The sequence below is a fragment of the Protopterus annectens genome, chromosome 4.part0 (assembly GCF_019279795.1).
Source record: "Protopterus annectens isolate FY-2018-M chromosome 4.part0, PAN1.0, whole genome shotgun sequence".
NCBI classification, from domain to species: domain Eukaryota; kingdom Metazoa; phylum Chordata; order Ceratodontiformes; family Protopteridae; genus Protopterus; species Protopterus annectens.
The window spans coordinates 1,502,512,232-1,502,584,320 of NC_056733.1; positions in this window are offsets into that span (position 1 = coordinate 1,502,512,232).

The following is a 72,089-nucleotide window of genomic DNA, read 5'->3' on the forward strand; positions in this document are numbered from 1 at the left end:
GAAGTATGTAAGAATTGCTATTGTAGTCTATTTATGGATAGGTATGTCTCAATATCCCTTCATTTACTTCACAGCTGCAGGTGTCCGTGCTGGGAATCCGCAAACCTATGCAGATAGGCTGCTAAGGCTGCACCACCAGGCAGGTTAGTAATTATTCTGCATGTGTTGTCATATAAAAGAAGTGAGAGAGCCTGAAAAAGAGTGTTGTAACCCATTAATAAAGGTATAATGAGTGTTGAATAACTTCTCTGCATGTACTGTTATATAAAATAAGTGAGACAGCATGAAAAGGTGTTGTAACACATTAATAAAGGTATAATATGTCATGAATAAAAGACCTCTGCATGCACTGATATATCAAATAAATGAAAGAGCCACTAGAAAAGTGTGTAATGTAATTAATAAAGGTATAATTCCTGGAGTGTGTCCGTGTCACTTTCTTCGATATGTTGTTGTACCCTTGCATTATAGAAATAGTACTGTTGTATTAAGCGCAGTCAACCAACACATGGGTAGGCCCATATAAAGTGGATGAAGGGAGTGTCAGTAGCTGTTAAGCATATATACAGTCCTCAACTGTCGGTTCATGGCCGGCATGTACAGGTTAATCTGGCACATGAATAGCTTGTTATTCTGTTCCCCAGAAATGTCAGTGTGCTGCTAGAAATGTAGGGAGCTGTCAACATATACCTGATAATGTCACCTGAACACATCCAGACATGTAGATATATAAATATAAATGAAATATATAAATATGTAGCAATAACATCTGCATCCAGGACCGTTTGTATGTCAGATACAGGTCAGGTATATCAAGAACTAGCAAAACCCATTTAACAATTTAACGGACATTGCCCAGTGTAATAATACATGTAGGGGATATATAACTGCAGTCAATAGGAATGTAGTGTAAACTATAAGTATATATAAGTTGTTAATGGAGGTATCTTTTTACACCCTACTGTATGTGCATAAACAATGCAATTCCACACCTCAATGGGTATGTCTAATCTCATAACATTTGTTGGGACACATGTCCTATTGGTTTATAAATATCTGCATTTACTTTGATGCATGTGCCCTGTTCACATACCACAATCTTGGTGGCCTGTTGCCACCAATCAAGCCTCCATGCTGTTGGAATATCCACTGTTGTTCTATATATGCATGTGTTATGCTTGCTGTACATCTGTTGGAACGCTGGTGTGTTGGGTTAATGGGAATACTATTGTATGCTGTTACAACTAAATTGGAATGCTGTTGGCTATTACTAACCCATATTGTCATTAAATCCTCCTAAACATAGAACGTATGGGAAGGCCAGTCCCAACGGACCCACCTGTCCCACCTCAGCTGGCGATGGCACCTGGCACCAGCAGGTCTGGTGCCCAGCCCGGGACCTTCTCCTCCATTGGTCCTGTGCCACCTTCAGGTGGAAGTGCTGCAGGGGATGGGGCTCATCTCCCCCGTGCAAGAGTGGCCAGAGGAGGGCCACCTATCACCCTCCGAATGGTCCGAGCTGTGGTGCGTAGGGAGATCGAGCATTCAGTCACTGATCCTCTACGCCAGCTCGAGGCAAGAGTGGTGCAACTCACGGGTGAGCCTGCCTCTCCTACGCAGCCCCAGCACAGCCACCCTCCGGGCTGTGAAGGTGCAGTGGTGACTGCCCATGGTTGGGGATCTCAGTTCCACTGTTGCCATCTGTGGGCTCATGGGCTTGCGATTTCCAAACACCCTTCCCCATCAATGGTGTTCACCCACTGCATGTGTCATATTCCTCCCCTGTATGCATCTTGTTTGTCTTGTCTGTTTACCTCCCCAACCTACCTCCCCAAATATACCTACTTCCCCTACCCCACATTCCACTCTCACCTGAAAAAAAAAATGGGCAATCTGCTCCCACAAAAAAATTACGCCCCATACATAGCTGTCCATTTTGCACACATGTCCGCTGGACACATAAACTGAAATTTAATTGGCAGTACAACATACTTCGTTGTCCTAACCCCTCTCTCAGGGGTGGAAGGTTTCAAATTTCCATCCAAATTACTAGTATATGCACAGCTGTTGCTGTTAAAGAAATGGGCAGCTATGGACCTTCCCTACACCCATCCTGCACATCCCGAGCTGTTTTCCCTACTGTCTTTCCCTCTTTGTGCCCCTTTTTCACCACTTTCCTATCTCCCCATTTTCTTTTCTTTCAAAGAAATGAGCGCGGGGGTTAGCGGGAGTAAGCACTTTTAAGCAGTAGTTAGTGGGTTTGTGCATGTGTGCGCCTGTGTGCACTTAGCTAAGTATTGCAAAGCATCATGCAAACCCATGCAAACCTGCTTACAACTGCATAAAAGTGCCCTTAGCCACCCTGCATGTGAGGGGGCTTGTTCTGCTCAGCAGCAAAATAAAACACCAATGTCAGTCTCGAACCCTGGACCTTGGACACACTAGACTGCATGAAGTACCACTAAGCCACAGTAGATATACAGCAGGTTGTTGCTAAAATATATATATCATGCATCAGAAGGAGTGAATGTAAAGGTAAGATAGGAATGCCATAACACAAAACCTGTTCTGTGGAACTTTACCAGCAGTTGTTGTGGAATAGCATTATACGACTGTGATAACAGAACCAGCCATTTTAGCAGTAAATAATGTTACAGCAGCACTTTATAACCCCCACACAGTATCATAGCAGGACAATCCCCACCCAAATGTACAAAATACCTGTGTGTTCAAGGTCCAGCAAGGATGTAGGTAGGCATACTCAGTACTGGAATTGTCCAGTTTTCATGAGCATCATGTGCTAATGTCAACAAAAAAAACACAAACTGTGCAGAAGTGAGTACATTAATATCCATAGTATAGCAGTTCACAAACAGTTCATGTGCCAAATGAAAACATCTCAATAACTACGTATCTATGGCAGCTAATTGTATAAGTAGAAAAGAAACTACATACTCCCATGTATCTTGTGTTAGCATTTGTAGGGGTGAGTACAAATCTACACTGTCAACTGTGAACTGGAAGTGGCAACATTCAGGTCTAAGTACAACATTCAAATCACTGGCTACACCCCTAGCATCAGTCATAAGAAGTATACCAACCTTCTGACTTACACAACGGTGTCCACAGCAAACAAGCATGATCCCCACTTTGGAAAGCTGAAAGGGCTACGCCTACCTGACTTAGCAATGTATAGCATTGGGTTGCTATGACAGTGAGTACTGCAAGTACCACACAGCAGGCTGCATGCAATTGCCAAATGGTGATCACCAATTGGTGTAGAGGCCATCACATGCACATGTGCAGATACCCATAAAAGCAGGCTGTACTTGCTGTCCACTCATGCAATCATTTCATTGCAGCTATGGAGGGAGAGAGAGAGAGAGAGCAAGAGCAAGAGAGAGAGAGAGAGACACGGATGCAGACGCAGACAACATCTGCAGCAAAAAAGAAAAAAAAAAAATATATATATATATATATATATATATATATATATATATATATATCGAAAGAAAAAGTTATATATTGAAAGAAAAAAAGAAAAAAGAAAAGAGTATATTGAAAAAAATATATATAGACAAAAACAAATATATTGAAAAAAATATATTTGAAAAAAAAATTAATATATAGAAAACTAAAAAATATATTGAAAAAATATATTTGAAAAAATATATTGTAAAAAAAATTAATATATTGAAAAATAACTAATATGTTGAAAAAAACTTATATTGAAAAAAGATAAATATATCTCAAAATATTAATGAGATATAATAATTACATCTATCAGTAAACACACGTAAACGAAAAATACGAACACATACAAAGGAAAGGTATGTAACAGCTATGTATTTACTGGCATGTACTAGATGTTTATGAAGAGTACTCTACATAGTTTGAATCATCCATATGTGACAGCAGTACGTATCTATGCACAGATGCCCTGCATAACTACTGGCATGGAGAAATCAGTGTGTAGCTGTGTGCAGTGGGATATGACTGTGACATATGTAGTTCAGCATTAAATGTCAAACATCTGATCCATGTTATCTGTGTTCTGTACAGTAGTGTGTACAATGTCTGTTTGGGGGAGTAGCGCATACGATTATATAAACATGGATGTGACAGAGTAACAAATGCATGATAGTCATATTAATGTGTAGCTTAACATTGGCAACAGCTGTACCAGGCTAGTATGCTAATCTAGCATTTGCAGCTATATATACACCCTCTAATATTACTGCGTGCTCACATGTGACACCTGTTCATGTTGCAGCAAGGCTCAACAGGTCAGCCGTGAGGTACACGCTAACAACAGTGTGGACCTTGTGTGTGTATGGCACACACATATGGAGATATCTGTCTGTGTCAGATATATTAGCATCTGTACATGTGCATAGAGCAAGGGACATATTGCAACAGTTTGTGAAGGGTGGACATATATATGTTGTTGAAGGTTGTTATGTGCATATTTCTATGTAGGTTGTAGTGTGTGGTAAACAAGACAGCATACAGTGCTGGTATATGATATGTGGTGGTTAAACGCTGTGGGTATGATTCATCAGGTTTGCAGGGCTGCAGCCAGTGAGGCCTGCTAAAGCTACATGGGCTGAGAACACTTTCAATGCATTCCGCACAACACTGTGCAATATTATGACATAACTGTATACCTCACAACCTTCACATAAGTGATATCCCCACCATGAAAGGTGGACTGTATATGTGCCTATATGTATATCTATATGTACACCAATGGATGTTTATATGTATGTATATATATATATATATATATATATATATATATATATATATATATATATATATATATATATATATATATATATATACTGCAACAGATGCCTAGTGACAAAGCTATGGACTCAAGCTCAATGTTGACACTGCATTGGCATCCCTTCTTGCAAAAACTCTGTACCCATTAACTAACACATAGGTGGTAGTCTACTAAACACCGAAGGTGTGATAAGAGACCATGGGACACAGGTGGACAGTAGTCTCCCCTCTGATAATCACAGTGCCACACTAGTCATGTCATCTGTCTACATGGCACATGTCATCACAAAAGGTGTGTCATCCAAGGAAATATAGGTCACTGTTCCCCTCTACTCATCACAAATAAAGCCCATTATAGAGTACAATGCCCCAGGTGGTATGTACCTCACAAGACATCTACAGCAACTGGAAACAACACAGACATACCTCACAAAGAGTAATACCAGCCTCAAACAGATGCCCTAAGCAGACCGTCTCACAAACACACAGCTAGACTGTGTCGCATACCGCATACCCAGAAGTGACCTCTGCATAACATACTAAGCTATGTCAAACCCACAGCTGTTGAACATGTTCCACGTGAACAGATCACAATCCCTACGACCTAAACCTTGTGACCTCAATAAACAGCACATGCTGGAAGGATAGGTTCCTATCTCAAAGACATCCCATACTCTGGAACAAACCACCTATCAATAGCAAACAAAGCTCCTAATTAGCAGTCATCATAAATGATCCTGATGATTGTATGGGAGATAGGAAATACACCCCTGGAATCACCTCTGTGGCTCTACTTGTCAGGGCCACGTGAAACGTAATTATCTGTGTGTCAAAGGCCAGGGTAGCGTATGGCTAGACCTCTATAGGCCCTAGGGCCAATAGCCTATTACCTACCTATGAAGCGATACACACCCACATGTACTTGTTGCAATAATTGCTATGTGAGGTTGACTGAGTGTGATGGTGAATGTGTTGGTGAATGTGTCAGTGTTCTCTATATGTGTGATAGCTTAGTGGGAAACTGTTTCTGTCATGGTATTATGTGTCCTAGCTGTAATCCCAGCAAAAGATGTGTATGCAATTACTAGGTGGAAAAAGCAGTACGCCATGCGGTCTGTCATAGTCCCTTGGTGTCGACTGGGGTATCCCATTGCAGGCTAAAGTAGTACATGTATGCTAATTGAGTGTTATTGCTGGTGAATACAACTCCTGTATGAACTGTAGTACTAGCTGAAGCTGTATGCCTAAACAGCACAGTATGGTGTATGTCCACATTTCTTGGAACCACTGTTATGTGTGTTGCCTGTAGTCCTCACAGATTACATACCTCAGACATAAGTTTTTGTAACTACTGACACACAGTACTGTATGGTACACAGGTAAAAGTCATCTGGGATGCCATAGCTTTGTGTCTGGTATGTATGTCTGATGTGTGTGGGTATGCCTGTACCATGGCCTCGGTCATATGTGTGTTACAGGATATAGGTGCGTATCTAGCAACATGTATAGTGTAGTACAGCAGTATGCCACCTATATTAACAAATGTACACATTTGTTAGGCAGGGGGTTGCCATCAACAACTGATGTGGTATACTGGTAATACTGTAACTGGACTGTACAATCATTGCAATGGATGACATTTTTCTTGATGGATTAGCTTGATATATACCTCCTGTGGCTAGGTGGTGCATTGTGTCACATACAGTGTTCCATGTACTGTTGATAGTCTTACATACTGGTTTATCTTTGTTGCTGTGCAAAACATGGTTTGATATTAAGGGTGTGCCAGGCACTGTTAGGCAGATGTGGGCTGAGCACTGATATGTGGTATTGAAAGTGTGTATCGTTTGACAGCCAATAGGTTGCTATTTATGGCAGTTTATTGATATCTGTACTTTAGAATGTTAAGTGTGGCACATGACTTGCTCACACATATTGTTTCATTGTCTTCCAGGGTCATGTCCCACCATCATAACCCCAGCTATAGCCCGGCAGAGGAGGAAATAATAACAACAAGCCTGGTGCAGCACTATGCCCTGCTGTTCTCCAGAAATAGCCAGGACCAGCATGAGTGGACTGCACTGTGGCAAGATCTTGTCCGTAGGGTAAATGACATAGGCATGCATAACTGGACCTATGAGCAGGTATGCCATAACTGCAGTGATTTAATTAGACATGTCCAGCAGCGTGCTTCTGATATTTGTGGACAGCAGCTTGCCGCAGGTGGTGGGGTAGCCATCCACCCCCCCTCACCAGAGTGGAGGAATTGCTCCTGAGCCAGGTGGCTTCTGGCCAACAACAACAACAACTAACATGTATCATCATGGTGGCCGGAGCCACACAGCAAGTTGACACTGAGTGTGCAGGTAACATGGCATAGCTGTAAACTACTGTTACCCGTATTGTTAGAGCATGCTTATGTGACATGCGTACTGTGTAGTTAGAAGATGTGGTGCCTAGTGTTGTGCAATACTAATAATTAGGAATATAATCTGTAGGCCTGTGACTGTCAACCATTGTACTACTGCAACATTGCAAACACACAGTAGCAATGCCACATCTGTTGCCACTGACAAATTGTCTCATATCCTTGTAGGTCCCTCTGGTGTGACAGCAAGGCAGCAGACCCATGCTGGTGAGTGTGTTCTACATTTCAAATTGCTAATTATATGTGCATGTCATAGGTGAGGTGTAGGCCATGTACATGTATCACACCTACGCATAATGCATGCTGTGCAAGTTTGCTGTGAGACTATGCACATCCCAGTAACATGGGTAGCTGCCTAAAACACATACAATACACAGAGCACCCCACACAATTGTGGCAACACTGTAGTGTACGTTGGATAGGCAGAGTCGATATACATGCACACAACATACACAACGTTGTCATACAAAGTACATGTTAACATGCTACACATGGCGTATTCAGACACCAGCTGTAAGGTCACACTCCAGTATCCCAAATGTCATACACACAGCACACATGATATACCTGAATGGTAGATGCCTCTCATGTGGCTGTGTGACACTCTTCAACACATAACACATTCATGTTAGGCAATGCCCCCTATTGGGCACTATACAAACCCATGTAACAACTGGCTGTAAAATGGTGAATGTAGCCATGGTACTGCAGTTCTGGCACAGCATGGTATGTGCTGGTCTGGCACACATCAGTAGCCTTGAGTGACCACATGATGCTGCATGATGATGACTCATGGTACTACATCCCATCCAGTTACAGTGACCACAGTACCACACATAGCATTAACTGCTATGCACCTCAATGTTGTGTGTGTACAAACATATGCACCGATACACATTATGCATAGCAATCACCATTTGTACAAAGTGACACATATTTGTCCTGTAATGCTATTGAGAGTATAGGTCACATGACACACACTGTGTATGTGTGAAGTTTAATGTTGCAGTTGTGTTGTAGCATGCCATGTCATGACTGGCACTGGCATGTCCACAATATGTCCTACACTCACCATAACCACTGTACAATGGCTATGTTGAGCAATGGTATTCCATCAGGTATACATGCACCACTCATCCTGTGTGTATACATAGCATGCATGTGCTATATGTGTCCACAATCATCGGCTAAAGACACAGACGCTCTAATCAGAAATGGATATCTATGTGACACACAGATACACATTCAGCCATGGTATGTATACCTGTGAGTGATGGTGCACAGGACATTGCAGAGCTTTTAATACTTGCACAGCAATGTTGTGTCCATGTACACATTGCGTTCCAGGGTGAGGCCGATCACTGAACAACAACACACATGCATCAAAGCCATGTATACTGTTATTATCAAGGGCTGTCTACACCCACACTGCATGCTGTTGAGCAACACACATCCTGCATGCTGACACGTGTGATATAACTGTTTGCCTTGTGATACAGTACCCCACCATCACCCGCTATTGAGTATGTTCTGGATTGCTGGTGGTGTGTGTGTGTGTGTGTGTGTGTGTGTGTGTGTGTGTGTGTGTGTGTGTGTGTGTGTCTGTTTTAGTGAGGAGTGTATTTGTGTGCATGTGTGCCTGTGTTCATGTGTCCATGTGTCCATGTGTCCATGTGTGCATGTGTACATGTGTGCATGTGTGCATGTGTTCATGTGTGCATGTGTGCATGTGTTCATGTGTGCATGTGTGCATGTGTGCATGTGTTCATGTGTGCATGTGTTCATGTGTGCATGTGTTCATGTGTTCATGTGATCATGTGTTCATGTGTGCATGTGTGCATGTGTGCATGTATTCATGCGTGCATGTGTTCATGTGTCTATATGTACATGTGTGCATGTGTGCCAACATCATGTACAGGTGGTAAAGTGTGCTTCCTGTCTTCCTCTCACAGGTGCTGACTTTGGGCTGGTTCATTGCAGTGGGGAAAGCAATGTCACTGAGCAAAATAGTGATGACGATGATAGGTGTGTTGAGGCACAGGCAGGTTTGCCAGGGTCTGTTGTTGGGCCACCAATGAACTGGCACCCCAACTAAGCACCATGTTCAATCATAGCCTCACCTCAGGCTTTGTGCCCACTGAATGGTGCACAGCAATGGTTATCCCACTCCACAAAGGGGGAGCCACCACGGACCCCGGGAACTACCGCCCCATTAACCTGACGAGCCTGGTCTGCAAGGCCATGGAACATATCGTCATGAAACTTATAAACAAAGACATTGGTAATCTCCAAACTCTGGACCCTGCCCAGTTCTGGTTTTAAAAGGCAGATCATGTCTCCTAAACCTGATAGACTTTTTGAAGCAGTCACCAAAGCCGTAGATGAGGGTAAGGTGGTTCACACAGCCTATCTAGATCTTGCCAGGGCTTTTGACACCATCCCCAACTCTAGAATTATAGATAAACTCACTAAACTAGGTATAAATCCCAATGTCACAAGATGAGTTGCCAACTGGCTCACTGACAGAACCCACACTGTGAAAGTAGCAGACTCCAAATCTGACTTCAGACCAGTGACAAGTGGAGTACCACAGAATTCAGTCCTGGGTCCTCTCCTGTTTGATATGTACTTCTCTGAAGTACAGGATAACACAGAAGGTCTTTGGATAATGAAGTTTGCAGATGACTGCTAACTAGGAGCCATAATCCAAACTCCTAACAATGTGGACATCCTACAAAAGGGCCTCACTGAGACAGATGCCTGGTGTCAAAGCCATGGCCTCAAGCTCAATGCCAAAAAGTGCAATGTCATCCGCTTTGATAAAAACTCTGTACCCATGAACAACCACATAGGCGGTAGTCTATTTAACACTGAATATCTGATAAGAGTCCTTGGGACACAGGTGGACAGTAGTCTCTCCTTTGATAATCACATTGCCACAGTAGTCAGGAAATCCTTCTACGTGGCACAACTCATCACAAAAGGTTTCTCATCCAGGAAAACACAAATGTCCACCCCATCCATGCACACAGTCATACTGCCAATACATCCATCACCAATGCCCTTAGCTGAGGGACAGAATACAGTCAACACTGGCCAGGACAGTGTGGTATCCATGGCACATGCATCCCAACACAGCAGCCATACCCAGATGTCTGGAAGGGTACCACATAGGCAGATGTCCAGGGGTTCTCGTCGGAGCACTGCTGCTCATCATGCGACTGGCAGATGTTCCACAGGTCTGACAATGTCATGCATGTTCCAGGCTATCATGGAGGTACAGGCACGTATGGAACGGTACACCAGACAGGGACTAAGGCTACAGAGGGCACATAACACTGCCATAATTGACAGTATCTGTGACCTAGCAGGTGCCATCCGTCATTACACTGAGGTCACAGATAGACGTTGGGGAGAGATATTAGATGTCCTCCGCAATGTCATATCCATGTGTCAGGTCAGTGCGGGACAGTTGAGTCATCGACATGGACATTTGCCAGCAACATCAGCAGCTGGCAGTCACCACAGATGTCTCTCAAGCCACAGCCACTCCCGTATTGCCAGTACCAGCCCCAGCAATGTTGGGGGTGTGCTGTCCATAAAACTTCCTAGAAGATCATGTGCACGTGGCTCTGGACAGTCCCAGCATGGACCTGGGTCCAGTGTACATCCATCTACCTCTGGGGATAGTACCCAGTCTGGCTTAGTACCTGATAGTGTCAGTAGCACCCCTGCCAGGCACAGGTACCGTATCCGTGGCCAGAGACGGTGATCTGTAAAGCCTGGCAGCTACAGTCTGTGGCTGTCCCACAAATACCCGTATATGGCAGCCACATGGTGGAACTGTGTGCATGCAGACACACACACACACATGAACCAGACACCTAGGGCTAAGACATACCCGTACACATTACATCAATAATGGCCCATAGCAGTACTCTTGCCCCTCACACACACACACACACACTCACACACACACACACACACACACACACACACACACACACACACACACACACACATGTCGATTGGATGGTTCACTGTAAGCCTCTGGCAAACCAACAACACATCCTGTGCATATGATGAAATCTGTGCCACCTACTGTCATCTGTAACATCGATGCAGGAACAGGCTACCATGGTGCTGATGCACAGGGTGACTTTATATCAGTATAGCAATGTTACCATGTTGTCAGCAGTAGAGTGTAATGATATGCTTAAAGGTGTAGCTCAGCAGGCATGATGCATTAAAGCTATGATTGTCATTGTAGTATTGTTTACACCAGTGTTAGTTAAAATAGTGTATTGTCTGCCCATGTGCCACTTGGCTGATATGTGTAGTATTGGCAGCATTTGTTAGAGAGTGGACAGTATGTGTGGGATGTGTGTAGCACAGATTTGCAGGTGTACATCTGTGAACATGGTGGTGGTGCACTGTCTGCATGTACGTGCATAGTGGACACATGGGCAGGGTGACATGCCCTGTTTTACACAGTAACACTACATAGTTTCTATTGGTGGCCAGTATGCATTGTACTACACACATTTCGGAACCTGACTACACATGTGTGTATGACATGGTTTGACACTGTGCTGTGGGTGATACTGTTACTATCTGTCATTGTTCTGCATTCTGGTAGTATACATAACTTCAACAGCCTGACCATAACCAATCGTTAGATGATGTCTTCAAGACTGACACACAGCTGTAGGGCACACAGCAACATTTGGATCCTTCAGGTACTATACTATGCCAGTAACCAGTGGTATTCACCTGCACCCTTTACTGAGACCACTCATGTTTGGCATATAGCTCTTTTAGGTACAAGAAATCACAGTAGGGATATGTCCGTCCACGTCTGGTAATGCATACTGTGGCCTATAATGCATTCTCCAGATGACACACACATCCTCCACAAGGGTACCATACAGACAGATAACTTTTGGCAAACCCATGCTGTAAAGCTATTAGCCAAACTAAGCATAGTCATCCACCTTTATGGAACATAGTATCCCCACAGTACCACATAGGTAGTAGCCACCAACATGATGAACAGGTACCTATGTGTACATGCAACCAAGTGTTACATCATCTCTCCTTTGATAATCACATTTCCCAAGGTATTTTGAAATACCTCGGTGGATCACATAAGCAATAAGGGGCTTGCATGCATATCCACAAAGGTTGTTGTACACCTATAATGAATAGTCATCATTGACAGACTTTGCTGCATTAGAACAGGTCTAACATATGCCTCGGCCATAAACCCTCACTCACACAATTCAATAGAAACCGAAATGAGTGTGTGTGACACGGATGACCTAGGCCAGGGATCACTGCAGTGGCTGGCCTTGTCACAAGCATACAGATGTGACTTAAGGTCTGGGAAGCAGCAGCACAGTCTGGCAAAGATGACAGTTGTGTCCTTGGAGAAAGCAGGGTTCACACACATGCAGTAATTGAGGTAGCATGTACATATGTGTATTTGCCACACAGATACCTCACATGTGCAATGCATACTGATATGTCATACACTAGTAAAAGCAAAACCCACTACCCATTGACCAACAGTGCCACAAACATAGAGCACACACACTCACCAAGTGCAGGATTCAAACCCTTATCTAACTACTTCATGATACTAGAGAAGTATGCATTAACACGGCATGCTATACACATTACTGGGATGTCGCTTTTCCACAGGTATATTTGTAAGATGGTGATATCATCAGACTTGACAAAGATTAGTACACCACTGTTAAGGTGTATGAGTACTCTCCAAAAAGGTTGCTCCTCTCCAATGAGATTACACACAAACTGACACACACACACACTTGTCAAGTGCAGGATTTAAACCCCTACCTAACTGGTTTATAATACTACAGGAGTATGCATTTACACGACACGCTATACACATTACTGTGAGTTCTCTTTTCCACAGGTATATTTGTAGGACGGTGACATCATCAGACCTGACAAAGATTAGTATACCACTGTTAAGGTGTATGAGTACTCCCCAAAAAGTTTGCTCCTCTCCAAGGAGATCACACACAAACAGACACACAAACACACACACACACACTTGCCAAGTGCAGGATTCAAACCCCTACTTAACTGGTCTATGATATTACAGGAGTACGCATTTACATAACATGCTACACACATTACTGTGAGTTTGACTTTCCACAGGTATATTAGTAAGTTGGTGACATCATCAGACTAGACAAAGTGGGTTACATTAGGTGACATTGGGTGGGCTACATAGAAGGAATGTCTAAACACTTTGGCCATGTGATCATCAAAGAAGAGTGTACTATCTAACTGTGTCCCCAGGGCCTTCATGACTTTCTCCATACATACTGGAGTACCACCTATGAGGTAATTTGTTTGCACTTTGTTTTATTTGTTTGTTTGACTATGCATTCTTTGGCATTCTTCTTGGGGCATTGTTTTGACACCAGGTATCTGTCTCTGTCAGCCCCTTTTGGAGGATGTGTGTGTCAGTCATAGGATCGATTATGGACCACAGTTAGCAGTCATCTGCAAACCTGTTCAGCCATACTCCTCCCATGCTTGCCTGTACCTCTGAGCAGTGTCTACTGAACAGGTGGGGTCCCAGTGCCAAGACCTGTGGGATGCCATTTGTGACTGTCTTAGAGTCAGACATGGCACCCGCAACTCTGAACATGTGTGTTTGATCTGTGAGCCACTTGGCCACACATCCTGTGACATAGCTGTTGATGTTTAGGCTGGTAAGCGTGTCCATTTTGACAGAGTGGGGAATGGTGTGCAAAGTCCTTAGTGAGGTCCAGGAGGGCTGTGTGGACTACTTTCACCTCCATCTATGTCCTTGGTAACTGTTTGTAGTAAGTCAACTATGTTTAGGAGGCAGGATCTGCCTTTAACAAGCCGGGGTTGTGTAGAGTCCAGTGTCTGGAGGTCTCCAATGTCACTGTTTATGGGTTCCATGACAATTTGTTCAATAACTTTGTACACCAGGCTGAGTAGACATATAGGGCAATGGTTTCCAGGTTCTGTTGTGGCACCCCCTTTGTGGGGCTGGATGACTGTAAGTGTATGCCATTCATTGGGTACATACCCTATTGTACGATTGAGTCTGGGCAGTGAATGTAGGTGAGGGTGTAGTTCCTTTTGCGCTTAGTGTAAGACATAGCCTGGGACACCATCCAGTCCCATTGATGCTGTGTTCTTGGCTTTGGAGAGGGCTGTCTTTACCTGCATGTCCATGACATCTAGGGCTCTGCATCCTTCTGTGATGGACACAGGCTCTTTTGGGGATGATGGGGGGAAGTTTGCACTGAACTTGTCCCCCAGGATGTGGGCAATGACAGTTGGTTCAGTGTATTCCTTGCCATTTGTCACTAGCTGACAGCATATTTGGAAGTTGACACCTACATGTCTAGTATAGCTACTGCAGGCTTTGCGGTTGTCATTCTTACAGTCCTTGGCAATTTGTCTTTTGAAAGTGTCCTTGTATTATTTTATGAGTGATCATTGCTTCTTCCTAATAATGATCAGTGATGCCTTTCCTTTAGTGAAGTTGGCTCTATCAAGTGTTAGTTTCCTCCTTCTGTTGTCTAGCTTATTTATGGGCAATGACCACCAGATTGTTTTCTTATTTTTGGAGGAGTGCATCTTGGTTTTATTTGATGTCTCGATCCATGCATCCCTGTAGATGCTCATAGGATTGACTTGTAACTGATTCGGCAGATTGTATACCATTATCCTACAGCAAAAGGTCTTTGGAACTTTCCACTTTTGCCTTGGGATGTGTGCAGTTTGTTTTTGAAAATGTCTTCATGGTGGTTTCATTGACTGGGTGGGGGGGGTGGGATGTGGATGTCCAGTGTGATTACTTTATGATCTGATATTACCAGCGAGGGCTTTATCTCTGTTGTGGAACACTGGTACCCCATGTTGGTAATGATCATGTCCAGTATGGTGTCACCTCTAGTGGGCATGGTGACCAGCTGTTCCAGTGTGTTAGAGCTTTTAAACTCTAGGAAACATTGGGCAAAGGACGTTGTACACAAGTAATTCTCCCACTCACTGTTTTGGTAGTTGTAATCACCTCATATAATGGTGCTTGATAGGACCTCTATATTTTCCACTGTTCTCAGGAATACTGAGTGAGGTTCCTGTGACAAGGTAGTTGATCTGTAGCAGGCTACAATCTGATGAGCAGCATTGCTCAATGTTAGTTGCACTTGCATGGTCTCCAAGGCCTCATGCTGTGCCACTGACGTGAAGGTGTGGGTATCCATAAGGTAAATGGGTACACCCCTTCCTTTTGTATTTCACTCGTGGTTTTGGGTCCAAAGGTCAGAGGGATTGTGAGTGTTTTACGTGGAGCATGTCCAACAGCTCTGCATTTGGCATAGCTTTGTATGTTAGGCAGTGAACACATCTGAGTAGGTGATATGCAAGGGAGTACAGATTGAGCATTTTGAGATGGTCTGTGTACAGCATGTAATTCTGGCCGCTAATGTTCTTTGTGAGGTATTGCTGCAGGCTTTACAGTTGTTGTAGTTGTCTTGTGAGGTACATAGCAAAAGTGGAGTTGTACTCTATTATAGTTCTAGTGAGTGATGAATAGTGGGGAACAATGTCCTCTTCTATTCTGCATGAGATACATTTTGTGATGAGGTGTGCCACATAGCAGGGTTTCCTGACTAATGTGGTGATGTGATTACCACACTTGTGTACAGTGTACACCTGTGACCCAAGGTCTCTTGTCACACTTTCAGTGTTAAGTATACTACCACCTATGTTTTAGTTCTTGGCTACAGAGGTTTTAACAAAGGGGATGACAATGCACCGTTTGGCATTGAGCTAGAGCCCATAGCTTTGACAACAGCCATCTGTCTCAGTGAGGCCCTTTTGTAGGATGTCCACATCTTTAGTGTTTACAATTATGGCTCCTAGTTTGCAGTCCTGTGGTAACTTCTGTAGCCACAGACCTTCCATGTTAAAGTTTACTTCAGGGAAGTAGATACCAAACAGGACAAGACACAGGACTGAACCAAAGTCATACTTGGAGTCTGCTACTTTCACAGTGTGTGTTCTGTCAGTAAGCTTGTTGGCAACCCATCTTGTGACATAGCAATTTATATCTAGTTTAGTGGGTTTATCTATATTTCCAGAGTATGGGGTGGTGTTGTAAGCTGTGGCAGGATCAACATAGGCTGTGTGAACCACCTTACCCTTGTTGACGGTTCTGTTGACTGCTTCAATGTCATCTATCAGGTTTAGGTGACATGATCTGCATTTTACAAACCCAACATGGTTGTGGTCCAGGGTTTTGGGATTACAAATGTAATTGTTTATATGTTGTATGATGATACATTCCATGGCCTTGAAGAGCGGGCTCGTCAGGCTAATGGAGCACTAGTTCCTGGGGTCCGTGGTGTCTCCACCATTGTGTAGTGGGATAACCATCACTGTGCACCATTCAACAGGCACAAAGCCCGAGGTGAGGCTATGACTGCACATTGTACGTCAGTGTGGTGCCTGTTCATTCTGTGTTTTTTGTGGAACACAGCCTTTGAAGTTATCTGGTCCCATGGCTGCTGTGATACTTGCTTTGGACAGTGCTTTTTACCTGTGCAGCCATGATGACAGCAACTTTGCAGTCTTCCATTATACAGATGTGCTCTTTCATGGGTGAGAGGGGGGTAAAGTTAACACTGATCCTATCTGCAAGGATGTTGGCAATATCAGTTGGGTCTGTATATTTAGTGCCATTGAGCTGTAACTCAGTACAGATCTGAGTGTAGCCATGACTGGACCTGTCTGTTGGGCAGAGATCTCCTGAGTAGACAGTATGCAACAGAGTAGAGATTGGGTTACATTCAGTCTTGCTGCATGGGGAAACTGTTTGACTCCAGTAATCCTCTTGTTAGGGTACTTCAGTGGTCTTTCGTGTTGCTGAACGTGCCTAATCTGATTTATCGCAAGTGTGTTGTGGTAGTCTCTGATGGGTCTGATGACTGATGAGTACTGGGAACCTCCTTTGACCTACATGCACAGACCTTGGCAGATTATGTGAACACATAGCATGATTTTCAGACAACTTTGTGAATGTATTTCTGGAAGTAGAGATGCCTATCCACATTTGTCCATAGATCCCTTATTATCACCTCCGTATTTGGCATAAGTGTGTGAGCATGCCCAGTATGACTTTTCAGTATGTTTTTGCCTGACGTTTGCTTCGTTTTTTGTGTGTGTGAGCATGCCCAGTATGACCTTTCAGTGTGATGCTGAATGAAATCCACTACATTTGTTGGAGTGTGTGAGCACGCCCAGTATAGACATTTATATTATATGTGTATGGAAAGTCAAGTTGTATATTTACAGCAGGGCTCACTTTTTTGTCATAGATCAACAGGGATCATGCTGTGCCTGCAGGGCTTCCATGAGACACTTTGCATAGACTTATCAACATTTCTACATACAGGGGGCCAGCTATTCTTTGTACATTTCTACCCAGAGGCACACTTGATTGTCACTGTGGGTGTACATAGGATGAGGGTTTCACCTGACACTTATACACATTTGCTATGTCTGCACTGTTATGTACAGTACACCATTTCAGTCTGTACTGTTGCCTATCGTACTGGCTTGAGGCATACTTCTGTGCTACAGATTCTAGCGTCCAATGTCACATATATTAGATTGCGACTTCATAGCCTACACAACCCACATCACACCACCTGGCCTGATGTTCTCTGTCTGCATAGGCTTGTGGGGGAGGTTACCCCATATGCCTCTTTAGGGACATGATACAGCATTTCTTTGTGTTTGCATTACTGTACAATTGTCCTGCTGTGTCTGTACCACTGAAATGCTATCATGGCTTAGTGGTTCAGTACTGTGACTATAGTGCACAGTATTCTGTGTTCGAGCCCTGACACTGCTTTTTATTTTCATGCTGGGCAGACCAGACTGCTTAAGGAACAGTAAAGCAAATATGAGCATGTTTCCCTGACTTTGCTCAACTTTGCATGACTTTGCCCGAACATGCCCAACATTGCTCAACGTTGCCTAACATTGCGCTAGTTAGCACAGGCAATTTTGTTTACATATACTAAATACTGGTAAATGCTGCTTAGCACTACTTTATTTTGCTTAGAACATGGCAATCATGCCTCTGGTGGTGCTGCAGAGCTGCCTATGTTGGATGCACATACTACACTCCCTATACATGTTTGAAAACAGGTAGTGTCAAGTTAGGCATCCCTTTTATTTTATGTGCGAGTCAGAGAGAGGTATCATTTACAGGGTTCCTACTGAGCCAGTGTATGTGCTATGGGTTGCCTCTTTGCCAATGCCAAGGCATACTGGGCACGCCTCCTTCTGCCTACTGGGGCGGGCTCAGGTTGTTTCTCCTCTGAGTCACGCTGTGCCTGTGCAGGCCTTGGCAATGGTGGGGGGGCTGTTTGGCCCTGCCCCATACTGTTCCTGCTGCAGCTGTTTTTGCAGGATCATATTGTGTAGCATGGCACATACCATGACAATTTGGGTACATGTAGTTGGTGTGTACTGCAAGGCTCCACCGGATGTGCCCAGGCACCGGAACCATGACTTGAGCATCCCAAACACATGCTCGATTACATTTCATGTTTGTGCATGTGCCTCATTATGGAGTTTTTGTTCAGTTGTGTGTGCATTTCTGATGGGTGTCATCAGCCATGGCTCCAGTGCATATCCAGCATCCCCCACTAGGTGACCGTCAGGGATGTCCCCATTGGCAAATGTCTGGTACAGCTATGTCAGATGCCAGATATGGGAATAGTGGTAGCTTCCAGGCAGCCAGCACACACATTCAGTATTATGCCCTAGGCATCGCACATGACCTGGCAGTTGATGGAGTGGAAGCCCTTGCAGTTGATGTAGGCCCTACCCCGCTCACCGTCTGGTGCTTTGATGTGTATGTGCGTGCATTCAATTGCACCCACTACCTCAGGTTATTCCGCTATTTGCTGGAAGAGACGCATATTGCTGGCCAATACCTCATGTGAATTGGGGAAATATACATGATCACTGACATGTGCTGATATTGCATTCAGGAACTGGTGCAGTACCCTGGATGCTGATGCCTGTGAAATCCCCATCATATCATCAGTTGGTCTCTGGAAGGTACCTGTTGCTAGTATTCTTAGGCCATCACATACCTTGGTTTCCACTGGGATGGGTTCCCCTCTGTTGGTTCTGTGTGTGAGGCGTGGCCTGCACAGCTCAACAATTTGCTGCAGGAGGTCTCTGTCCACTCTATAGCGCTCCACTATCTCCAGCTCATGTAGCCCCTGGTAGGTTACCCTGGGTCTGTACACTCTTCTCCGTCTCCTCACTGTGGGTTGCTCAGCAACATCCGCAATGGCACCACCTTCAGCATCTTGCACATGTTGCCTTATAATAGCAATGGCAGCCCCTAACATTTTTTTTTCTCAGTTAAGCTTTTTAAGTTTTCACTTCTCTTTGTATACTGCAGTGTTGCAGTGTTTCTGAGTAAAACATGGGGGAATGTTGTTTGCAGAGTTTTAAGTGCTGGGCTGGGCTGGGCTACTGTACTGCCTGTGTAATTGGCTGATTCTGATTGATTTCACCTGGCAGCTCTGCTAGTTCTCATTGGTTAACTTCCTACTACTACTTTTCATTCCTTTTCCCTTTTCTGTTTCCACAGGGGGCGGCGCCGTGCAAACAAGTGCAAACACGTGCACACGAGCGCACACATGTGCACACAGCCTTACACAGGCTTACACAGACTTAGGCGGGTGCAGATCTGCACACACAGGCTTACACGGGTGCACACACGTGCACACAGTCTTAGACGAATGCACAGGCGTGCACACATGCGCACACACTGTAAGCATCTTTGCAAGAAACTTTGGTGGTAGCCACAGCGGTTTCTTGGTTTCAGTTCAGACAACTGTAGACATGCCTCTTCCAGTCCTGTGTAACTCACAGCAAACACATGCCACTCTGCTCCAATAAGTTTACTGTCTTTGATACATCCCCCCTCATGATTTCACCTATCTACTACTCTGTTACTCCCCTAATCCTACTCTTACACTCTAGAGACAATATTCACATGGCAGGAAAAATAGGGATTCACTATCCTTATACTTATTTGCATAGGATTGCCTACTACTGCTTGGTTACATCTCTCACACTGAGCTTCCCCCCCTAGTAACCACTACTCAGTAGCCATGTTGTCTTCAGCCTGCCATTCATTTGCATGGCAGATGGATATTTTTAATAAGATGCCTATTTTTGGCTTTTATTTTTATTTTTTTTGGTTTTTAGAGCGCAACACGTTTGCGCTATGCTTAAACATCGGAGATTGGGGGGAAAAATTTAATTTTTTATTATTTTGCAACACATATAAATGCCAATGGCCTTATATCTGGCCATTGGCATGCTTCCTCAACTGGATGCATCCTTTATTTGGAGCTGTCATTGCTCTGTTTTGCTATTTGCAGAACGGTACTCAGTTACCAACCGAATACATTTCTGCAAATAACTCTGCTCTTACTCGGACAGGTAAGTGTTTCCTGGATTGCAAATTTACCTCATTTGCATAGCTTTCAGCAGAAAATGAGGTAATTTGCATAACCTAACACTGTCCGTGCAAGAGTCGTTTTAGGAGCTCTCATGCACGCCCCTGCCGGCTGTTCCTGGATCGCTCGGCAGACATATTGGCTGTCTGGAGTCTTACACTACTCTTAGACTCCGTGCAAGCCTTCGGTAATCCGGCCTACTATGCCTGATATTCTGTGCCAGCTGGCTGCAGCCCCACTGATTCTTTCTTTGACCCCTCTCATTTAGACTTTTGCTCTTCTTAACCACCCCTCTCAGGTACTTAAAGCTGTTAACCTATTCGATATTTCCTCTTCTATCTCAATTCTCTCATTTAGCAATGGCCCACAAACATTCAATATTTTCCACTTTGTACTACTTATTTATGTAAGACATGAAAACCATTATGCCATGTAGTTTCCATTAACTTCTTTCACTGGCAGGCTGTATCTCAGGTAAGTGTTTTAATTATTTATAATATCCTTAAAGACTCCACTGGAAAGATGTAGATGCTTTTTTTTTCTTACAACAATGTATCTGCTTATTAAGGCCATTTGTCTCTTGGGTTGTAATATTTCTGGTCCATATTTATTATGACATTTCCTGAGAGAGAATACCTATATCTTGACTGAATGAAAATAATTATTTCATTAACTTCCACTTGCAAACAAAACTACATTGAGGATATTATAGAGTCTTAAGTGCATGAAACTGTAAAGCAATGGTTAGCACCACTTAACCATTTTGAAAAACATATGCATAACTTAAAACCTTAGCTCTTACTTTTGTGTGTTGCATTTTATCTGTATTTATTATTATTTATTTTATTCACTTTTTCTTCTTACAGTAGTACGTGGGTTTTGGGAACATTATGTGACTGGCAAAAGTTGATTTTAACAGTGTTATCTAAAACAGTAGTAGAATTGCTTTTTTTTTTATCGTGGACCAATGTAATATATATTCACATAGTTCTAAAACAGATCTTGATGTATGTATATATATATATATATATATATATATATATATATATATATATATATATATATGTATATATATATATATATATATATATATATATATATATAAATATATATATATAGATATATAGATATATCTATGGGTCTACTTTGACCCATCGAAATTACATTTGTGCAAATTTCACTTACCCGACTCCACTTCTTATAAAACTTCATTAATCTGAAAGCACAGACTGCCGAAATCCTTTCCTTGTGAAAGCAACCACTTGGCCACCATGGCGAATTTTGCACTTTGTTCAACGTAGTGTGGTCTCGAAGCTGGTATATTTAAGTGGGGGGCATGGGGACAAAGCCCCGCACTTTGGTTGGTTTAGTTTTGGTCCATTTGGTTCATTTCACAGAGACAGGATGTATATATATATATATATATATATATATATATATATATGGGTCTCCTTCTAATGCCCGAAACGCCGTTTCGCCGACAGGGAAATAACCGACGCCAGAAACCCGACAACGCAGTTGACCGACACGCTCGAATCCCGACAGACGGAAGACCGACAAGGGGAATGTGTAAGCGCGACCTGGTAAGTATGCGATAGTGAGGGATGTAGGAGTAGGGAGCGGACAGGTAAGTGTTGAATACTCAGGGATGTAGGGTTAGGGTGTGTGATAGGTGAGTGTGCGGTAGTGTCGAGCTTGGGGTTATATATATATATATATATATATATATATATATATATATATATATATATATAGATATATATATATATATATATATATATATATATATATATATATATATATGTATACACACACACACATATATATATATATATATATAAATATATATATATATATATATATATATATATATATATATATATATATATATATATATATATATTGGTTGGTTTCCCGCCACCCATCCCAGTGACTGCAGACACAGAAAGCCAGTACAACCATTGCAACCATTGTTTGAACATTCAGCCAGTAAGCCCAAGGAAGGGGAGAAACGACAAGGGGGTAAAAAGCCACAAAAGCAACTACCCTTGATAATATCTAAGAGAAAAGTGGTGAGGGGCTTAACTGAAGTCTATTGATCCTCTGAAGAGAAGCAGCTTCTCCTTTCAAGCTCTTAAATAGTTCTAGATACTGCCCCCTTCTCCTTTTTCAGAATGGTGAAGGTCAACCAGTTTTATTGGCAAAACACTGCTTGTTCCGCAGACATTCCTAATAACCACAGACTCAGAAAGCCAGTGTGACCATTTATTGGGCATTAACTAGTCACATAACATGACTTTAATTCAAGTTACTAATTTATATATACACAAATGCATAACATTCTTAAGCTCACATGACCCAAAAAGTGATCTGATGCAGCATGGTGTGGACCCTGCCTATTCCAGTTTGTCCATACAGCCAGCCTGCATGACATTATCAGTGCCCCCTCATCAATGCTGATGACCAATTCTGCCTGTATAATTATCAATCCCAAACCAGCCAACATTTAGTCAGTAGGATCCAGGAAAGAAAGGGGAGATACATCAAAGCAAAAAGGCAGCAAAGAGACCACACACCAGCCTGTCACCTGCTGAATTTTGCTGAAGTGATGACTCCACCACTAAAATATTTTGTTTATGTTTGGCAACCATGATGTACATAAATGGTTACTTTTCATGAAATGCATCAAATATATGTTAAGTAACTACCAAACAACATGAAATCATATACAATTTTTAATCCAATGAAATAATGTATAAACTTAGTAAATTAATATTAAATTAATGCCAATTACTGTGCTTGCCTTTTTTAAATTTATATTTTAATACAATAGGCTTTATTCTGTCTGTTTTATTAACCAACAGACACAAATTAGCTAAAAATAGATCTTGAAAAACACACAATAATTGTAAATCAAATAAATTAAATAAATCAAAACCAATCACTTTCAAATGAACCCCATCAAAACTATATAACATTATTTCTGCTTCAGCTAAATCAGGCTGTTCAATAACCTGAATTCTCATCAGTGTAATAGCTCTTCTGATTCTGAGTGATAAATCTTCTGATAAGCTAAAGTATAGCTGGTTTACAAGCTCCAGCCCAAAGTCTCCTTAGAATTATAGCAGACAACATTAGCAACAAGATCAAATGATGGTGGCAAAGAATGGCAAAGTCAGCTATCATCTTGGCTTACAAAATGTGTTTATGTATCATTGCCCCCAGATGTATAGTAATGTATTAAGGAAGACTTATTGAGCCATGTATCAGTTCAAAGCTAGCCATGTACATTGCCAAGACACACCAGAAAACCATCTCCGCCACACCACTCTTCTGAATTAAGGTTGAGTTTTGGACTATTGGAACTAATTGCTGCCATGCAGCTTACTCTAGATATAAAAGAAAGTCACATCACCACAGTAGTCAGGAAATCCTTCTACATGGCACACCTCATCACAAAAGGTTTCTCATCCAGGAGAAAAGAGGTCATTGTTCCCCTCTACTTGTCACTCATTAGACCCATTATAGAGTACAACGCCCCTTTTGGTATGTACCTCACAAAACATCTACAACAACTGGAAAGGCCAGAGAAATACCTCACAAAGAGGATTACCGGCCTCAAACAGATGCCCTATGCAGACCGTCTCAAAAAACTGCAGCTTTACTCCATCGCATATCACCTACTCAGAGGCGATCTCTGCCTATCATGCAAAGCTATGTCAAACCCAGAGCTTTTGGACATGCTCCACTTAAAGAAGTCCCAATCCCTTTGAGCTACATGCTCTAGGGACCTAAACCTTGTCACCACAATAAATAGAACATGCTGGAGGGATAGATTCCTGTCCCAGAGACTTCCCATACTATGGAACAAACTACCTATCTATATCAAACAAAGCTCCTCATTAGCACTCTTCAAGAAAAATCTTGATGATCGGATGGGAGATAGGAAATTCACCTCAGGGATCACTTCTGTGGTTCTGCTCGACAGTGGCACAGGAAAATAATTTTCTTGGGTGGTGAAATCCAGGGTACCTTTTGGCTAAGCTTATATAGGCCCTAGGGCCAATAGCCTAGTACCTACTTATTAAGCTATGAACCTGTGAATGACCAAAAGGTTCCTGACACCTGGAGAATTAAAAACACCTTTTTAAGATTAGCCGTTCATTTGACAAATGACAAAATAACTCTGCACTTCAGCACCTCAACTGACTGTCCTTCACTTGTCAAATCAGTGTCTCTTCTGATCCTAAAAGAATATAAGTTAAAGCCCACAGTAGGAATCCTTTGAATGGTTAATGCCAGTATAAGCATGGTCCCTAAATCTTTAGGTGACAACAGAAGCCCGGAAGATATCCTAGAGACAAACTCCTGAGCTGATGCATTTTTTTACTAACTGGAACAATGCCTAGGTACAATGAACCAGACAGGATGCATAGCGATCCATCAAGGAAACTTGCTGACCTACACCACTCTGCCCCATTTCGCACATCCTTACTCATATCAATACTGCTTTCTTTTGTTAATGCAACATCTCCCTAGGGAAGAGACTGCAGATGTCTATTGTTACAGAAGGCACCTGCCTAGAACCATGAATACAAAGTGGACTATACTACAAACCCATTATAGTCTGGCACAAGAAATCTGACAACCAAAATAATTGACCATAGAACCACTTGACCAATTGGTCATCTCTTGTCCTCAATTGTTCCATTCACATTGCCCCAGCCCTTTACAATCCTAATAACTGACCAATATTTAGAGAAATCTTTTAAACATAGATGTCTGGCTAGCCAACCTAGGGATACTAAATGGATACATATGTTGTGCTGACTGCATCACTCAAAGGCCATCAAGACAAGATAAACCTGTGATTACGGACAATAACCAGTGCCTCTTTTTATGTGGCAAACTGAAATAAAATCTCTTGAAAGCTAGCATAGAAGTGTAACTTTTCTAGCACTGGTCACCCAAGATATGGTTCACCATTAGTCTTCTGCAATAAGCCAAATCTCCACTGGGACAATTTTGGGAATCTGCTGAGCATCTGCAGCTAGTTCTGGAAACCTGCAAATCTGAAAAAGACAAAGTATATCAGCTATGGTATTATTTCTGTCTGGAGCATAGGCAACCAAATAAGACAGATTAATCTGCAAAGTGTGTAAAACCAAAAGTCTCAAAAGGACTGTACCCAGGGGGACGGAGATGAATTTTTTAACAAATCTTTGACCAATGTTTGTTTATCCGAATGAAATATTACTTTAAAGTTCTTGAACTGATCATGCACTACTACAATAGCTACCCACTTCAGTATGTCTGGCAGTTCTGATAGGTGCACTACTTCAACAGCTACCCACATCAGTATGTTTGACAGTTTGCATAGGTGCACTACTACAACAGCTACCCACATCAGTATGTCTGGCAGTTCAGATAGGTGCACTACTACAACAGCTACTCACATCAGTATGTTTGACAGTTTGCATAGGTGCACTACTACAATAGCTACCCACTCCAGTATGTCTGGCAGTTCTGATAGGTGCACTACTTCAACAGCTACCCACATCAGTATGTTTGACAGTTTGCATAGGTGCACTACTACAACAGCTACCCACATCAGTATGTTTGACAGTTTGCATAGGTGCACTACTACAACAGCTACCCACATCAGTATGTCTGGCAGTTCAGATAGGTGCACTACTACAACAGCTACTCACATCAGTATGTTTGACAGTTTAGATAGGTGCACTACTACAACAGCTACCCACATCAGTATGTCTGGCAGTTCAGATAGGTGCACTACTACAACAGCTACTCACATCAGTATGTTTGACAGTTTAGATAGGTGCACTACTACAACAGCTACCCACATCAGTATGTTTGACAGTTTAGATAGGTGCACTACTACAACAGCTACCCACATCAGTTTGTCTGGCAGTTCTGATAGGTGCACTACTACAACAGCTACCGACATCAGTATGTCTGGCAGTTCAGATAGGTGCACTACTACAATAGCTACCCACATCAGTATGTCTGGCAGTTCAGATAGGTGCACTACTACAACAACAGATACCCACATCAGTATGTCTGGCAGTTCAGATAGGTGCACTACTACAATAGCTACCCGCATCAGTATGTCCGGCAGTTCACATAGATGGTTAAGGCTATAAGATACAGTTCTGCCAGTACAGGAATTGATTCTCTCAGTCCTCATTTGCCTGTGGTGTGACCTTGAGCAAGTCATTTAACCAGACATTGTTCCTGCGTTGCCACTGAAATGGCAGTATCAGTCCAGTAGATCTAAATAATTAAAAAATGGGTAATGCCATCGTCTAGCAGTTGGCTTAGAGAGCTGTAGTTCTTGTAGTACAGAGTTTGATTCCTTTACCCTCATCTGCCTACTGGGTGACCTTGCGCAAGTCACTTAACAAAACAGTGTTTGGTGGCAAATGGGAATTTGGGCTAGGCTACTCAATGGTCCACTGGACAGCAAACCTAGTAGTTACCTATGATTTCTAAGAAAGTTATATATCTCCTTCTCTTCTGAGATCATAAAATGAGCCAAGGAGGAGAACACCACTGACTGTCTAAATAAGTCCCCAACCAATGGCCTGCTCCTGAGTCAGTTGAAATGTGTAGGGCTTCTGATGAAACCCATTTGTTTTGCTAATTTGAAACCCCATTGAAATCAGAAAGAAGAAAATCTCTATCGCCCTAAATAAATGGAATAAGGATCTGAGAAAAGTCTGGGTCCACTGCTAAAATGGGGAATTGAAAAGGCCTTGAATCTCTATTACCCTGTGAATTTTAATCTTCCTAGCTCCCAATAATTCTTTAATAACCTCCCTCAGTTGAAGATGTTTGCTGGGGGACCTTAAGTTGCCAGAACCAGTAAAGAACCAACCTAAATGCCTCAAAAGTCAAACATGCTGTGCAACACCCCATTGGCACTGCCCTGTCAAAGTAAAATTGTCAATCAAAGACAGTGCTAAGGGTAGACCAGCCTTCTTCCCTAATAGGCAATAAATGAAAGGCAGATTCTGTTTTTGGGGTACCTATATTATAACATCGAATTTTATAAAGTTTGAATGTTATAATATCGAAACAGTTTTGTCAAATGCTGAAAACAGTGAAGGAGCAGGACACCAAATTCTTTCCCAGGGAAAGAATTCGATGGGCCGTTGCTGTGGCTTCGCTGTTTTCAGCATTCAGTATGTTGAAGCGTTACAGGTCCGGTTCAGGTAAGTGTGCGATTGTGTGTAGGTTAGGGGGCGGGTTAGGTGAGTTAGGGTTAGGGAGTGGGTCAGATAAGTATGCGGTTGTGTGTAGGTTAGGGTTAGGGGGCAGGTTAGGTGAGTTAGGGTTAGGGCGCGGGTGAGGTGAGTGTGCGATAGTGACGGAACTTAGGGTTAGGGTCGGGTTAAGGTAAGTGGATAGCTAGTAGTGTATGTAAAGTTTAGTTTAGGTTTAGGTGTAGGATTTTAAGTGTATGTGTGTGGATTGCTGTTTTTTGTGTGTGTTTGTGTTGTGTGTATGTTTCTTGGAATAGCGATTTTTTTCCCTGGGAAAAAAAATTGCTATTCTGACTGATGTTTGCGGATTTTGGTGTTTAGGGTTCGATATTACAACATTCGATCTTTGTAGATTTCGATGTTATAATATAGACCCTGTTTTTTGTGGATCATGGTTCTGAAAACTTTTTAATGATCCTGCTGGCCTCATCTAAGAAAGCAGAGTGTACCTGAGCTTCATCCCTGCTAACATAATAATTTACCAATGATCCTTAAAGAAAAGACACATGATATATGAAACAAAACTCATCTTCTTTTTTTCCTGGGCATAAAGCCTATAGCAATGTCATAAAGAATTTCCCAGATGGAACCTTATACAGAGCAAGCATATTGTCAGCTTCTAACTGTGCACTGGGTAGCCATAAAATCAGGTCCTGTTTGCCATTCTCTGACCACAAGTTCCTGACTACCTTATTATTAGCTGGAGCTACTAATTTAAAAGGAAAACCAATAGAAAAACCTTGTAAAAGGAAAGAATCAGTTTGTTTTGTTGGGTAATCCTGCAGTTCAGATACCAGCTCAGTAACATTGATGGGGGAATGGGTGGTGTTATTAGTGTAGTGAGCTTTGAAAGGAAAATGATCCCCTCCACCATTGAAAGGAACCCCCTCCTCTGCCTGGTGTATCAGTCCTATACAAAAACATCTGCTCAGTTCTGCTTATATTAGGAATTATTTTGACTGTTCTATCTTTAGTCCAATATCTGATTGCCAGGATTTCTTTCCACAGTGTGAACAACTGTGGGAAGAATAACAAGGCAGCCATGTGCATTTACAACTATTTAAAGTCCAACAGGTCTTAGTACTGGATACTTGCTCCATAACTCTTGCAGATTGAATGGTAGTATGTCTTTCTAACATCACACTGAGCCATGTATCCAGATGGTGTTCATGCTTTGTGAGTGCCTCTTCGTTTGTGAAAGAGTTATTCATATCATGCCCATGCTGACCTCCCCAAACATGATGTGCATCATGGATTGTAAGCAAGTATGATAAAAGTGGAAATGCCTGCTATAAATCCCACTGTATTATAACTATCATGTACAACACAAACACAGAGATCTGGTTGGCCCAAGATATGGCCACCATTTAAAATGAATACTTCTTTCCTAAGGCTGTTAAGGCTGCTATTAAATCTTTTTAATTGGCATTTTTCTTTTCTATCATCCAGTAAATTCCACCAGTGTCCAATAAATCAAAAATACCAATGTAATCTCCATGGAAGATCTTATTCTTGATTGAATTAGGAAAGTGGGCTATAATATAAGCCCCAGGGGCCAAATCTGTTGTGAATCCCGGTGTGGAGTTGTTAAAACTGTTTTGCATAGGTGCTAATAGTTGTTCTAACCTTGGCTTTAATCCTTAAACATCTGTTCCTATTTGTGAAATGTTATCCTAGGATACCTCTAAACCCGAGAATACATTAGGTCTGCCTGATGGATTGGCATCTGGTTCACAGTGACCACCCCCCGATGCTTGACTCACCTGTGAAGACCACAATCTTCTTTTTAATACCATGTCAAATAATCTTGACCAGCTTTCTTCTTGAAGGACCCTTAAAAAACTCTTCCCATTACTCATCTGCTGATTGACATAATGACATTGTCTCACCCCAGTGATATCCAGTTCCCAGTTACCTTCAACATTGTTTGCTGGTGCTGAGTTTGAAAGGTCTGCCAAACTGATCTTTGTTTGCAGTTTCCTTGATACATCTTCTCATCCATTGCCTCATCTTTTCCAGAGGCATCTCTCTCAATACCATCAGCATTAGAGAAGCCCTTTGACCTCTCGCTGGATACCAGACCATTTTGAATGCTTTCTGCCATTATTGCTCCAAAATGTTGGACAACTTCAGAAGTCAATCTTTAAGAGCTTGGGTGGTAATAGCGTGAAAATAAATAAATAAATATCTGTAATACAAAATACCTTGACATCATCTTACTAGCAACTTCTTTAATTAACCAGCTTTAAAATTAACCTGTCTTGCACCTCTAAAAATCAAATTACCCTGAACCACGTAACCATAAATACTTTGAATGGATAATAATGGGCCATTAACAGTGATACATCTTTTGAGACCAGCCACCCCCCCATCTCAAAGTCAGCATAAACATCTGGAATGCTCATATGTTCCTAGATGTCAACATTAATTGCAGTCCCCATCTACTTTTTTTTAATGATATCATGTATGTTGATTAAAAGCCTCCAGTGTGCATCCCTGTTAGCTGTAGAAGAACCATGTTATGTTAATAAATTACTAAATTTCACCTCCTACTACCTTTATGAACATTCTCTTAAGCTGTTTTAAACATGTAGATAGATTTACTATTTTATATTTATTATTAATATATATATATTTTTCAATACATTGGGGGTACCTCTAATTAATCTTTGGGAACAGAATTTGGAGATGTACCTCCCATAATGTATAATAACTGGCAAAATAAGGGTTATGCTGCTAAATGCTAGGAGCTTAAACCAAAAACTGCACACCCTGGAAGCACTTCTATCACTAAAGATGTAGATGTCTCTGCAGTCACAGAAACCGAGTTCCAGGCCCCAGAGAGTACCCTAGCCTTGCAAGGCTACAATGCCTTCCACACTTTCAAACAGGGAGTGTTTCTATCTATATTAGAGATAAATTCACCTCCCATCTAGTTAGACTGGCCAACTCCATGGAGTTACTCCAAGTTCAGGTTACTGTGGGTAAGACCCCCATTCACGTCATAGCCAGTTATAGATCCTCCTCCATGGGTCTTGATGTGCATGAAGCCTACTTGACCAAACTGGAATCAATCTAAATATGCCCGAACACTCTGGTTATGGGGGATTTCAATTATCCCACCATCTACTGGGAAACACTAGCCCTAACTCACTACCAAAAATTCATTGACTTTGTTAACATAAATGCCCTGGAGCAAATTGTTTAAACCCTGACAAGAGGAACAAACATATTAGATCTGGTACTCACTAACATGACAAACAGATGCACTGCTAAAGTCAGACTGCCATTAGTTAAATCTGACCAAAAATCAGTAACCTTCAAGCTGGCACTAACACCAGAATTCACAACGGGCAAAGTCAGACTAAAAAACTTCAACAAGGCAAACTATACCCTCCTAGGGGAAGGTATAAATGCATTCCAAACCCTACTCTGAGCTGGAAGTGGTAACTACACCATTGTTTATACTAAAGTTCTGTGCAACACTTCTGTAAGTGTAATCCACCAAGCGAAGAAAACAGGTCCGATTAAAATAACCAAGGTCTTTATTCCTCCACACACTGGACACACGCTAAAGCACCACAAAAAATCAAAGATAAATCCAAATCCACATCTGTGGTTATTTTAATCGGACCTGTTTTCTTCGCTTGGTGGATTATTGGTTATTAGTTGCCTTTTTTCGTTGCTTGGTTTTTGTTACTTCTGTAAGTGTATAGACTTGGCTGTTCCAGAGAGAATCAAAGCCAGAGCCCCAAGTAAAAACAAGCTACCATGGTGGGTATCCAGCATCAACAAAGTTTACAACAAATGCAAAGCGTAGCTGTCCAAGAAGACAAAGGTGAGGCCCCAACAATAGAAAAGCACCCTCCTCGGCCTCAACAGGCAAATAAGACAACATGTAAAATCCTCTAAGGGCATCTTTGAAAAAACTTAGCAAGCACAGCCAAGGATAACCATAAGGCCTTTTACAGCTATGTACGTAACCTAAAAGGTAGGACCCAAGCATGTGCTGAACTTGTGACTAACAGTATCTCACACACACTGACCCCACAGAGATAGCAAACCTGCTAGTGGATAGATTTGATGAAATTTTCACTCCCTCATCCCCTCCAAACTTATCACAAACCTTGCCCCCAATTTCCTTTCCACTCTACATATCTGAAGTGCAGGTCATTAAAGCCTTGTCCAAGGCAAAACAATAGAGCCTCTATAGGACCAGACAACATCCCAGACTGTCTTATAAACAAGCAAAAACATGAACTAGCATCACCCATTAAGTACTCTATTCAATCATAGCGTCACCACATGCTTTGTTCCTATGGAATGGAGAACAGCAACAGTTATTCCCCTTCACAAAGGTGGCCTAGCAACAGACCCAGGGAATTATAGACCCATAAGTCTGACCAGCCTCATCTGTAAGGCCATGGAATTTATCATTATGGACCTCATTAATAAAGACATAGGCAACCTCCATATCGTGGATCCAACCCAATTTGGCTTCATAAAGGGCAGATCCTGCCTGATAAATCTGGTGGATTTCTTCAAAAATGTGACCAGAGCCAATGACGAGTGCAAATCTGTGCACACAGTATACTTCAACTTGGCAAAGGCTTTTGACACAATCCCACACTGAAGTATTACCGATAAACTTAAACTGAATGGAAACCCCTTTGATGTAAGATGGGTTGCCAAATGGCTCACAAACTGAACACACACTATCAAAGTGGGTGACTCCACATCAGCCAGCAGACGTGTCAACAGTGGGGTGCCACAAGGGTCAGTCCATGGCCCCTTACTGTTTGGCATATACTTTTCAGAAGTTCAGGACAAAACTAAGGGGCTGTGGGTGACCAAGTTTGTGGACTACTGCAAACTAGAGGCAATTATTGAATCCCCAAATTATGTTAATATACTTCAGGAGGGTCTTACACAGACCAATGGCTGGTGTCTTAGTCATGGTCTCAGACTGAATGCAAAGAAATGCATCATTATTCCCTTCAGCAAAAACAATGTCCACAACAACACCCTAAGTACTTATGAAGTTGTAAGGGATCTGGGATCACAAGTTGACTGTGACCTTACCTTTGACCACCGTGTCTACTGTAGTAAGGAAGGCTTTCTATGTAGTGTACTTGATTAGTAAAGGCATTGCCTCTAGAACAAAGGAGGTTATAACTCCTCTATACTTGTTACTAATCAGGCCCATAATTGAGTATAATGTCGCTTTTGGCATGTACCGTACAAAGCACCTGCACCATTTGAAGAGACCTTAGAGTTTTCTAACAAAGGAGATCAAGGGACTTCAGCACATGCCTTACACAGACTGACTAAAATCCCTGTCATACTCTGTGCCATATAGACTTCTTAGAGGAGACTCATGCCTGGCTTACAGAGCAATCTCAGATCCAAACCTAATGAATTTGCTTGACATCCATAAACCAAATGGGACTAGAACTAGCCATTCCAGGGACCTAAATATGGTCTGTGACATAAATATGACATGCTGGAGGGACAGATTTGTCTCCCAGTGACTGCCACATCCTTGTGAATGTCAAAAGCCTTTGCCAAGTTGAGGTGAAACAGAACACCTCTATGACATTTTTAAAAAGGAACCCAGACGAGTGGATGGGGCACTGTAAATTCTTACTGGGGAAATCAACCACAACTCTCCTGGACATGGGCAGCCATTACTAAATACAATCCTGGGTATTGACTAGAGTATCTATGGTATTACATTGGGATGAAACGGCTAAGCTTGAAATGACTTCCGGGTGAATAGCCTAGTAAACTCCTATGATGCTATAAAATATATAACACTTTCTAATAGCTTGCTAACCACTTCAGTTTGAAGCTCACCGGGTGCTTAAGCTGTGTTACTTGTACTTTTAAAGTTTCTTTTGGAATTAAAAAATCAGTATTGCTTACCATGAAAATTAGCAAGGAGTGTAAAATAAATCCAAACACTTGCTGTAGTTAATATAACCCAAAGCCTTCTGATCTTCCTCGTCCAAAGGCGAGTGTGCTACCTGTTGAGCCGCTGACACTGACACAAACCCTTTTAGAAAGAAACAATAATGACCATGGCTTGACAGTGTAAAATGAAAATGATTCAGGGAAAGGTACAGGAAAGAGCACATTAACAACCTTACAATGTACCCACATAATGACTGGCCTGACTCTGCCGATCTTTATTACTTAACAATACTGTTCACTGGCCCTTCAGCTAATATTCTGACTGTCCCTTGCATTATGCTTTAATTTAATGAGTTTCATTTGGACAAATGAATAACCCTGTTGTACAATGTATTGGGGGTTTCAAATTGTCTTCTAAAACAGGTTCTTTCACACAGAAATCATAACAATACTGTATAGCAAATGACCCTGTGTCTTCTGTACCTATTGGACATTTGAAGTAATGCATGCTACTAGCTGTTGAGTGCCCTTGCTAAATCCCATTGAGTAAACTGCAGATACATCTCCAATCTGCTGCCAATACAGCCGAGGAGAAAGCTTCACTCCTCCCTCAAGAATGACATATTAAGTCACACTTGCTGTCATGTATCCCCTAGTAAATCAGGCCTTGAACTTTGGCCAAGATGCATAAACAAGATATAAATCTAACAGCTTTTTAGCCATTAATTGCCAGCACATTATATAAATTAATCTGAATATAATTAAAGTATGAATGGAACCCCCTTCCCCTTTTTTTAAAAAAGGCAATATGTGACATAAGAATCTTGTTTCTATGAGACCAGACCATCCAAAAGGCTTGTGATAATATTGTTGCTTCTGACTCCACAATCATTCATACAGTTAATATGAAAAACATCTGAGACAACAAAAGTTAAAGACATTGGATCTCACCCAAGCAAGCTTCGTATTGTGGCAACATGTCAGTATATGTACCCAACCTACAGCAACAGAGGAGACCCAACCAAACATAAACCTTCTTTTTAAATGTGGTTGCTCTTATATGTAAAATAGACTGCTCAAAAGATCTACATTTACTGGCATCATACTCTTTGGCATTAAAGCTTCTTATTACTTAATCCATGCAGTGAATGCAAAATTCAATCCAGCATCCCTGCCTTTTTAGGGCATAACAGCCTAACCACAAGCTGCTTGATCAAATGTTATGTTAAACATAAAGATCCTTATCAGTCTGGTCTCTGATGGATGACTGCACTGACACAGTTAAGCTGTCTGATAGAAATTTATTAGATTATTGTCTAACTGATGCTTGTTTGAGGTCTGCTGCTCAACCAAAGTAAAGAGTTTTCTCAGTTCGGTCACTTGAATAGTTCAAGTGATTGCCCCACCCATCCTGTTTTGGAATGGTGCAGGACAACCAGTTGCTAGCAAGATGTCACTTAGATGACAGCAAAAGTATGCCTGAAAAACACAAGTATTAATGTGACTTGTTAAAATGACACATTTAATCTGTTAAAGAATATGACACTAACATGGAAATATCCATCCGATATTAAAGGGACGAGTCTTGGCTTTTGATTACAGATCAGTTATGAAACCCTGACAGAGTAATCATCGAAGCGTGGCTATTATCTCTGGTGCTAGAAATTTCACAGAGCCTTCATTTACATTTCATGGCTTAAGAAACTTATATACTATATATATATATATATATATATATATATATATATATATATATATATATATATCGATTCTTATTACAAGAACGAAAGTTCACTACTTCAAACTTGTAATAGGAAGCCTTACTTCTGCAAAAGTTCACTTTAATGAAAGTGAACCTTTGCATAAGTGCACTTCACCGAAAACACCGTAGCACAGTGGAGGACATAAAAAACAAGCTATGTCCTCCACTATGGTGCGATAGTCACGGACCTTAGGGTTAGGGCATGGGTTAGGGTAAGGGGATAGTTAGTAAAGCTATCCCCTTACCCTAACCTATGCCCTAACCCTAAGGTTCATGACTATCGCACCATAGTGGAGGACACTGCTATGTCCTTCACTGCGCTGCAGTCATCAAGGACCTTAGGGTTAGGGCACAGGTCATGGTAAGTGGGCTATCCCCTTACCATGACCCGTGTCCTAACCCTAAGGTCCGTGAGTATTGCAGGGAAGTTCAGTACAACACCTGTTCTTTGTACTGAACTTTGCATAAGTGCACTTTTGATTAAGTGCACTTTCGCTGCTGTGAGTATTCCATGCACTATTTTGAATTAGTGAAAATTTGATCTAGTGTATGGAACCCATATGTATATATATATATATATATATATATATATATATATATATATATATATATATATATATATATATATATATACATATATATATATATATATATATGCTTTAGCTACACATTCACAAAAAATGCCTCAAAAAAGATTTTGCTTAGTATATGTAAATAGAATTTTCCATATTTCTACTGTCACAGGGCTTTAGAAAAATTTGTCCATTTATACATGACATTGTGAGCAAGCAGATATTACTAAGTACTTCAAATGTATAACAATGTAGTAAAGCAAAATCACAATAAGGACATTTTGTATGGTGAAGGACATGTAAAGAAACGCTCTAAATGAGAATATAAAAGAAATGAACAGTTCAGTCATTATCACATTGCCTTTCAAATTTTGTAACATATACCATCATTCTGTGAATGCTAGGAAGCTATGCCAAAGTTTTATATGTCAGAGGCATTACAGCCTTTACTGCACATTGGTTACTTAGGTTACTAGAAGCCTGCCTTATTTGTCTCAGCAATAATGTCTCCTGTCCACACAGGACATTAATTAGTAGTGACACTAATTTCAATAACTTCCTTGTTTGACCTTTCTTTAAATTGCCTCTCACTTCTAATTAAATAAGTGTCTTATTCCCAGGTGTCAGGAAATGTTGCTGGATGGTGAAACTCATCCTCAGAAAATGACAGTAGCAGCAAAAGTCAATGAGGAAAAAAACTTACAGGTAGCATATAACAGATATCTTTGTCAGATTTCCATATGTCATGCCTGCAAGTCTGAGATATTCAACAGTCAAGAAAAATGTTCTATTCAGTTCTACAGAACTCAGTTTACTGACTGAGCAATAATGCAGACCACATGGTTTGGAGCTGGCTAACTTGCAGAGACAGTAGCATTAATATTGACAAAATTATCATAACGCACCTACTGTATTGACAGTCTGACTCATCTAAGTAACAAGATAATGTTTATCGATCCCATCCATTCCTGGCTTTAATGTTGTGTCAGTGTTTTGTGCAGCTTTATTAAGTATACCATTGCATATTACTCTGCAGCCTAGCATTTGTTTCTTTCCAGCCACGATCACTAAGCACTTTGTCTTACAGTGAGTACACAGTAGATGCTGATACTTGTTATTGCAGAGTGTGCTCATTTACAAAATACACCAGCAAAGCAGATTTTGGGAATAGGGTGACTTATCATGCACATTAGTGAACATTATTTTATTTATCCTTTAGAGCTGTAACCTACAATGGGAGCAAAGCTACTTTATATAAAAACAAATTTTGGAAAAGCAGTTTTTGATTCAACAAATATGACACAGGTTTAATATATGTATGAGTCCTGCTTCCTGCATTGAATGTGCCAAGCATGGAATATTGTACCAGTAGCTTCTACGCTGATGGGAATAAATGACAGAGTAATGGAAGAACAGAGCAACACTCTCACTAATTGCATAATACACATGTTACGCAACATGCCATTTGGCATAAGGCATACAAAGGCTGGCAATGTTGACAGAAGTATTAAATTCTCTGAAATTCTTCTTTTCCAAAAGTCAGAAATATTAACAACTTAAAATTGAAAGGTACAGTACAGAAGCATGTATAACCTTGTGCTTTACAACAGTTAGCTCCTTTCTATTTAATACCATTCAAGTCTACACCAGACTGCAGATATGAAATAAGGGAAGAAAGAATGCTAGCATCTTTGATTTGAGTAATTTTCAGGAAATGAAAGCTATGAAGATGTGGCACAAATGCACACACACATATTAAAGTAATACAAATTGAATGCACTGAATATGCAAAGCTTGGCTTTACATATCACCTGCATCTCAAACATTAACAGACAGATGATAACAGAGCTAATGTTTGCCTCTCAATACTGGAATGGATATGGTGGTCAGATTACTGGCACAAGCTGTTGATTCTTAACTACAATAATTATTATTTATTTTCTTGCTTATTTACATTTTTAACCTGGATGGTCTGAATGAGCACAAGCTTGTTTTCAGTGGAGTCCCAGGATGAAAATCTTCACAATAATAGAGACGCATTACATAGAAAGAGATACAAAGGTTACAATGTTAGATAATATATCTAAACAAAGGTTATGTTTTTAATGCACAGAATGACCCTTAGTGATATGGAATTAGAGGAGAAATTCAGATTATATATAGATAAGACAGGACTGTATAAAAATTGATTTATGGAAAAACGTTAAATGATATTAGATGTGAAAGATGAATATGAAGAAAAATGTGAGTAAAAGGTCAGGGACATGCACAAGAGGATTTTAATTATGACTTTTTATTGTGAAATGTAGTCCGCGATCTGAGATTTCTGGTTGATATACATATATATATATATATATATATATATATATATATATATATATATATATGGGTCTAGCTGATAACACTGAAACGCGAAAACACCAACAACGAAATCACCGACACCACAAAACCGAAAGTTCAAAAACACGAAATTTCACATGCCCGAAAAATCACAATCCTGACAATCAACAAACAAAACAAATACCCTGTCCAAAAGCACACACACAACACAAACACACCAAAAACCTTACAACCCTATACTAAACCTCACATGCACAACTATCTATGCACTTACCTTAACCCAAACTCTAACCCTAAGGTCCGCCACTACCGCACACTCACCTAACCCGCGCCCAAACCCTAACTCACTTAACCCGCCTCTAACCCTACAGTCTGTCACTATCGCACACTCATCTGACCCGCACCCTAATCCTAACTCACTTAATCCACCCCTAACCCTAACCCTAACCCCACACTTACCTTAACATGTTGGTGTTCTCAGCGGCAGGATTTTCAACTGTCAATCATCTCCGTTGTCGATCTTCCGGTGTCGGTGTTCTCGTCATCGGCGTTTTGCAGTTTCGGCATTATCAAGTAGACCTATAGATATATATAGATATATATATATATATATATATATATTGATAGATATATATATACATGCATACATACATACATACATACATACATACAAATATACATATATACTTACATACTAAAGAGGAGACTGCAGGACATTTGTAAGTTTATATAAAATGATATAGTTAGTTTTGACTGTTTTACTGTCAAAAGGTTATTTAATTTGTGAATTAACTACCATTGTTTGATATTTGATAAATTTGCCCAGCTTGTAGAGATGGCAGGAGTAAATTTGTGGAATTGCCTTAGTGAATGATGAATATGAATATATAAATATATATATATATATATATATATATATATATATATATATATATATATACATATAAATTCTTTAGGATGATTCCAGATGTTAATATGGAGCATACCAACTGCAAGATATGCATTGGATGGTGTATTATACTTTGTTGGTTTCATCATGTGTTGAAACAATAAGACAGAGGTTTAGTCTCTGTTCAGATAATCTCAGTCATGTATGGATTTTGGATATTTCATTTCCTTTACATAGATATTCATCCTCATTCTGTAAACATAAAATTGAACTACTGCATCTATTCCATTTGCTTCATGGATGAACTATGTAATGCATTGAAGGCTATGACAGTCTTCAGGTACATAATGTCATTCTGGGAAGTGTTTAGCAGATTGATGAATAAACATTAATTAGCTAAGCTAATCATTTTAAAAACAGATACAAATATGATGATGAATGAAACAAGTGCACTCATGCATTGTTATTGCAGGATTAGCTTTACTGGAAAAGTTGTGAGTCACTAGACATAGGGATGCATGGTTTAAATGACAGAATATGGAAAAGAAGCTTATGTAACATTTCTGTTGTTGTACATAGTCACATCAGAGTTGCTTTTATTCTTTCTCATGCTTCTCTTGTTCTGCCTGCCTCTTCATTCTCTTGACTCCCTCAGCAGCATTGCTTTCCAGAGTGCAGTATGATAGAAAGGATGTAACAATTGTTTCTGCTTATCTCTGTCCTACACCTGTCATTTTCAGTCTAATTATTTCTAATTATGTCATCCTTTTCTATACCATTAAGTTAGAGCGGGCATGCAGATGCCACATAAAAGGGATCAAATCATTCAGAAAATCAGTCACTTTGAGATGGTAATGGTACCCCCTCTCTCTCCCACTCTCTCTCTCCAATACTGGGACAATAATCAGTTTATTTCTTATACATCCTGTCCAGATGATTAAATACTGCTACTTATTATACACAATGGTGATGCTGTTCTGTGAATGAAGGTGGGAGACAATATCAGGATTGTGTTGCTCTTAGATATGGTGCATCACGTACACACACACACACACACACACACACACACACACACACACACACACACACACACACACACACACACACACACACACCAGAAACATAAATAGATGAATAAATATAGTGATAAGACTGTATACTGATTTCACCAAGTACAATACATTGGGTGAAATGGTTCCTGCCAATCCAAATGAGTGTCTATTCAAGAGTGATCAAGCAACAGCAGTTAGTTTTATTAGCAGAAAACCTCCATAACAATCAATTGCATTTACTTTATAGACTATGCATACCTCAGATGGCTATGATTTAAAAAAAGATCCACAGTAAAATATTCCAACTTTCTTTACATAAATGCACACTAGCTTAGAAAAGATGAATTAATAACTGTTTAACCTGAGCAAATGACAGCAGGCCATTCACATTCTTTCAGAGATAGTTTCCATACACAGAAGTTATAACCACTTTGCTAAATGTGCATAATTCAGATGATCAATTGTATTCAAAGAATGGTCACGGTGATATGTTTAACTTTGTTTTAGACAAACAGTAACAGAGTAAGGTATTGTATCTTGCTTCACAAAACTAGTTATTAGACCTGTAAAGTGAGAATAATGGCTGTTTAACTTAAAAAACAACAGTAAGATCAGTAATTTTCATACACAGACAACCCATGTACCCAGCAACTATAGCCATTTTGTTGACTGTGTATACCTCCATTGTCTGTAATAATCGTAATAATAATAATATTAATAATAATAATAATAATAATAACAATAATAATAAAAACAATTGCTATGGATGTGCTCAGCAATTATGACAACTTTATCAATGTTATACACCTCAGATGTAAACCGTTTACCTGTAGGATCAAAAATGTGAATTTCTGTGCCCCACAACTTTAATGTGGTAAACTTTAATACAAAGGTCCATTTATTTAATGATTTGAGATCGTCAGACATCTACTGATCTTGAAGACCATTTTCAGCATTGAACAATACACAGAGGAAAGTTGTTGTTGACTTTCGGCTTGTCCCGGTTAGGGGTCGCCGCAGCAGAACTCTGATCCGCTAATGATTGGCAGTAGATTTTCACGAACGCTGAGGTGCCAGCGCGATGTTCAACCTTCAACGAAGGCACACCCATTTACGCATGTCTTTCAAACACCCACCCAACCGCGGGGAGGACATGCAGTATTTTAGTTATTTATTTTTTTATCCATTTTTAGTCCTACTTGGCCTCTTTTCAGGAGACACTTGAGATGGTATTCACACTGTTAGGGGAACATTAGCCAGAAACTTCCCCTACTCTTTTTAATAGATGCAATAGGATCTTTTACATCCACCTGAGCTACCATCAACTCAAAGAGAGTGGACCTCAATTTAACATCTCATCTGAAGGATAATGTACTCAGGAGTGCAGCACTCTTCTAATGCTACACGGCAGTGTCAGCAATTCAGTCAGCTGGTGTGGGAATAGAACTCACAGCCTTTTGGTCTTCAGGCATCAAAAGCACAACCAAAACTAGACAAGATAATTAAACAGTCAGACTTTGAGAGGTGGCAGGAAACTAGGTTATGCAGAAAAAGCAAAGCAGGCCAGAATAAAAACTTGAAAATCAAAGCATGTGCCAGTAAGAAACAGAGTTAATGCAACTGTTTGAATTATTTCCTTGTTACCTTATTTGCCCCTTTCTCTGTCCCCTTCTAAACTTAAGTTGATGCTCTTTGGCTCAGTGAATTCCTTTTTGTTTTTCATTTTTTTTTAAATTTTAAATACCTTTCTTCAGTAAGATAACAATCAGTGTGGTGAATACATATTTTAAGAAGAGGGAGGAGCATAGGGTGATGTACAAGAGTGGAGGAAGATGCACACAGGTGGATTATATCCTATGTAGGAGGGCCAGTCTGAAGGAGATTGGAGACTGTAAAGTGGTGACATTGGAAAGTGTTGTTAGGCAGCATAGAATGGTATTCTGTAGGATGACGTTGGTGATCAAGAAGAGGAGGAGGAGGAGTGTGAGAGCAGTGCCAAGTATTAAATGGTGAAAGTTGAAAAAGGGTGATTGTGAGGTGGAAGAGTTAAGACAGTTAAGGCAGACAGTGGGGGGCAGTGAAGAGTTACTGAATAGCTGAGTAACTACAGCAATGCTGGTAAGGGAGACAGCTAGAAAGGTGCTTGGTGTGACATCTGGACAGAGGAAGGAGGTCAAGGAGACCTGGTGGTGGAATGAGGAAGTACAGGTAAGCATATAGAGGAAGAAGCTAGCGAAGAAGAATTGGGATTGTCAAAGAGATGAAGAAAGTAGACAGGAGTATAAGGAGATGAGGCGCATAGCAAAGAGAGAGGTGGTGAAGGCTTATGATAAGGCGTATGGAGAGTTGTATGAAAGGTTGGACACTAAAGAGGACCTGTATCGATTGGCTAGACAGAGGGACCGAGCTGGGAAAGATGTGCAGCAGGTAAGGGTGATAAAGGATAGTGAGGGAAACATACTCACAAGAGAGGAGAGTGTGTTGAGCAGATGGAAGGAGTACTTTGACGGGCTGATGAATGAAGAGAATGAGAGAGAGAGAAGGTTGGATGATGTGAGGATAGTGAATCAGGGAGTGCAACAGATTAGCAAGGAGGAAGTAAGGACAGCTATGAAGAGAATGAAGAATGGAAAGGCTGTTGGCCCAGGTGACATACCAGTGGAAGCATGGAGGTGCTTAGGAAAAATGGCAGTGGAGTTTCTATTCAGATTTTTTAATGAAATCTTGGAAAGTCAGAGGATGCCTGAGGAGTGGAGAAAAAATGTTTTGGTACCTATCTTTAAGAATAAGGGTGAGGTGCAGAGCTGTAGTAACTACAGAGGGATAAAACTGATCAGTCACAGCTTGAAGTTATGGGAAAGAGTAGTAGAAGCTATGATAAGAAGGGAGTTGATGATTAGTGATCAGCAGTATGGTTTGATGCCTGGAAAGTGCACTACAGATGTGATGTTTGTTCTGAGAGTGTTGATGGAGAAATATAGAGAAGGTCAAAAGGAGCTGCATTGTGTCTTTGTGGACTTAGAGAAAGCATATGACAGGGTGCCTAGAGAGGAGTTGTGGTATTGTATGAGGATGTTGGGAGTGGCAGAGAAGTATGTAAGAGTGTTACAGGGTATGTACGAGGGTAGTGTGACAGTGATGAGGTCTGCTGTGGGAGTGACGGATGCATTTAAGGTGGAGGTGGAATTACTTCAAGAATCAGCTCTGAGCCCTTTCTTATTTGCAGTGGTGATGGACAGGTTGACAGATGAGATCAGACAGGAGTCCCTGTGGACTATGATGTTTGCAGATGACATTGTGATCTGTAGTGAGAGTAGGGACCAAGTTGAGGAGACCCTGGAGAGGTGGAGATATGCTCTAGAGAGGAGAAGAATGAAGGTCAGCAGGACTAAGACAGAATATATGTGTGTGAATGAGAGGGAGGACAGAGGAATGGTGAGGATGCAAGGAGTAGAGTTGGAGAAGCTGGATGAGTTTAAGTACTTGGGATCAACAGTTCAGAGTAATGGTGAGTGTTGAAGAGAGGTGAAGAAGAGAGTACAGGCAGGGTGTAATGGGTGGAGATGAGTGTTAGGAGTGATTTGTGACAGATGAGTACCAGTAAGAGTGAAAGGGAAGGTCTACAAGAGGGTAGTGAGACCAGCTATGTTATATGGGTTGAAGATGGTGGCATTGACAAAAAGGCAAGAGTCAGAGCTGGACGTGGCAGAATTAAAGATGTTAAGATTTGCACTGGGTGTGACAAGGATGGACAGGATTAGGAATCAGTATATTAGAGGGTCAGGTTGGACGGTTTGGAGACAAAGTCAGAGAGGTGAGATTGCACTGGTTTGGACATGTGCTGAGGAGGGATACTGGGTATATTGGGAAAAGTATGCTAAGGATGGAGCTGCCAGGTAAGAGGAAAAGAGGAAGGCCTAAGCTAAGGTTTATGGATGTGTTGAGAGAGGACATGTAGGTAGTTGGGGTGACAGAGCAAGATGCAGAAGACAGGAACAAATGGAAACAGCTGATCTGCTGTGGCAACCCCTAACAGGAACAGCCAAAAGAGAAGAAGAAGAAGACAACAATCAGTTGAGCTTTCCAGTTTGTCTCATTGTTGTACTGGTTTGCCATGGCAGCCTCTCTGGTATTTTACCTTCTTTTCATAATTCTCAATGCTCGAGTCCTCGCTATTTAGTCCTTGCCTTATTACCCCATTTATTGCAGTGTGTGAGTGTGTGTGTGTGTGTGTGTGTGTGTGTGTGTGTGTGTGTGTGTGTGTGTGTGTGTGTGTGTGTGTGTGTGTGTGTGTGTGTGTGTGTGTGTGTGTGTGTGTGTGTGTGTGTGTGTTTGTTGGCGGGCACAATCTTTTTCTAGTCTTGATTCAGTCTGCAGTCCACACCATCCCAATATAAGCTACATATTGTCTGTTACATGGGCTTGAAACAAGGACTCTGCATGACTGCACTACTGTTTCACTCCAGCACAGGCGCATTTGAAATGTTTGTAGTTTTCAGTCTGCAATTCAACCATCTTAGTTACATCTACATACTAGCCATTGATTACATCACTCTCTCCATCTCTATAACTAACAGTACAATAATATCTCCTTTTGGTGTGTTTATGAGACAGACTGAGACTATGATTCAAAAACTGAATTTAGTGAAGGCTTAAGCAAGGCTTTGCACTTTTTCAATGAGCCAATGTGATGCAGAAAGATTCTGCTGAATATCTGCATGGAAAACTCATAAGAAATAACTAGTTAGCTCAATATGCTTCTATAAGTTACAAGACACCTTGTCAATACCACCCTCTTATTCAGTAAGCCATTGCCAACTGGATTGCCTAAGAAAACAAATAGCAAACAAATTTATAAACAGGAACTGGAAAAAAGATATAAAAAGAAATACAACTGTGTCTCCTTTTTAACTGATGATGATTAAGTAGAAGTTTCACAACAAAAATGAAAGGAGAAGCTAAGGAAACCACATCTGTTCATCTTGAAGTCATTCTGAAAATCACAATTCAGAAGTTAGTCTTGAATGTACTTACTATCCACTTAGATGGTGAAGTTCATAAAACTTCATTATCACAGGAAAATCAATACATCTGTAGATATATATCTAATTACCTCTCTCTCTCTCTCTCTCTCTCTCTGTGTGTGTGTATATATATATATATATATATATATATTTATACAGGGAGAGATATAACTACATAGATAGATAGATAGATAGATAGTTAAGATAGATTTGTACATCTATATATATGTTTACTATCAGATTTATGCCTAGATCGAATGTATGGTTTCAAAATGCAGGAAAAGTGAAAGTAAACTTACCAAACCTGGAATCCCGATGTTCGAATGGCAAATGCAGTTCAATGGTCACACATTTAAAACAGCAAATATCGAACTCTTGGTATTAAAATCGTTCAAAATTGGGGAGTAAAATTGTTTTGAAATTTGACATTGTTTTTCAATGATAAGAATAAATGAACAAAGTGATTTCCACATTCTGATAGTAAACCATATGTATGCACACACATCTATATATATATATATATATATATATATATATATATATATATATATATATATATATATATACGGGTTTACTTTTATATACATATATATATATATATATATATATATATATATATATATATATATATATATATATATATCTATACACACACTGTGTGTGTGTATATATATATATATATATATATATATATATATATATATATATATATAATTGGGTCTACTTCACTTCACCAAAATCCCATTTCACCGACATTCATTTCACTGAAACCAAATCACCCAATTTCCAAATTACTGAAAATTAATTTCACTGAATCTCATTTCACTGAACTGTAAGCTATAGACTTGATGTGGCAGTGTGTAGAGTACTGTGAGGCAAGTAAAGGGTATATGCCCTCATCCCCACTGTAATGTGACCTGAAGTTAGTATATATAGTTGAGGGGTGGGGCACAGCCCCCCAACTTAGTTTGGTTTTATATTGTCTGGTTTCTGTTAAGAGGATAAATAAGTAGTTTTTAAGCTGTGGAAGGAGGTAGGCTTTACTTTTGAGTGTTTGTTTGTCTTTGGTTTCCCATTTAGTTTTGTGAAATGTAACACTCTAAGCTGACAGTGAAATGAGATTCAGTGAAATGTAGTTTTCAGTGTTGTGAACTTTAGGTGATTTGGTCTCAGTGAAATAAATTTCAGTGAAATGGGATTTCAGTGAAGTGAAGTAAATATATATATATATATATATATATATATATATATATATATATATATATATAAACTAAAGCAATTTCAGTGCGACCAACAAGGATATAGGCATAAAATGATAAAACTTTAATAAAATTAGTAAAAACTGTTATCAAAACAACAGATACAACAGATAAGTGCTTTTGGGTGTATGCACACCCTTCATCATATCTGTTAAAACAATGAACAACAATTAATTTTAAAGTTCTTACAGCCAATCAATGATAGATTGCCTTAATTCTTGTACCATGCCTTAAAAATACTACTGTCACAAGTGATAATTTAATAAAGGTGTTTAAAAAGCTCCCATATCAACAAACAGTTGCATCCAATCAAACAAGTTGCTGCAAACTATTTCATTGGATGCAACATTTAGACTCTACTGAAACCTGCTCCTAAGAGGTATAGGCTGAAATGTTGACACTAATTGGTTATAAGATTTATGAAGCAAATCATTGTGAATTGTTTGTTGATATAGGAGTTCCGCTCCTACAGCTCTCAAGAGGCATTGTTAAGAATCTATCATTGATTGGCTGTTAATAACTTTAAAATGATCTGTTGTTCATTGTTTTAACAGAGTTGATGAAGTGTGTGTGTACACCCAAAACTGCGTATCTGTTGTATCTGTTGTTTTGATAACAGTTTTTACTTATTTTATTAAAGTTTTACCATTTTATGCCTATTGTGGAGGTCGCTCTGGTATTGCTTTATTTTTATATATATTTTCTACAGTGCTGTCCTTTGAGAGCCATTGTTCCAATTTTTCTTTTTGCATTTTTATATACATATATATATCTATATCTATATATATATCTATATATATATATATATATATATATATATATATATATATATATATATATATATATCTATATATAGTTTACTATCCAAACCATTAAGTACCTACAGTTGAATAATTACGTCACTAAACTGGAAAGCTGAATATAAAAACATCGTTTCAACCCCCTTGTCAAACCATATTAATATCAATCGTTCGACATTTGCTGTTATGGAAATGTGGCTGTTTTGTTAAATGTGCCGTTTGATGTTCGGTGATGCAGTTTGCTGTGGTTTCATTTGATGATTAGCCATTTTGAAACTGTACTTCAATGGTATACCCTTCGATGTAGTGCACTTTTTGATTATGACAGTACTAGCAATTTTCTGTGCCAGGACTTCAAATGCTCTTTGGTGTTGCTCTAAGACCAGGATTCATCTTTACATGTCAGCCCTCTGAGTGGTGCTGAAAGTTGGCTCAAGTCTGGAATACTCTCGCCTAGGTAGTTGACCATGCCAAGTAAACGTTGCAGGGTTTGAACATTGTCTGGTGCTGGCATCTCAAGAATGGTTGTTTGTTTTGAAGGGTCTGGTTATGGGCCTGTTCTCATAAATAAATGACTAACATAAGTAACTTCTTGTAGCCTGAATTTGCATTTCTGTAGATTGAGCTTAAGATTCACTTGACATGCCCTCTCCAGACCTTTTCTGAGGTTTTTGTCATGTTCGGCTTTATCTTGACTTCTTACTAGTATGTTATCTACTATAATAGTACAAGGATACCCAGAAAAAATTTGTTCCATTGCTCATTGAAAGACTTCACTTGCAGAATTTATCCCAAACTGCATTCTCAAATTCTGTACCTGCCAAATGGAGTCCTGAATGTAATGAACAATAATGATTTCTTGTCAAGATGAATTTGCCAACGTGAACTCTTTGTATCCAAGACAGAAAAAAAACAGAGGCATTTGGCATCAAGCTTGTGACTTCTTTGACTATGTGCATTGGATGATGAGGTCTTTTTAATGCTTTATTCAAATCTTATGGGTCAATACATAGTCTGATGTCATCTGAGCTTTTCTTTAGCTACCACTATTGAAGATACCCATTCAGTTGGAGTTTCAACTGGACAAATCACAGCTTGTCACACCATTTTATCTATCTCAGCTTTGACTCTGGCCTGCATGGCTATTGGAACTTTTCATAATAGTCTGAGAACTGGACTGACCTCTGAGCCTAACTTCATGGAGTACACAAATGGAAGTTTGTCTGCTTTGTCTTTGAACAGATCAGCATAGATAAAAAAAAATGTACTGGGCAAAATTAGAGTAGTGACATTTTAAGCTAACTTGGTGGACTTCCTTATTAAATGAAAGCAGTCCCTTTTTTAAAGTGTCTCTGAGCCCTAATAATGAGCGAACATGCCTCTTGACCACGTAAAATAACAAGTTGTAGCTTTTCCCAGCAGAGTAACCTGAAAGCACTACTGAGTCTTCAGTTTGAATTTCTTCACCTTCATAAGCAACAAGCTTCGTACACCTTGCCAAATCAAGCCTTTCACCTTTGCATACTCTGGCAAATGTTTCTGCTGATATAACATTGCACTTAGAACCTGTATCAACTTTGAGTTCTGTGGCTATGCCATTTATCCGGACAGTACAAAAATACTTCTTTGTTTGCCCTTAAATCTACTGCATTGACCGTTTCATGAAGTACTGACACACTATCAACATAATGAGTAGGCTTGCCACTGTCTAACTGATCAACTTGTTTCTTAAAATGTTTCTTTTCAATAAAAGAATGTAGGCATTTTTATTTACAAAATCTTTTGAAATTATTCCATTTATTACATTTGTGGCATTGTTGACCAACAGCTAAACTTTTTTCCCTTTTAGATTCATGAATACCACCAGAATTATGACATTTGGCAATGAAACTAGGTTGGGGCCCATGCTTTGAGTTTGCTGACTTCCACTTATGCTTCACTGAGACTGTGCAACTTCTGGAATTTGCTGGAAAGTTTTGGGGTTTACCAGTAAGTGCTGTAGGGGTTACATCTGCCATGTGCTTGGGTCTGTTTCTCTTAATAATGTGCTACATACTATCAACATGAGCTTTATCCCTGTGCCTTAGAGAGCTGCTCTCATTTCTAAGCATATTTGTGTGCTTTTCTGTGAACTCGTATATCTGACAAATCTCAATGGTCTTATGCAAAGTTAATTCACTGTCACAAAGCAAAGTCTTTCTCATAGCATCATCTTTTATACCACACACGAGTCTATCCTTTAGCAACTCATCCCTTAAATTACCAGATCTACATGTTTTAGTTTTGTTTCTCAGGTCAGTTATATATGCTGCAAAAGTTTCACCAGGCTTTTGATCTTTTGTGTAAAGTAAGTGTCTCTCCATTGTAACATTTGTCTGGGGGGGTTATACATTTCTCTAAATTTACATTTTAAGCACTCTGGGTCCTCCCTTGATTCAGTCTGTACAAGAATATGATGGTTTTCCCCCTGTCCTGTATAGATAGCAGGTGCATACTCAAATGAACGTTCCCTTTCTATGGCTTCTGCCCAAGCTAAATTAAGCAGAACAAATGCCTTTGTGTGGTCATCCTCATCAGAAAAATGCAGTCTGTATGAAAATGTCATACACTTGCTCTAACACTCTCCAGTTCTCAGCAATATTACTGTCAAACACAAGTGCACTGGGTTTTTGAAATCCGTCTGTTATGCCCACAAAGGATAGATACATAAACACACTGAAAACTATGGCCCTTATAATTATGTACAAACAAACAGTTTTGTGAGCTTGTAATAACATTCAAATGCACAATAAATTATTTGAAATACTGTACTTAGCGAAATATGCCTTGTAATGGCTGCACTTTGTGAAATATGCCTTGTAATGGCTGCACTTTGTGAAATTGCTTTACTCTGATAACTCGGTATCTTTGCTTAGTACAAAATACATATGCTTTGCAAAAATGCAGTAATTTTCCCTTATTTTATTTATTTTATGCAATTTGGACTTTATTTCAAACATTTTCTATAGTAATTTGAATATTTTTATTAATATCATTCATATCTGTTTATGCAAATATCATTTATAATGTTCTGTATGCCTCGTTGCAGAAGAGAGTAAAATCCCATGAGTGGAGGAGCTCCCCGCTCAGCCTCAGCAAGAAACTGAGATCCCTCATGAAATCCTCCAAAGCTAGCTATGAAAACAAGATTGCCACTGATTCAAAGGACAACCACAAAGCATACTATAGCTATGTCAAGAATCTCAATGGCAACACCCAGATCTGCTCAGAGTTGGGCACAATGGCATGAAATTTACAGAACCAACATCCTGGCTGATAGGTTCAATGCTAACTTTACCCCCCCCCACCCACCCCCTAAAGGGCCCATATCATCTATAATGGAAGAATGCAGAGTCCCTGCAATCACAATTGTGCAGGTAAAAACTGCACTCTCCAAAGTCAAGAACACAGATTCCATGGGACCGGACAACATCCCAGACTGCGTATTACACAAACTTCAGAATGAACTGGCCCCCCCACCTAAGCACCATGTTCAATCACAGCGTCACGTCAGGCTTTGTACCCACTGAATGGCATACAGCAGCAATTATACCACTCCACAAAGGGGGAGAAACCACAGACCCCAGGAACTATCGCCCTATTAGCCTAACAAGCCTAGTCTGCAAAGCCATGGAACATACCATAATGGAACTCATAAGCAAAGACATTGGTAATCTCCAAACTCTGGACCCCACCCAGTTCGGATTTGTGAAAAGCAGATCATGCCTTCTGAACCTGATAGACTTCTTTGAAACAGTCACTAAAGCCGTAGACGAGGGTAAGGCAGTTCACCCAGTCTATCTTGACCTCGCCAAGGCTTTTGACACCATCTCCCATTCAGGAATTATAGATAAACTCACTAAACTGGATATAAATCCATATGTCATAAGATGGATTGCAAACTGGCTCACTGACAGAACCCACACTGTAAAATTTGCATACTCCAAATTTGACTTCAAATCAGTGACAAGTGGAGTACCACAGGGTTCAGTCCTGGGCCCTCTCCTGTTTGGTATCTACTTCTCTGAAGTAAGGGCTAACACAGAGGGTCTCTGGCTGACAAAGTTTGCAGATGACTGCAAATTAAATGCCATAATCAAGTCTTCAAACAATGTGGACATCCTACAGAAGGGCCTCACTGAGACAGATGCCTGGTGTCAGAGCCATGGCCTCAAGCTCAATGCCAAAAAGTGCATTGTCATCCCCTTTGGTAAAAACTCTGTAACCATGAACTACCACATAGGCGGCAGTCTACTTAACGCCGAAGGTGTGATAAGAGATCTTGATACTCAGGTGGACAGTAGTCTCTTCTATGACAATCACATTGCCACAGTAGTCATGAAATCCTTCTACGTTGCACACCTTATCACGAAAGGGTTCTCATCCAGGAAAAAAAGAGGTCATTGTTCCCCTATACCCGGCTCTCATTATACCCATTATTGAGTACAATGCTCCTTTTGAATTTACCTCACAAGACATCTGCAACAGCTGGAAAGGCCACAGAAGTACCTCACAAAGAGGATTATAGGCCTCAAACAGATGCCCTACGCTGACCATCTCAAAAAACTCCAGCTTTACTCCGTAGCATATCGCCTACTCCGAGGCAATCTCTGCCTGACATACAAAGCTATGTCACACCCAGAGCTACTAGACATGCTACACCTAAAGAAATCCCAATCCCGCCGATACACACGCTCTAGGGACCTAAACCTTGTTAACACAATAAACAGAACATGCTGGAGGGATAAATTCCTGTCCCAGAGACTTTCCATACTCTGGAACATGCTACCTATCTATGTCAAGCAGAGTTCTTCATTAGTACTCTTCAAGAGAAATCTTGATGAGTGGATGGAAAATAGGAAATTCACCTTGGGGATCACTTCAGTGGCCCTGCTTGACAGGGCCATAGAAAAATAACTTTCTTGGGTAGCAAAAGCCAGGGAACTTGTTGGCTAGGCTTACATAGGCCCTTGGGCAGATAGCCTAGTACCTACCTATGAACTTATGAACCAATATGAAAAGAAATAGTGCTGAGTAAGTTTTATAACCTGAAATTCGTTTCTGACCTGTTTTGCAATATTTGCACATTTAGGAATGATCCACTCCTGCATATTCCACCAGCTACTAATAAGTGTCGTTTTACTCAAGCAACCTTTGACTTCATCCCCCTTGGATATGTCAGTTCTAATTCCTTGTCCTTTAGACATCCCATTTCTTATACTATGTCCTTTTCGATATGCCATTTCTGGTACCATGGCATTTGTTTATCTCTAATACATATGACAAGAAGGCTGGGGTTTTCATTTAGATGCTTTAATACATAGAAACACATCAGGATGGATAGCAGCATCATTAACTATGAACAAACTAGTTAACAGGCAGACATTAGAAACATACATGCTTACACCTCAACTACTTACTACAAAATGGCTCAAGCTTGTAATGTGGTCAGTATTTATACACTTGTGCAAGCCCTTGAATAGCTTCTTAAAGGTATATACACACATATTGATCTACACTAATGAATCAAGTAAAAATGAATTACTGGGTATTTTATGTTCACAGTAAATCATCATTTTTAATTCATTAAGCTGACTACTTAAAAGTAACAGTAAAATAAGTATAACTGCATCAGATGCAGAAAATGCTTAGCTAGTTTAACTTTTTAACTGTATAATCCAGTTCCACTATAGGATTTCAAGTGGCATAAGCAAGATTACAAATGTTTTACTAGATTAAAACATTGCAGTTGTTATTCAGGTTGACAAACAGTTTAAGGAAGCTACACTGTTGCAGTTCCAACTAGAAGGACAAAGACAACTAAGGAAACTGCATTTCACTGAGGGTATTTGATGCCAGACAAGAAGGAAGTAAAAAATGAGGCAGAAGGCTAACATTACTGTAGTAGTATTGTTGTTTTAACACCTTTATTGCACAGGAAAATAATTTTCTTGGGTGGCAAAAGCCAGGGTACCTTTTTGGCTGGGCTTGTATAGGCCCCAGGGCTGATAGCCTAGTACCTACCTATGAACCTATCACTTGTGACAGTAGTATTGTTAAAGCATGGTACAAGAATTAAGACAAAATCAAAGACAAAAATAATCAAAATAGCATATAACAGCAATTCATTTACCTAAATCCTAATGTTGTATCTTTCGGCTTTTCCCGGTTAGGGGTCACCACAGCGGAACTCCGGTCCACTAATGATTGGCAGTAGATTTTTACATATCGAGTTGCCAGCCCTGATGCACAACCTTCAACGAAGGTACGTCCATTCATGCATGTCTCCACACAGAAGATGCTTTAGCTGAGAATCGAATAGGACAACGTCTTACTGTGAGGCGACAATGCTACCGCAGCACCACCACCGCAGTTAATTTACCTAAATCCTAATAACTGTGTTAATTCACGCAGCTAAAAACATAATTTTCTAGTCACTACACAGGAGCTAATTTCAGCAAAAAATGATTAAAAATTTGAGGCTGAAAAGGATCAATAATTTAATTTTAAAGACATCCCTGAAAAAGTTTAGGCATTACGTAGTTCTAGATAATATTCCCTAAACATACCTGCTTGGATCCAGTTTCTAAAGCTTCCTGTATATTCTGTATATAACAAGTTCCCAACCAGATGCTGGGAAAACTACTGACATTTATGAATTCAGAATGGGGCAAAACCACTTTCTTCTTCTTCAGCTAAATAACTTGTATATACCCACTCAGATTCCTGCTGTGTACAGAAAGATGAAGCGGCATACTACAACATTTACTTATGGCCAAAAAAGAAGAGCAGTGACATTAATTACAGGGCTAATGACCATGAAGAAGAATGGTAACAGCTACATTTTAACTCACTGCTTCCTACTCAAGCATACTCAGGAGGAAGTCCGAGATGCTGTTTAGCACATTCATTTGAACATTAGAGTTTCCTGGACTCATGAAATGAATTTGCTCATCCACGATTTTAATGCATTGCACCTCCTGAAATATAGCACTTATACATCACAAACTATGCTGACTGTGTCACTTAGTATGTGCCCTATAAGCTATGCTAAAATGTATGTATACACAAAGTTAAAAAAAGAAAGAAACTCTTTTTCTTGACTGCAGTTTCTGTGTGACTTTTATTTTCAGAGACAGCAGTACAGCAAAAACACCGGAGAAGGACCCACCAAGCCCTGCAGTAAGCGCACCAATAACTCCAACAAAATTCTGTAACTTAAGGTCGTGTTCCAACTGAACCAAACTTTTGAAAGCAGCTTAGCTGTTAAAGTGAATATAAATGTCCTCCACAAAATCCGATATAAAATTTTTTTTTATTCCAACGACAAACACAGACAGATTTGATCACGAGCGCTTTCGCCTGGTCATACCAGGCTTTCTCAAGTGTAACTGAATTAAAAAAAGGAACAAGTCTTTATACAAGAGGCACATTGCCTTAATTGGAATTCAATTAATACATCACTATAATTGTGATGTGTTAAATTCATTGCAAGCTAGAACTTTTAACCCCATGAAATCCATTATACAAAAATATGTTTAAAAACTCTTTTGACTGTTATTAGTACCCTTCAAAAACAGTTAATAATGAATTGCTCTGAGAATGTTGAATACTTAAAACTTGAATTAAAAAACATGCTATAATGTTACTGACAATTTAAATATGCTTGAAAAAGTAAATTAATTAACTAATATTTGTTGAATAAAATGATTTCCAAGAAGTTTGACATGTAATTGCCCATGAATATAAAAACAATAATTAAAAGTATACTAAATGTACTTGGACAGATTTAATATTTTGGCTCTTATGGGACCCTTTGTGGCCAACACCATTCATTATTTAATTTTTATTATTATGCATACATTAAAATTGAATGAAACTGTTTGAGGAAACCTTTAAACAAATAAAGTGCATAACAAAAAATAAAATGAAATAAAAATAATAAAAATAAAAATAAAAAATAAACATGAAAAAGAAAAATGAAATGAATATAAATTTAAAAACAGTTCTAGGGCATCATAGTATGCTCCTTTTCTTTTTCAGTACTGGTGCCAAACTGGTAGCCTCATTTAAACCAGGATATCTTGTTGCATTTAACTGCAACTGCCAAATAAGTTCCCTAATAGCCAAGAGAGTTTCCTAGTCCCCCCCCTTTGATCTTGCTGTATTTTGTCAATAACAAAGAACCTTATTGCCATTTGTGGGCAAGTTAACGAATGCCTGAAAAAGGCATTGGTGTATTTACCTTTGTTGATATCATATTGGTGTTCGTATATTCTACGCTTGAAAGCCCTGTCAGTTTTGCCGACATAAAATGCCGGACAAGCCTGACATAGACCAATATAAACCACACCTGTAGTGTTGCAGGTAAAATGCCCCTTGGCATGTAAAGTTGTGTTTCTTGCCCTAATGCGCACTTGAGCCCCTTGTAAAATGTACTGACATTGATTACATTTTCCACATGGAAATGTTCCATTGTGTACAGTTGCACTACTATTCCTTGAATTTAACTCAATTGTTAAATTCCTTTCAAATAACCCTTTGAGATTGATGTTTGTTTTTTTGACAAATCTGCTCGGGAATCTTCTGAAATTTTTTAAAATTTAATTTCATGAACCTTTCTCCTGATGCCCTAAAAATACAAAATTTTTTAAAGGTCCCCCTTTTGCAAATTTAAACGTAAAATGTGGAATTTTCCGGTCCTTTAATTTTTTTTGATGTTAAATAAATCTGGGTACTCTTAAAATAATTTTTAAAAACCAATTTCCTTTAACCGATTTCCAATTCATCCAGACCCTGAGTGTAAATTTTTATTAATGCCATTTAAATCAACTTTGAATACGGAATGTGGAATTAACCCCTTCCCCTTTTGTTTTAAAAATTTGAGTCAAAAAAATTATTTAAATTTCCAATTAAAAAATGGCGTTTTTATTTAATTCCGATGGGAATCCGAATTCAACCTCCACAAATAATTGAATCCCGGTCTGTGCTTACATAAATTGGAATGGTTTTTGTATCTATTTTAATGAACCCGTGCCGGGTTCTCACCTTTGTTTTCCAAGGTTCGAAAAATATATTTAAAAATTTTCCAAATGCATCAAATTGGGATACCATATTTGATATTGTCAACCGAATAAACAAGTTCCAATTTCACGATAAACATGGAATTTCAATCTCTTACCATTCATAATCAATCGAGGCTTCTCCCATTTCCCCTAGGGCCGGGTTTTATGGGCCCAAAAAGGGGGGTTTTTTTAAATTTCAATTTTAAGCAAACCCTGTTTCAAAATTTTTATAAAAAAGCTTTTAATACTGGATAATTTCCATGTCAAACCATATCCTCCGGAAATTTACCCTACTGGCATTACCCGCTTTTTGGCTAGTCCCCCTTGTGTTGTCCTTAGTATGTCGCCCTATAAGTTATGCTAAAATGTATGTATACACAAAGTTAAAAGACTCTTTTCGCTGCAGCGTGTCAAACTTTTATTTTCCAGAGACAGCAGTACAGCAAAAACACCGGAAAGGACCCACCAAGCCCTGCAGTAAGCACCAATAACTCAACAAAATTTTACTGATTGTTCCAACTGAACCATACTTTTGAAAGCAGCTTAGCTGTTAAAGTGATATAATTCCTTAAAATCCGATATAAAATTTTTTTATTCCAAACAAACACAGTACAGAATTTGATCACGTGCAACATATCCATGGACTCGGTTCTCAAGTGTAATGAATTCTGGAACAAGTCTTATAACGAGGACATTGATTTATAAATCAATTATGAATACTATATTGTGTGTTAATTCATTAAGTAGAACTTTTAACCCCATGAAATCCATTATACAAAAATATGTTTAAAACTCTTTTGACTGTTATTAGTACCCTTCAAAAACAGTTAATAATGAATTGTTGAATTTAATTGAGTTATTAAAACATGCAATAAGTTACATTTAAATATAAAAATAATTAACAAATTGTAATAAAATATTTCAAATTTATGAATCCCATTATAACAATAATTACTAAATGACTGGTTAATTTTGCTCTTTGGGCTTTGTGCCAACACATTCATTATTTAATTTTATTATCAAATTAAATATATGTTGAAATTAAACATAAATGCATAAAAAAATAAAATAACAAATCATAACATAAATAAATTACAAGAAAATGAATGATATAATTAAAAAATTAGGCATCTATGCTTTTTACTTGCCAAATGGTAGCCCTTTAAACCAGGTTTTGCATTTACCAACTCCAAATGGGTTCTTACAAAAGTTTCCTATCCCCTTTGATCTTGCTGTATTTTGTCAATAAAAAACCTTATTCCATTTTGGATTATGCTAGAAAGCATTGGTGTATTACCATTTTGATCATATTGGTGCTTATTTAGCTTTGCCCGCGTTTTGCCAAATATTCGACAAGCCTGACTAGCCAATAAAACCCACCGTAGTGTTGCAGGTAAAACTGCATTAAGAGTGTTACTTGCCCTATGTGCAGGCCATTGTAAATGTACTGAATTGATTACATTTTCCACTGGAAATGTTCTTTGGTACATTGCACATTCTTAATTTAACTCAACGTTAAATCTTTCAAATAACCCTTTGAGATTATGTTTGTTTTTACAAACCCTTTTTCGTGGAAAACCGAATTTCTTCCTGGGTACCATTGGCCAGGTTCCTTATGTTCCTAACATTGGGAATCTGGTAAAGGTTTAAAAATTTTTGTGAAATTATAAACACCTTCCCTGCATTTCAACCGTGTACATAATAGTGGGTACCTGTTTTTTAATGTTATTCCTTTTGTAGATTGAAATAATGCCAGGGTAACTCTATCTAGAAATAATTTTTAAAAACCAATTTCCTGCTACACCGATTGGACTCATTTCTTGATGCCCATGACTCCCTTGTCCATTTTTTTTTAAAGGGTAGCCCATCTTAAATGCAAAATATGAATAAGTTCCAAGTTTTAACCTCCTGAGATTTGAAATGAAAATAATCTTTTGTTTTAAATAAATGAAAAGTCAAATTTTTAAACCATGAACCTTAACTTAGAACTCCAAAAACAAATTCACCAGAACCTTATGCATAATTTCACACCATAATAAAAATTATGCCCTTTTCTAACCTCACACAGTACAGATTGATCCACTTATGGTTAAAATCCGTTTACACAAAAATATTGTGAAAGTCCACAAGCCAATATCAAAAACTGTCAGTTACAGTAACACGGAACCGCCGCTAAGGGGCACAACAATTCGTAACTTGAAAACAAGATATGTGAAATTTTAAATTAAAAAAAAAAAAGGGGGGGTTTTTTTCCCGGGAAAACCCCAAAATTTAAATTCCTTTCAAAATTTTTAAAAACCCCCCTTTTTTAAAAATTTAAAATTTTTGGTTTTTTTTTTTTTTCCATATTTTTTAAAAATAATTTTGTCCAAAAACCGGGGGAAATTATTCCCCCCCCAAAAAAGGGGTTTTTTTTTTTCCCCAATTTTTTGGGGAAAAAAAAAAAAAAAAAAAAAAAAAAAAATTTTTTTTTTTTTTTTTTTTTTTTTTTTTTTATTTTTTTTTTGGGGGTTTTCAGATTTTTTAAACCTCTTCAAATCCGAAAAAAAACCCCCCTTTTTTTTCTTTTACCCTTTTTTGGTTCAAAAATTTAAAACCTTTTTTAATTTCCCTTTTTCCCTCAAACTTTTTTTCCCCCCGGGGGTTTTTTAAAAAATTTTTATAAATTTTGGGGCCCATTTTTGAAAAAAAACAAAAATTTTGGGATTTTAAATTGGGAAAAAAATTTTTTAAAAAATTTAAACCCTTTTGTTTTTCCCTTAGAAAAAAAAATCAAAAAAAAGAAAACGTAAAATTTTCCCTTTTGAAAAAATTTGGGCCTTTCCCCCTTTGGGAAATTAAATCCCCCTTGGGAAAAAACCCTTGTTTTATTAATTTTCCCCCCCCCCCAAAACTAATTTTTCCCCTTTTTTTCCCAAAATTTTTTTTGGCTCTTCGTTTTTCATAAACCCCCTTTTTGGGTTTGGAAGCCTTCCCTTTTCTTTGGGCCCAAAACTTTTTTTTAGTTTTAAAAAAAAAAAAAAACCTTTTTTCTTTTTTCGGCCCTTTTAAATTTTTTAAACAAAAATTTTGCCCTCCCATCCTTTGCCATTAAAAAAACCCCCCCAAAAAAAAACCCACGGGGAGTAAAAAATTTTTTTCCCAAAACTTTTAAATTTTTTTTTCCAACAAAAATTTTAAAACAGAGTAAGAAAAAAATCCCCAATAAAAAAATTTTTTTTTCCCCACCCCATTTTTTCCCCTTTTTTTTTTTAACCCCCGGGCCCCCAAAAAAGGGGGCAAGCTTGGCCTTTTTGGTTTTTAAAATACTTTTGGGGTTTAAATTTTTAAAAAATTTTAACCCCTAAAATCCTTTACAAAAATTTTTTAAAAATTTTTAGAAGTACCTTAAAAAACAAAATAATGAATTAAATTTCAGGGGTTAAAACGCAAAAAACCCCATCCTTATAAGTAAATTGAAAAAAAGGGGAAAAACGGGAAAAACCCCTTGAGAAACCCCCAAAAAAAGGGGAAAATTTTTTTTTTCCTGAAAAAAATTTTAACGGTTTTGTGGAAATTTAATTTTTTTAAACGTTTTAAAATTTTTATTGGAACCCCCAAAAACAGTTTTTAGTTATTGTTTAGGGGGTCCTTTGGGTTTTTTTTGGGGTTTGTTTTTTTTTATTACTAAAGGAGGGGAAAATTTGGGGGGTTTAACCGTCCTTACAAAAATGTAACAATTTTTTCTTTTTTTTTTAAAATCAGGAATTCCTTTAAAAACTAAAAATTCCAATGGGAAGGGAAGGACCCGGTCTGCCCCGGCAAGGGGTAGGGGGGGAAAAAAATTTTTAAATTTTTAAAAAATAACTGGAAATTTCAAAAGGGCAAAAGGGAATTAAAAGCAGGTCTCGTGTTTTTTAAACGTTACGTAAAGGGGGGTTTTGGTTTTTAAAACCCAAAAAAATAAAAATTTTTTTAAAAAAGCACGGTTGAAAGAACCCCAAAAATTTTGGGGCCCCCCAAAAGGGGGGCACGCGAAAAAGGCTTGGGAACAATAAAACTTAGGTTCAAAGATGTTGAGACCAAAAATCAATTTATTTTAAACATTTTAAATTTGATCAATGAAATGTAAGTTTAGGGGGAAAAAAATTGTGTACTTTTAGAAGGGGTTTTTTCAAAAAAAAGGGTTAAAAAATTACAAGAGGATCAGCCCCTTTAAAAGGGAGATTTATGAAAAATGGAAGTTAAAATTTTACATAATTTCAAAGTTTTTTAATAAAAATTTTTTTTAAACCTTCCCGGTGAGAAAACCATGCTCCCCCTTTAAAATAATTTGGGAAAGGGGGGAAAACCAGGGAGGCCCGGGGGGAAAAACCGTTACCATCCGGGGGCGGGGGGGGGTGGTGTGTGCCCTTTTTGTTCCCCCGGCTCAAAAAATGCATGGTTGTAAAATTTTCAACAAAGATAATTTTTACATTTATAATTACACTGATTTACCTATTTCTGACAAACATTTTGATTTATTCACTAAGGGTTTGCAGTTTGTTCCTAGCAAACACAGTTACCTCCCCAATCTTTTGATAGAGCTCAAAAGTTTTATCAGAAACCTTAATTTAACTTTATTTTTTAAAAATCAGCCGTACACAGATACCCCTTTAGTGAGAAGCAGTACCTTTAATTCACCTACACATCCTTCGTTAAAAATATTTGAGGAAATGGTGGAAAAGATTTGGAGGGAAAGTTTTAGGGACAACAAGGGACTAGCCTCTACAAACTTCCCATGTGTTTTTGAGGACATTATGCAGGACATCAAGAAAAAGCGCATAAGAGTAATGAAACCAGATAAGGGGGGGGATTGTATTAATGTTTCAGCATGATTATGAGAATTATTTGCAAAATTTGGTACAAAATGAAGAAATCTATGAACCAGTATCTCAAAATGAGCTGAATATTTCAGTTGACAATATCAAATATGGATTATATGACCATTTGATGCAGGGTTGCATAGATGAAAAATTATACAATTATTTATTAGTACCTAAACCCAGAACCCCCACCTTATTTGGTATACCCAAGGTGCACAAGGGCCTAGACCCACTGAAATTTAGGCCCATAGTTGCAGGAGCGGGCAGCACAACAGAACCATTAAGTATATTTATAGATCAGCACCTAAAGGAATACACATCTTCTTTACCATATGGCTGCAGGGATTCATGGGAATTTTTAAGTAACATACCCTCTGACCTGGATAATTCCAATTATTTGATGGTAACGGTGGATATAGTTGAACTTTTCCCGAGTATTCCCCACCATCAGGGCATGGAATGGTTTTCACAGATGATTGCGACTGAAACTAAACTAAGCAGCAGTATTATCAATTTGATTATTGAATTTATGGACATTGTATTAAATAATAATTTTTTGTTCTGCAACGGTGAATTTTTTAAACAAAAAAGTGGAGTAGCAATGGGTGCACCGTGTGCTACAGCTTACGCGAATATAGTATTACACAAATGGGAGTTGGACTATATACATTCAACAAGTTGGAATAAATATATTAAGCACTACAGGAGGTTTCTGGACGACATTTGTATTTTTTGGGGAGGTTCTGAAAATCAGTTAAAGGAATTCATGCAGTATTTAAACAACTCTACTGACTTTCTTTCATTTACATTTGAAGTAAGCAACACAGAGTTGCATTATTTAGACATCAAATTATACAAGAATCCTGCAGGAACTGGATTAATATCCAGCATTTTCCGCAAACCCACTTATTCCAATAGTTTTTTGCATTTCGAGAGTGGGCACCCTTTAAAACAAAAAATGGGTATCATCAAGGGGCAGCTCATCAGGGCATCAAGAATATGCAGTACCAACTCGGTGTTCATGCAGGAAATTGATTTTTTAAAAAAATTATTTCTAGATAGAGGTTACCCTGAGCAGTTATTTCAATCTATCAAAGAGGAAATAACATTAAAAAGAGACCAGGAGTATCCCCCACTATTATGTACACGGTTTGAAATTTGCAAAAGGGATGCGGCTGGGGTTACTAATTTCACAAAAAAATTTTTGTACACTTTTACCGAGGATTCACCAATGATAGAGAGAACTATAAGGAACCTATGGCCAATGGTAACCATGCAGGAAGAAATTTCAGGATTTGTCCCCACGAAAATAGGGTTTGTCAAAAAAACAAACATCAATCTCAAAGGGTTATTTGAAAGGAATTTAACAATTGAGTTAAATTCAAGGAATAGTAGTGCAACTGTACACAATGGAACATTTCCATGTGGAAAATGTAATCAATGTCAGTACATTTTACAAGGGCTGGCGCGCATTAGCATTAGGGCAAGAAACACAACTTTACATGCCAAGGGGCATTTTACCTGCAACACTACAGGTGTGGTTTAAATTGGTCTATGTCAGGCTTGTCCGGCATTTTATGTCGGCAAAACTGACAGGGCTTTCAAGCGTAGAATATACGAACACCAATATGATATCAACAAAGGTAAAGACACCAATGCCTTTTTCAGGCATTCGTTAACTTGCCCACAAATGGCAATAAGGTTCTTTGTTATTGACAAAATACAGCAAGATCAAAGGGGGGGGACTGGGAAACTCTCTTGGCTATTAGGGAACTTATTTGGCAGTTGCAGTTAAATGCAACAAGATATCCTGGTTTAAATGAGGCTACCAGTTTGGCACCAGTACTGAAAAAGAAAAGGAGCATACTATGATGCCCTAGAACTGTTTTAAAATTTATATTCATTTCATTTTTCTTTTTCATGTTTATTTTTTATTTTTATTATTTTTATTTCATTTTATTTTTTGTTATGCACTTTATTTGTTTAAAGGTTTTCTCAAACAGTTTCATTCAATTTTAATGTATGCATAATAATAAAAATTAAATAATGAATGGTGTTGGCCACAAAGGGTCCCATAAGAGCCAAAATATTAAATCTGTCCAAGTACATTTAGTATACTTTTAATTATTGTTTTTATATTCATGGGCAATTACATGTCAAACTTCTTGGAAATCATTTTATTCAACAAATATTAGTTAATTAATTTACTTTTTCAAGCATATTTAAATTGTCAGTAACATTATAGCATGTTTTTTAATTCAAGTTTTAAGTATTCAACATTCTCAGAGCAATTCATTATTAACTGTTTTTGAAGGGTACTAATAACAGTCAAAAGAGTTTTTAAACATATTTTTGTATAATGGATTTCATGGGGTTAAAAGTTCTAGCTTGCAATGAATTTAACACATCACAATTATAGTGATGTATTAATTGAATTCCAATTAAGGCAATGTGCCTCTTGTATAAAGACTTGTTCCTTTTTTTAATTCAGTTACACTTGAGAAAGCCTGGTATGACCAGGCGAAAGCGCTCGTGATCAAATCTGTCTGTGTTTGTCGTTGGAATAAAAAAAAAATTTTTATATCGGATTTTGTGGAGGACATTTATATTCACTTTAACAGCTAAGCTGCTTTCAAAAGTTTGGTTCAGTTGGAACACGACCTTAATTTACAGAATTTTGTTGGAGTTATTGGTGCGCTTACTGCAGGGCTTGGTGGGTCCTTCTCCGGTGTTTTTTCTGTGACGTTGGTTTTTTCATTTAGCAGTACAGCAAAGTAAATCCTTGTCTACTAGTTATAGTTGATGTTAAACATTGTCAGGCCATATTTAGTTTTGCATACTTAAATCTGTATGAAAAATACATTTTGAAAGACTTTAGTGGCATTGTCAGTAACAGTGCTATTCCGAAGGATAACTAGGGTGGGGCAAAGAGGGCAGCCGGCCCAAGGGTAAGGTGGTAGAAGGCACAATTGAGAGATGCTGAATGATTATTTATGTAGCACCAGCATTCACTGCTGTAATGGCATTTGTGAATGCTGATACATAAATTAATGCAATGATGATACTGATTTTGCAGTCAGAACACTAAAGCACTTAAGTGCTTCATGTAGTATAGGTTGTAGCAATCCAGTTGCTACATATATAGTAAGTGGTTTGCTACAGCCATTAGTTGTTAATACTATAAAAACATTTTTTTTTAACCCGAGCCTATTTTTTTGTATGTTTTTTTGAAGTTGTGAAGGGGTGCAGGCTGGGTAGAAAGAACCTGGCTTGAAGCATCTGATCAGGGGTTCAGACAAAGGGACATAATGTTTTTCTTTTTTGTGCAATGTAGATCTGAAGAGCACCAGATCAGAGAATGCCAGAGGGTGGTAGATGAGACAGTTATGGTTCTGGCATCGTCCAAAAATCTCCTTCTGACCTTCATTCACTGCTGCACACTGTTATCAACCAATCACACCTCTACTTCCTTACTTTTATAATTGGCTTCTCTAACAATAGAAAGTGAAAGATTTGTTTTTTCAAGAACCTTGTGATTGCCACAGACTGGAGTTTGCCTTAAAGTTATTCTGACAGCTGCAGCATTTCTGAGGCTATGTATGTATTATGTATAAATGTATGTGTTAACATATGTGTATATCTCTACATGTATATTTGAAGCCACCCTATCCACCTTACTAATATGTGTTAACCCTAATCCTACCCCCAACCCTAACACACTAACGAATGGTCAGAGTTTATGGTAAGGTTTTTGGATCAGAAAAGGAAAATGTGTTCCTCTTTCGATCTGTTAAGTTTCTGTGTTTCAAGTGTACAGTGGAACAGGACTGATATTCTGCAGTTTGAACTTTCAGTATATTGATCATCTAAAGGTACATATATATATATATATATATATATATATATATATATATATATTATTCATATTTTCTGCTTGTGGGTCAGAAAATTTGTTGTTTTCTGATAAATTGAGGACTGCAGTCAATAAATGGTGGGGGAGCTGACTGTGATCAAACCAGCTTATCCTGTTGTTTGCTTCAGAAAATGAATGTTACTGCTCCTATAGTTTCTTTCTAACTATATAAGAGAAATATTTAAAACATGTCCGTAATATTGCTACTTTGTCATGCAAGTATTTATTTATATAAATATTTCTTCATTTGTTTATTGGTATTGTTCCTCCGTCTTGTGCTAAAGGGTTCAGAGGTTATTTTTGTCAACACAAACATACAGTGTGTTTGTGTGTGTGTGTGTGTGTGTGTGTGTGTGTGTGTGTGTGTGTGTGTGTGTGTGTGTGTGTGTGTGTGTCTGTGTGTGTGTCTAGTACTCAGGGATTTGGGACGTACATGGGATATACATTGACAGTAACCTGGTTTTCTAGCAACATACGTCTAAGGTAGTAAATAATTCATTTTGTGTTGCTCAGCTTATAAACAAGGATGTGGCATCTAGATCCAAGGAGTTCTTCAAGGTCATCATTCGACTGTGTTTGACCTTCATCAGACCCTTCTTTGAGTACAATGCTCCTTTCAGTTTGTACCTGAGCAGACACATGAATTAACTGGAATGTCCACAGAGGTTCCTCACAAAAAGACTACAGAGCATAAACTGCATGCCCTTTACGGATGGCCTCAAAGTCCTATCTATATATTCAGTTTTCTACAGACTGTCAAGGGGCAATCTGTCATGGCATACAAGACATCTTTGGATCCTACTCTTCTGGACCTTTGGCATATCTACAATACCAATACCATCAGAACTACTCAATATCATTTTAAATATGGCCTTGCAGCATAAATAGGACATGTTGGAGGGACAGGTTTGTGTCTCAGAGAATTACCCTCCTCTGGAACAGGCTTTCCATGTATGTGAAACAGAGGTCTTCCCTAACCCTATTCAAGTGTAACCTGAAACAGTGGATGGGAAATCAGAGATTCATCCCTGGTCTAGCACTTATGTCTCTAATTGACAGAGGCAGTCTATAAATCATACCCCAGCTTACACATACCTTTTAAAATAACCTCTGAGGCTCAAAAATCTTGCAAGATACATTTGGAACGCATGGCTAGGCGTATAAAGGCCCCACTGATTGTTATTCTAGAATACACCTATAAACCTACACCTATATATATAAGTTTTAGTAAGATGAGAGCTTTCATTCAAAGACTTCAGAACAAGTACGTGTTACAAAACCACTGACTTTTAAAGTCATACATTGTCATAACACATATCACATGATCAGCAACACAAACTCAATGTCTAGAAACATTATTTACACATATTAAATAATATAAAATACATAATAATAATAATAAGAATAATAAGAATGCATATGCCTGTCATAATTTGGATAAAAGCTCTGATCTTGTTAAAACTTAATACCTGTTATTAGTCCATCTTTGGAGTGTTATATTTCAAGTTTGTAGTTACTTTTTGTATTCTTGCTGGAAAAGGGTATTTACTTTTAAATATATATATATATATATATATATATATATATATATATATATATATATATATATAGATGTATCTATACACACACACACACACACACACACACACACACACACACACACACACACACACACACACACATATATATATATATATATATATATATATATATAAACATACATGTGTGTGTGTGTGTGTGTATTTGCACTGGTTAAAGATTAGTTACAGTCACTACATAGAGGTGTTGTCTGTGGATGAAAAGCAATTTACTCTACTGTTTTTTCATTTTAAATATGGCCTTTAGAAGGACTAGTTTATTTTATGTGAAGGAAGTTTGAATATTGATCTCTGTTTTCAATAGCCAAACTATTTTTGATATTGTTTTTCCTAATTTCACCTATTGCCAGTGTGTTTACTTCATATTTTTCATCTGTTCACCATAGAATTTGTGGCTTTCTGATAAATTGTTGAGAACTGAAGAGTATTTACAAAACTTTAGGTGAAAATATGAAATTATTGCCATAGTTGGTTTAATAAGTAAAAGTGTAGACTGATGCTATAATTTTGGGGGTCTATACAAGCAATGGTGCTACTAAAAGCATCATAATAAAATATGGCAGGTAACTTGAAAACAATCACCAACATAAGTGATTTTGCTTGAAACAAATTTTATTAATATTAGCAATATTTCACTACTAAGGATAATATTGCATTAAATGAATGTTATACAAGAGAACATTATATGTCTGGGGTAGTGAATGCAGTAGATATTAGGAAAAAATCATACTTAATATACTTAGGTAACAAAACACAGTCTAACATATAACTGTGGCCAGGATTCACTAATCCTCCGTGTAAGGCTAACTACGTCTTACACGGAAATTGCAGTGTAAGAGTATGATGTCAGTGCGTCATGCATATTCATGAGGGCGCGCTGACTCAACTCTAAGGCTTACACGGAGCATGCACGAGTGCAGGGGGCGTGTCAGACTGCCAGGCAGTCCAAATATCCACGCCCCTGCAAGTGCCTAAACTGCAAATGTCAACTGAAATGAGCGAGTCCGCTCAAATGTCCACATACCCAACACTACACTCCACCACATTCTAAATCCCTGTACAAATTTAAAATGTAAAGGTTTCCTTTTTTTTTATTATTCACAATATAGCTGCCCGTATTTGCATGTGTATGCGTGGGTTTGCCCATTGCTTAGCTACAGGTAGCAGTGTAGACCTCGAAAAGGATAATAAGCTATTTATATGCAAATTAAGCCAACTAGCAATAGCGTAGTGGTAGAGCCCTCGCACAAAGAGGAGGCATTCCTGGTTCGAGTCCTCCCACTTCCCTACCTGTTTTCTGTCGGAAATGTGTGCATAAATAGAATTCCTGACATTTACCTTTTAAATCTCAGTAAAATGCATTAAAATGGCCTATGTGGTAGTGAACGATATTTTATATATATATAAGAAGGTGGAATGGTCATGCATACTGATAAATGCATAAGTAACGTATCTTAAGCAATGTGAAGCACTACTACGCAAAGTTGACTAGTATTACGCGCAGTTAAGTACAATCGCTCATAGATAAGCACTGCTTTAACTAGTGCAATAGTTTTGCGTGGAGCTGCGCATCGTGCCAACTAGCGCAAACAAAACATGTTCATGCAGAGCTGCGCACTGTGCTAACTAGTGCAACGTCGGGCAGCGTCGGGCATTGTAGAGCAACGTAGAGCAACGTCGAGCAATGTTGGGCAAAGTTGAGCAAAGTCAGCTAAACACAGCCACACCTCCTAGCTGGTCTGGCCAGTAGTAAAATAAAAAGCAATGACAGGCCTCGAACCTGGGATACTGTGCACTATAACCACAGTACTAAACCGCTTAGCCATTACAGCTTTATATATGGATGCATTACCAACACACTGATATATATCAATGGTAGTTTACCCACTGCTAAGCAGGTTTGCTTTTATCTGAGATTTTTCAAAACCGGCCAATCACAAATAAGTGTGGAAATGAGGCATATTTAAGCTCCATAGGCGAGAATAATTGCCATAACTGGTTGTAACTCCCATCTGCAGACAGAATGGCCAGTGTTGGAGAGGGCTCTCGTTTTCGAGCACAATGGTGGGGCATTGAGGAGTCAAAAGTAATGGTTTGGCTCCTCGTCCATCATCATGATGCAAGACTCCTGCAGGGCCAGTTTCAGGGCACTGAGTACAAAGCGGAAGCCTGGAACCATCTAGCACATGATCTCACCAGTGCCACAGGCATCCCTTGGACTGGTGAGCAGGTCAGACACCACTTCTCAGACCTGAAGAGACGCAAGAAGGACCGACTGAACCAGTGGATACAGGAGGCCCATGAAATGGAAAATGCTGCACTACTGAGTATGTAGAAATGGAATGAAGTATGTAAGAATTGCTATTGTAGTCTATGTTAAGGATTGGTATGTCTCAATATCCCTTCATTTACTTCACAGCTGCAGGTGTCCGTGCTGCGAATCAGCAAGCCTATGCAGATAGGCTGCTAAGGCTGGGCCACCAGGCAGGTTAGTAATTATTCTGCATGTGTTGTCATATAAATGAAGTGAGAGAGCCTGAAAAAGAGTGTTGTAACCCATTAATAAAGGTATAATGAGTGTTGAATAACTGCTCTGCATGTACTGTTATAGAACATAAGTGAGACAGCGTGAAAAGGTGTTGTAACCCATTAATAAAGGTATAATATGTCTTGAATAAAAGACCTCTGCATGCACTGATATATCAAATAAATGAGAGAGCCACTAGAAAAGTGTGTAATGTAATTAATAAATGTATAATTCCTGGAGTGCGTCCGTGTCACTTTCTTCGATATGTTGTTGTACCCTTGCATTATAGAAATAGTACTGTCGTATTAAGCGCAGTCAACCCACACATGTGTAGGCCCATATAAAGTGGATGAAGGGAGTGCCAGTAGCTGTTAAGCATATATACAGTCCTCAACTGTCGGTTCATGGCCGGTATGTACAGGTTAATCTGCCACATGAGTAGCTTGTTATTCTGTTCCCCAGAAATGTCAGTGTGCTGCTAGAAATGTAGGGGGCTGTCAACATATACCTGATAATGTCACCTGAACACATCCAGACATGTAGATATATAAATATAAATGAAATATATAAATATGTAGCAGTAACATCTGCATCCAGGACAGTTTGTATGTCAGATACAGGTCAAGAACCAGCTCAAGAACTAGCAAAACCCATTTTGCAATTTAACGGACATTGCCCAGTGTAATAATACATGTAGGGGATATATAACTGCAGTCAGTAGGAATGTAGTGTAAACTACAAGTATATATAAGTTGTTAATGGAGGTATCTTTTTACACCCTACTGTATGTGCATAAACAATGCAATTCCACACCTCAATGGGTATGTCAAATCTCATAACATTTGTTGGGACACATGTCCTATTGGTTTATAAATATCTGCATTTACTTTGATGCATGTGCCCTGTTCACATACCACAATCTTGGTGGCCTGTTGCCACCAATCAATCCTGCATGCTGTTGGAATGTCCACTGTTGTTCTATATATGCATGGGTTATGCTTGCTGTTCAACTGGTGGTACTCTGGTGTGTTGGGTTAATGGGAATACTACTGTATGCTGTTACAACTAAATTGGAATGCTGTTGGCTATTACTAACCCATATTGTCATTAAATCCTCCTAAACATAGAATGTATGGTAAGACCAGTCCCAGCGGACCCACCTGTCCCACCTCAGCTGGCAATGGCACCTGGCACGAGCAGGTCCGGTGCCCAGCCCGGGACCTCCTCCTCCATTGGTCCTGTGCCACCTTCAGGTGGAAGCGCTGCAGGGGATGGGGCTCATCCCCCCCATGCAAGCATGGCTGGATGAGGGCCACCTATCAACCTCCGAACGGTCCGGGCTGTGGTGCGTAGGGAGATCGAGCATTCAGTCACTGATCCTCTACGCCAGCTCAAGGCAAGAGTGGCGCGACGCACGGGTGAGCCTGCCCCTCCTATGCAGCCCCCAGCACAGCCACTCTCCAGGCTGTGAATGTGCAGTGGTGACTGTCCATGGGTGGGGATCTCAGTTCCACTGTTGCCATCTGTGGGCTCATGGGCTTGTGATTTCCAAACACCCTTCCCCGTCAATGGTGTTCACTCACCCCATGTGTCATATTCCACCCCTGTATGCATCTTGTTTGTCTTGTCTGTTTACCTCCCCAACCTACCTCCCCAAATATACCTACTTCCCCTACCCCATATTCCACTCTCACCTGAAAAAAAAATGGGCAATCTGCTCCCACAAAACAATTACGCCCCATACATAGCTGCCCATTTTGCACACATGTCCACTGGACACAAACTGAAATTTAATTGACAGTACAACATACTTCATTGTCCTCGCCCCTCTCTCAGGGGTGGAAGGTTTCAAATTTCCATCCAAATTATTAGTATATGCACAGCTGCTGCTGTTAAAGAAATGGGCAGCTATGGACCTTCCCTACACCCGTCCTGCACATCCCGAGCTGTTTTTCCTACTGTCTTTCCCTCTTTGTGCTCCTTTTTCACCACTTTTCTATCTCCCCATTTTCTTTTCTTTCAAAGAAATGAGCGCGGGGGTTAGTGGGAGTAAGTACTTTTAAGCAGTAGTTAGCGGGTTTGCGCGTGTGCACCTGTGTGCGCTTAGCTAAGTATTGCTAAGCATCGCACAAACCCGCTTACAACTGCTTAAAAGTGCCTTAGTCACCCTGCATGTGAGGGGCCTTGTTCTGCTCAGCAGCAAAATAAAACACCAATGTCACTCTCGAACCCCGGACCTTGGACATACTAGACTGCATGAAGTTCCATTAAGCTACAGTAAATATACAGCAGGTTGTTGCTGAAATATATATATCATGCATCAGAAGGAGTGAATGTAAAGGACAAATAGGAATGCCATAACATAAATCCTGTTCTGTGGATCCTTACCAGCAGTTCTTGTGGAATTGCA